General features: G+C 42.3%; 1 long non-coding RNA gene across 1 annotated transcript; it reads left to right on the plus strand.

Annotated features, from left to right (window-relative positions):
- The first annotated feature begins 1,524 nt into the window (after window positions 1-1,524).
- Window positions 1,525-47,566, plus strand: LOC139419633 (uncharacterized). Its single transcript, XR_011635422.1, has 2 exons — window positions 1,525-1,936; window positions 46,927-47,566. It is a non-coding gene; the product is annotated as an uncharacterized lncRNA (long non-coding RNA).
- The last annotated feature ends 24,523 nt before the right edge of the window (window positions 47,567-72,089 follow it).

Consider the following 72,089-nt stretch of genomic DNA (forward strand, 5'->3'; position numbering starts at 1 on the left):
GACCATGCTGTAGGTCATGTAACTGTTTGTTACATGCAATATGTTTTGTGGACTTCACTGAATAGATGTTGCTCTCCACTTTTGTAAAGAAACAAAATGTGTGGTTAAAATTATTCTGCCACTGTCTTCTTACTGGCTCGGTTTTAGGCCTGTATATCAGGGTGTCAATTCATATGCCTTAGCAGGTTATAATACAGTTTTATGGCTATATTTGCACACTCACACACAAGTACAGCAGCATGTACACACACACACACACACACAGACACACACACACACACACACACACACACACACACACACACACACACACACACACACACACACACACACACACACACACACACACACACACACACACACACACACACACACACACACACACACTATGGTCAGTCATCAGAGAGGATACTACACGTTATATTTTTGGATTTGTGGGATAAAACCAAAATGGTTCCCACATGTCAGTCACTTTAGTCTCAACCTAATAACATCCTGGTTTCCTCCTCAGAGTTGATTAATATGGTGACGGTTTAGAGATAGGAGGTTTTGATAAAGAAATCTGATTAACAGAGGTACTGTTTTGGTATATTGGTTTTATTGAAGAGATCTAATCAAACATGACAAGAAATTTATTATTTTGCAAATGCAGCATGGGAATAGCTTTTTAAAATGAAAAACTCAGTGCCCCCCTATACAACAAAAATATAAATGTCACAGTTCACTAAATATTTTAAAGGCACTATGAAGGGCAGTAAGATGCTCTGCACCAACAATGAATAGTCACTAGTTTTTCGTTACCTGGATGTGTCCCAAATGTCTCCCTATTTCCTATATAGTGCATTACTTTTCATCAGAGCACCATGGACCCTGGTCAAAAGTAGTACAATAGGGAATAAGGTGCCATTGGGATGCAGACCCAGATAGCATACCTTATTCTCCCTAAAAAAAATGTAGAACGATTCACAGACACGTATTGTACACACATCTGCAATGCATATTATGAATATGACTACTGCATATATTTCATGCTAAAACAAATACAATAACTAATGTGTATATAAAATACATACGTGTGCACTTGAGATAATATATGCATTGCTGCCGGAAGTTGTTTGTCGGTGGGGGTGCTGTGATTTTTTGTTGGGGGAAGGTTATATATGGCTATATCAGTCCGCTAATACAGGACTAGTAAAGGCCCAGTGGACTACTTTTGTGAAAAATGTTAATTATTCTAATTTTTTGTTAAACAATTTTTGTTTTTATTATTCTTTTTCAGGGGATGCTGCAGCACCCTTAGCAACCCTGCTTCCCACGGGTATGAATACATGCACATGTACGATTACTGTGCAGTGCAGTGTGCACTTACAGTGCCTGCTCATAAAAAAAATTCACGAGCAGATATACACACATGCTGGACACACATGCTCTGACTCGGCATGCTCAGTGGCTGCAGCTTGGAGCTGGAGCGGCTGGGATGGGAGGGGGGAGGATAAGAGAGGAGGCGGAGGAAGGAGAACAGCCAGGGTTGGAGTCCCACACAAGGGGAGCTAGCCAGTGGAAAATAAACCATGTTCATTGCAGTGTGCCTCTGTTAGGAGAGTGCTTCTCTCTCTGTGGCTCGCTCCGTTTTCTGACGACTTATAGAGAGCGTGTGTGCAGGCACAGGCCCTTTATGTGCTCTCTGCTCTCTCTGTGCTTTCTCTCTTTTTTCACTTTCTGTTTATCATGACTATTTTGTCAGGAGCTGGTTGAGAGAGACTTGGCAGGAGAGTGGCAGAGCTGGATTTGTGCGAAAGAACAACCGCAGAAAAGAAGTGCATAGAGAAGAGTTTGTTTTGAACTTTTCTGTCTTCCAGCATGAGAAGATGGAAGTCTTTTGAAGAACAAAGAGATAAAGAGGGACTGAAAGATGTACGGCCTTCCAAACAACAAGGTAGGAAGTGCATTTGACATCGCACAGGTTTGTTTCTGTGTGAATGTGTTTGGGGGTGGGGAAGGAGGAGTGGAGACAGACTAATCAAATTTATTCAGAATATTCATTTTTCTGAGACAAGTTTAGAACACTTTGTACAATTGTGACGTGTTCCCAGTGTTCACACGTATAAAGTTGGTATGCTTACTTGTGTATGCACATTTGTATGTTAAGGTGTGTGTGTGTGTTCTCCCAGGGCATGCCTGTGCCACTTTGTGTTCAGACATCCAGACGTCTCACGCTTACGGAAATAGAGACAAACACACACCACTGTCTCTCCAGTCACTCCACGATGTACTGAGTGAACTCCAGGGAAGAGTGCAGAAACCTTAGTGAAAGAGCTTGGTTGGACAATGTATTTGCCTGCCCTGCCCAGTGAGAGAACACCGGAGTAGTCTTCAATAAACAGTTTTCAAAAGACACACAAAGAAATTCAGTTAGTTATCAATAACATTCTACAGTTGATCAATCTTTTATTGACACACTACATGACCAAAAGTATGTGGACATCTGCTCGTTGAACATCTCATTCCAAAATAATTTTCCATTAATCTTGACTTGGTCCCCTCTTTGCTGCTATAACAGCCTCCACTCTTCTGGGAAGGCTTTCCACTACATGTTGGAACATTGTTACCGGGACTTGCTTCCATTCAGCCACAAGAGCTTTAGTAAGGTTGGGCAATTAGGCCTGGCTAGCAGTTGGCGTTCCAATTCATCCCAAAGGTGTTTAAGCTCAGGGCTCTATGCAGGCCAGTCAATTCTTCCACACCAATCTCGACAAACTATTTCTGTATGGACCTCGCTTTGAGTATGGGGGCATTGTCATGTTGAAACAGGACAGGGCCTTCCCCAAACTGTTGCCACAAAGTTGGAAACACAGAATCGTCTAGAATGTCATTGTATGCTGTAGTGTTAAGATTTCCCTTTACTGGAACTAAGGGGCCTAGCCTGAACTGTGAAAAACAGCCCCAGACCTTTATTCCTTCAAACTTTACAGTTGGAACTATGCATTGGGGCTTGTAGCATTCTCCTGGCATCCGCCAAACCCATATTCGTCCGTTGAACTGCCAGATGGAGAAGCGTGATTCATCACTCCAGACAACACGTTTCCGCTGCTCTTGAGTTCAATGACGGCAAGCTTTACACCACTCCAGCCGACGCCTGGCATTGCGCCTGGTGATCTTGGCCTTGTGTGCGGCTGCTCATCCATGGAAACCCATTTCATGAAGCTCCCAACGAACAGTTCATGTGCTGATATTGCTTCCAGAGGCAATTTGGAACTCAGTAGTGAGTGTTGCAACCGAGGACAGACAATTTTTATGCTCTATGTGCTTCAGCACTCTGCGTTCCTGGTCTTTGAGCTTGTGTTGCCTACCACTTTGCGGCCGAGCCGTTGTTGCTCCTAGTCGTTACCATTTCACAATAACAGCACTTACAGTTGACCGGGGCAGCTCTAGCAGGGCAGAAATTTGATGAACTGACTTGTTGGAAAGGTGGCACCCTATGACAGTGCCACGTTGAAAGTCGCTGAGCTCTTCAGTAAGGCATTCTACTGCCAGTGTTTGTCTATGGAGATTGCATGGCTGTGTGTTCGATTTTATACACCTGTCTGCAATGTGGTGGCTGAAATAGCCAACTCCACTAATTTGAACGGGTGTCCACATACTTTTGTATATATAGTGTATATTAAGATGCTATTCGTATGCTCGAATATTGTCTTGATATTTGGCTTTTCATGTCATTATTAATGTGGTGTCTGGGTATTTCACTTAGGTTCAGGGAGTTTATGAACTCCTTCGTCTTTCGGTGTTTGTTTTTAGTCATTGCCAGCCATAAATTATGGTGCAATGATGTGAAATGCTTGTTCTCTTTAAGCTTTTTACTGGTGGTTTAGAACTAATTCATCTCTAATCTAATGTTGAGGAAGTCCCCTGTTTGTTATTAAAATATTATGTTACTGTTATAATCATTTATATTATGATATGAGGTGTAGCTTATAACTGGGATGTTGGACTAGCTAGTGTCACAGGATGATAACTGTAGATGTAGTGTATCAAAAACACAATCAATCAATCAAATATATTTTATAAAGCCCCCTTTACAGAAGTGGTGGTCGCAAAGTGCTTCACAGATACCCAGCCTTAAACCCCAGATCAAGCAATGCAGAGGCAGAAGCACAGTGGCTAAGAAAAAACATGTCTCGTAACACACGAGACATGCGTGTTGTCCTAGTGGGGTGGTGTGCATTCCAAATTTTACATGTTTTTTTTTATTACGACATTTGATTAGCAAACTGAATCCCGTGGATTAATTGCTGTTTGTGTGTTCACTAATGTTTCCAGTGACTGCTGTTGTACATAAAAAAAATATATGTATATATTTTCGATTGTCATAATGTGTAGCATATTTACACTCTCTGTACCCAACATGATTGTATATTTCATGACATTGCTAAATGGTGTAGCAGAGGGATTCAAAACACACTTGGTGACCAAAAGGATATCCTGCCGGGGAACAGACTAAAATAGCCCCCCCCCCCCCTTCTATTTTTTCAAAGATCTGAGCAAAGATAGGTCCAGCTGGGGAGTATTAACCAATGTGAGTTTCACACAGCCTTTGAACCACATCCCAGTGAACCCATTCACCCTCACAGAACAGGGGGGGGGGGGGGGGGGGCTGAGAGAGAGAGAGACGGCATACATTTGACAAGTAAGAAGAGAAACAGAGAGGGCGACAGAGATAGGGGAAGCGAGAAACAGAATATGTAAAAAATAAGGGTTGTGTGGGGTGTTTAAAAAGAGCGAGAGATCCAGAGAGAGAAAGAGATAAAGAGGATGAGAGTGAGCGTGAGAGACTGAGAAAAAGAGAGAGAGGGAGGCATGTTTCAGTGCTCTGACTGCATGCCTGACGTTCTTAGTAGCTGACCTCTATGGAAAATAACAACCAAGGTCACCTCGCCATGGGCACTGGCTCTGGATGACTGACCACTGATGTTGCCATGGAGACGCTCAAGTGGAAAAGTCTCAGATCGACTTGACTTGTGTCACTCTGGTGCTTTTAGTGTATCAATAATGTTGTTGAAAAACATATAAAAATAACATTGTTTAGCAGTCATTCAAATGTCGCCAACCGACTCAGACTGACTTGACTTGTGTTACTCTGGTGCTGTTGTGCGTCAATAAAGTTATTTATCGGTTAACTGTACAACTGACATGAACACTGTTAAACTTACTTGACTTTTGTCACTCTGGTGTTGTTGGGGCTGTTGTGTGTCAAAGTGAATCAGATTGATTGTTCATCACTTACTAGTGTATTTGTTACAATTCGGATGCTCTTACAATTGGGGATGATATCACTACTCTAAAAAGGGAACTACAGTAAACACTATCCTACTGATTAACATGAGTCCATCTCAGCTGTGGATGTGCTCTTCTTATCCCTTTTTTACTCTTTTGGACTGGTGTCTGCACTATCCTCCGTCGTTAAGGAGTGTTTAAGATTGATTTATAAAACATCTATGTAAAAGACTCATTCAAGTTCTGAGTCAAGAGCATAGTGCCTGCCACAGCTGTATTACTGAAAAGATAAATACAATATCATGGTGTAAAAGATGTCTGCCTACTTTGAATAACAATGGAGTCCTTTGGATTCATTCAATGTTGATCAATTGAAAGGTGTCCACAATCTATTTTCTATGTGGATTGTTTATGTTGAAAGGCATCTGTATTTGCCTGTGGAAGGGAGGGTGGAGGTTTTAGCGGAGGGAAAATTTCCACAGACGCCCTGATGTGCCAGAGTAGCAGATTTGGGGGGTAGTAGCATTAGGGTCAGAAAATCAGGTTACGCCCTTTTGTGTTCTCAAATCCTGCCTCCGGGGTCACTGCCGATGATGACGCATCACAGGGTCAAAGTTTAGAGCCAGAGGTAGTCAGTGGAGATAGACGATGCGAGGCCATGTAGGCATTAAACTGATCCATATTCAGAGCCAGTCGTGACATGTGGCTTAGGTCTGAAAAGGTCATTTGATTTGTGTAGACACAGACCATTTAACAAACGTTTCAGGCCTAATCCGTAAAGAAACAGGTTGAAGGCAACAGTGGCAATGAACGGCTCCATCCCAACCTTCAGCTCTGTGGAAAGAGTATGAGGACTGGAGAGAGGAATTAGACTCCAGAACACAGGTTCAGAGTTAGAATGACTGTCAGCCTAATGATACTAATTTACCATTTCAAATCCTTAAGTCTATTGACTCACACGCCAGTCAATCTAAGTAACATGATAAAAACATTCCCAACTAAATCTGTCAGTTTGATCCAGAGATATCTGTTTTTTTGTTGTTGTTGCATGGGCTGCGTCTCAATCCACCTTCTCTGCCTATGTCGGCCTTCCGCATCTGCGGGGGAAAGGGGAAAAGCTACAGCGCTGTTTGTCAGATCAGGAGAAATCGGTTTTCTCATGAAAACGTCTGTAGCGCCTCGATGGAAAGGGGACATTCTCACGAACATGGTGGTGTTCTCCACAAATGTCAAGGGACTCATCCGAAAGGAATCAGATACCGGTTAAAACAATTATTGGAAGTATGGAGGTAGTGGTATCCCGATATAGGAATATCTTATATCGGATATCTTATATCGGGATATAGGACAGACACTCCAAAACCTCATTCCTTATTATTTAGTTTTGACTGTCTGTTTTGCCATTTATGAATGTGTTTTCAATGCGTTTCTATGGACTATAGTAGTAAAGGACAAATGTTGTATATATTTGTTAAATACTTACAGGGGTTCTAAAATTCTAAATAAAATAGCTCAATGATCCATGGTATGACCATTTCTTTTTATTCCATATGCTAGTTTACTATAACCTGCCTTTTTAAATAAGCATCACCTTGGGAAAAGCATATATTCTGAGACAAATATATAAAGACGTTGTCAAGTTAAGTGTTGGTCCCATGTTTCATGAGTTGAAATAAAAGATCCCAGAAATGTTCCATGAGCACAAACAACGTATTTCTCTCAAATATTGTGCAAAAAAATTTATTTATATCCCTGTTAGTAAGCATTTCTCTTTTGCCAAGATAATCCATTCACCTGACATGTTTGGCATATGAAGAAGCTGATTAAACAGCATGATCATTACACAGGTGCAACTTCTGGGGGCAATAAAAGGCTACTCTAAAATGTGCAGTTTTGTCACACAACACAATACCACAGATGTCTCAAGTATTGAAGGAGCGTGCAATTGGCATTCTGACTGCAGGAATGTATACCAGATCTGTTGCCAGATCATTTTATGTTAATTTCTCTACCAATGTCATTTTAGAGAATTTGGCAGTACATCTAACCAGTCTCATGCCAGCCCAGGACCTCCACATCCGGCTTCTTCACCTGCGGGATCATCTGAGACCAGCCACCTGGACAGCTGATGAAACTGTACGTTTGCAAAACCAAATCATTTCTGCACAACCTGTCATAAACCGTCTCAGGGAAGCTCATCTGCGAGCTCGTCATCCTTACCAGGGTAACCGACTTCAGTGGGAAATGCTCACGTTCGATGGCCACTGGCACGCTGGAGAAGTCTGCTCTTCACGGATGAATCCCAGTTTCAACTGTACTGGGCAAATGGTAGTGGATGGCATCGTGTGGACGAGCGGTTTGCTGATGTCAATGTTGTGAACAGATTGCCCCATGGCGGCGGTGGGGTTACGGTATGGGCAGGCATAAGATACAGACAACGAATACAATTGCATTTTATTGATGGCAATTTGAATGCACAGAGATACTGTAACGATATCCTGATGCCCATTGACATGCCATTCATCTGCTACCATCACTTCATGTTTCAGCATGATAATGCACAGCCCCATGTCGCAATGATCTGTACACAATTCCTTGTAAGCTAAAAATGTCCCAGTTTTTCCATGGTCTGCATACTCACCAGACATGTCCCCCATTGAGCATGTTTGGGAAGTTCTGGACTGACTTGTAGGACAGCGTTTATCAATTCCTGCCAATATCCAACAATTTCGCACAGCCATTGAAGTACAGTAGGACAACATTCCACAGGCCACAATCAACAGCCTGATCAATGCAAAGGAGACATGATGCAAAATGGTGGTCACACCTGGTACTGACTGGTTTTATGATCCACGCCCCTACCTTTGTTTTTAAGGTATCTGTGACAATACGGATGCATATCCGTATTCCCACTTATGTGAAATCCATAGATTAGGGCCTAATTAATGAATTTAAATGGACTGATTTCCTTATATGAACTGTATCTCAGTGAAGTCTTTGACATTTTTGCATGTTACGTTTATATTTCTGTTCAGTTTAGATGAGTGGAACTTTAATACAAGAAGAGCATAATACCCTTTTAAAATGGAGAACGTTGAATAAATTGAGTGGCACATCAGTCCAACCAAAAGCTTTTTCTGATCAGAGGCTGGAGGGGAGGGATCAAAAGGATAGATTCAAACTGTAGTAAACAAGTGACTGTTAGTCAGGACAACAGTTCAAATGGTTATAAACTCTGCTGAAATGCACTTTGAGTTCTGTCAGCTCCTCTCTTTCCATTTTTCTCTGTCTTCTCTCCCCTTCTCTCCTATCTTCTCTGCTGCTTCCCTTTTTCCCTTTTTCCTTATAATCATCTCACTGCCTCCTCTTTTTTATGGGGAGAGAAAGTCAAGTTTCACGCCTGAAGCACTCATCCGCTGACAGCATCAGCCAACTGTGGTAGGATACACACGGTAGATGAGAGTATTTGTTAATGCTAGTGAAGATAACTAATCCTCTTCATACAGTACATGTGGTTTTATGACCCATCGGGATAGTTCAATACCGCATGCATGTGTACACAGCGGGGAGTGAATGCGCAAATCATCTGTGTGTGTTTGTGTGGGTGTGAGAATACAGAGTGCTTGTCCTGTGTGTGTGTGTGCATGTGTGCCAGACAGTGTGTGAGTGGGTGTATAGGGGACTGATCCAGTCCTTTATGGGGCAGCAGTGTGCGTGTGCTGCTGTCAGGGCTGTAGCCGTGGGCAGAATAGAGAAGGCTGGTCTGAACCTGCAGGCTGGGATTTTGTTAGGTAGGGTAAGCCAGCCCCTCATAAAAGCAACAACTCTAATAAACTAACCCCTGCTGGACCACACGCCCGTAGTCACTAGTTAAATATGGCCTCTCGGGCCCCTTCACTCCCTGGCCCCTTCGCTCCCTGGCCCCTTTGCTCCCTGGCCTCTCTCTCTGGCCCTTTCACCACCTGGCCCCTTCTCTCCCTTGCCCATTCTCTCCCTGGCCCCTTCTCTCTCTGGCCCCTTCTCTCTCTGGCCCCTTCTCTCTCTGGTCTCATTCTCTCTCTCTTCATTGGCCTCTATTTCCCCTCTCTCCCTCTGCCCTCACCTTTCTTCCCACTCTTTCCTCTCTCTATCTCCACCCTTTCCCCTGCCAATCTTCTCTCCCTTCTCCCTTGGCCTCTATTCTCCCTTTCTTCTCTTCCCACTCTTTCCATCCTCTCTCCCTACCCTACAGGACCTTTCTTCCCTGCCTTTCCTTTCTAAATATGTTCTCTCACATACCCATTCTTTTTCTCAACCTTCTTTCTATCTCTCTCTTTCTCTTGCTTACCCTCTTTCCACCTCTCTTAATTTGTTCTAATTTTATTTCCACAGTCAGTCCCCCTTCCCACTGTTTCTCTCCTCCTCTCGCTCTGCTATAGGGGTGTTTAAAAACACAGGCAAAGAAATAGAAAGACCAATTCTCAGGTTGGTCTGCTTCCAAAATGGCACCATATTCCCTACATAGTGCACTACTTTTGACTAGATACTTATGGGCCCGGTAAAAAGTAGTGCACTACATAGGGAAGGGGTTCTTAAACCTTTTCAGCCTGGGACCCAAATATGAAATTCTTTGTATTCCTGGGATCCAAGCTTAGGAAAATATGCAACTATATGTAAATATCGGTACAGTACATATGAGATGAGTAAAGCAAAAATATGTAAACATAATTAAAGTGACTATTATTCCATTATTAAAGTGGCCATTGATTTCAAGTCTACATGTATAGGGCAGCAGCCACTAAGGTGCAGGGTTATATAACCGGATGGAAGCTGCCTAGTGATGGCTATTTAACAGTCTGATGGCCTTGAGATAGAAGCTGTTTTTCAGTCTCTCGGTTCCAGCTATGATGCACCTGTACTGACCTCGCCTTCTGGCTGATGGGCGGATGAACAGGCAGTGGCTCGGTTGGTTGTTGTCCTTGATGATCTTTTTGGCCTTCCTGTGACATCTGGTGTTGCAGGTGTCCTGGAGGGCAGGTAGTTGGCCCCCCGGTGATGCGTTGGTGCAACTTCTGGAGAGCCTGTGCATCTGTAAAAGTTTGTGAGGGTTTTAGGTGTCAAGCCAATCTTCACCACACTGTTTGTGTTGGTGGACCATTTCAGATTGTAGGTGATGTGTACGCCAAGGAACTTGAAGCTTTCTACCTACGCCACTGCTGTCCTGTCGATGTGGATAGGGGTGTGCTCCGTCTGCTGTTTCCTGAAGTTCACGATCAGCTCCTTGTGTTGTCGACATTTAGTGAGAGGTTGTTTTCCTGGAACCACACTCCCATGGCCCTCACCTCCTCCCTGTAGGTTGTCTCATCATTGTTGGTAATCAGGACTACTACTGTTGTGCCGTCTGCGAACTTGACGATTGATTTAGAGGCGTGCATGGCCACGCAGTCATCGGTGAACAGGGAGTACAGGAGGGGGCTGAGCACGCACCCTTGTGTGGCCCCTGTGTTGAGGATCAGCGAAGTGGAGATGTTGGTTCCTGGGGGCGGCCCATCAGAAAGTCCAGGACCCAGTTGCACAGGGCTGGGTTCAGAACCGGGGCCTGAGTTTAATGATGAGCTTGGAGGGTACTATGGTGTTGAATGCTGGGCTATAGTCAATTAACAGCATTCTTACATAGGCATTCCTCTTGTCCAGATGGGATAGGTCAGTCTGATGGCGATTGCATCGTCTCTGGATCTATTGGTGCGGTAAGCAAATTGAAGTGGGTCTACAGTAAGGTAGAGGTAGAGGTGATATGATCCTTAACTAGCCTCTCAAAGCACTTCATGATGACAGAAGTGAGTGCTACGGGGCGATAGTCATTTAGTTCAGTTACTTTTTGGGTACAGGAACAATGGTGGACATCTTGAAGCAAGTGGGAACATCAGACTGGGATAGAGAGAGATTGAATATGTCCGTAAACACTCCACCCAGCTGTTCTGCACATGCTCTGAGGATGCGGCTATGGATGCCGTCTGGGCCTGCAGTCTTGCGAGGGTTAACATGCTTAAATGTCTTACTCACGTCAGCCACGGAGAAGGAGAGCCCACAGTTCTTGGTAGCAGGCCACGTTGGTGGCACTGTGATATCCTCAAAGCGGTCAAAGAACGTGTTTAGCTTGTTGGTGTCCGCGACGTGGCTGGTTTTCCCTTTGTAGTCTGTGATTGTCTGTTGACCCTGCCACATACTTCTCGTGTCTGCGACGTTGAATTGTGACTCTACTTTATCTCTATACTGATATTTTTCCTGTTTGATTGCCTTATGAAGGGAATAACTACACTGTTTCTATTCGGCCATATTCCCAGTCACCTTGCCCTAGTTAAATGCGGTGGTTCGCGCTTTCAGTTTTGCAGGAATGCTGCCATCTATCCACGGATTCTGGTTAGGGTAGAATTTAATAGTCACGTCTTCTATACACTTCCTGATAAACTCAGTCACCGCATCCGTGTATTTGGCGATGTTATTCTCAGAGGCTGCCCGGAACATATCGAAGTCCACGTGATCAAAACAATCTTTATGCGTGGATTCCGATTGGTCAGACAGGCGTTGAATAGTCCTTAGCACAGGTACTTCCTGTTTGAGAGTCTGCCTATAGGAAGGGAGGAACAAAATGGAGTTGTGATCAGGGAGGGTGGGGCAGGGCCTTGAAAGCTATGTGTGCTATGTGTTGGCAGAACTTTTTCAAGAAATGTCCTTTGCTAAAATCCCCAGCTACAATAAATGCAGCCTCCGGATATGTGGTTTCCAGTTTGCATAAAGTCCAGTGAAGTTCTTTGAGGGCCATCTTTGTATCGGCTTGAGGGGGAATATACATGGCTGTGACTATAACCAAAGATAATTTTCTTGACAGGTAATAAGGTCGGCATTTGATTGTGAGGTATTCTATGTCGGATGAACAAAAGGACTTGAGTTTCTGTATGCTATCACAATCAAACCATGAGTAGTCAATCATGAAACATACAACCCTGCCATTCTTTTCCCCGGAGAGTTCTTTATCCCTGTCTGCGCGATGTACTGAGATTCTCACCCTGAGCTCGTCTACTTTATTATCCAGAGACTGAACATTAGCGAGTAATATACTTGGAAGTGGTGGATAGTGTGTGCACCTCCTGAGTCAGACTAGAAGTCGACTCCAAATACCTCTTCTCCGTCTGCAGTGTTTTGAATCAGCCTCTGGAATCAGTTCAATTGCCCTGGGGGGTACGAACAAAGGATCCAATTCGGGAACGTTGTATTCCCGGTTGTAATGCTGGTGGGTTACCACCGCTCTGATATCCAAAAGTTATTTCTGGCTGTATGTAATAACACAAAACATTTCCTCTGTTAATAATGTAAGAAATAACAGGAAAAAATACTGGAAAGTTGCATAGGAGCTAGAAGCAGAGCTGCCCTATCTGTCGGTGCCATCTTGCATGATATAGGGAATAGGGTTCAATTTCAGACTCACCCTCAGACTAACTTAAGTAGAGGAAACAGACAGAAACCAGACTATTTTTGAGGCCTTAGGTTCTTAGGGCTCCGGTCAAAATTTGTGCACTTTATAGGAATAGGGTGACATTTGGGACTGACTGTTTCAAGTCAACCTTTTAGAATGGCCGTCTCTATGCTCCGTCTCAGTGCATGTGCTGCTTGATTCAGATCAGACCCAGCCATGGTAACTGGCCGTTGTAATTGCGAAACTGCAAACTAACTGCAATAGCAGCACACTCTCCACACTCCCTAACAGGTCTGTTAATGTTTTGCCAGAGTGTGTGTGTGCACGCTCACGTGTGTGAGTGAGACAGAGAACAGAGCAGAGAGTGAGTCCCCTCCAACAGGGCCTCATGGTGGTGTCAGCCTCAGGAACCTGGTGAGCAGTTCTAAGAACTCTCTGCCTATTGACCAGAGTAAAGGACCAAAATAAGCAAGATCGTGGCTACTGATACAGAGTTTTCGCCCAAGCCCCGCCCCCACTCGCACCTCCGGAAACCTCTTTCTTAAAGCTAAGGATCCAGATAACATTCTGGAAATGTGTTATTTTACACACACATTTGTTTTTCTAAAATAGCTGCTGCTCACACTCCCCTTCCCTTCATGTTTCGCTCCCCAGGTATCAACATGTGGCGGCTGCTCGACAGGTGACACACGTGACACAGCTGTCATGTGGATGAAGGGAGGGAGGGAGGGAAAAGAGAGAATTAGAGACAGGGGGTGAGGATAAAGAGAGAGCAAGAGAGAGCGAGAGGTGCAGGGTTGGGGAAGGGAAACAAGCATACAGATATAGAACTACTGAACCGGTTGGGTCTCCTTCCTGCCACCTGTGCCGCTCTACATCGGCAGAGGGTCTCACACCACCCGGGCTCTGTTTGGCCCCTGAGGTACATAAAGGGATAGTTTGAGATTCTGGCAATGAGGCCCTTTAACTATAAGTGAAATGAATGTATTGTGTTAGAGGTTTCATGATGTTTGCATCTAAACCAAAGTGGATAATTCTATGATTGTTCTATACTCTATAACAACAGGGCCTGGCCAATGTTAAAAGTTTTTTTTTAAGTACAAAGTGTTGGTTAGGTTTTAAGCCTATATTATAAGATGTTTGAATTTATTAAAAGACAAAAAAGCGATTTGGATTGTGCTGCATTTTGTTTGGGAAATAAATATAGAAGAAGAAGGCACTGCGTGCCGAAATATTGTTTGCTATACCCATTAAATGTTATGGAGCCTAATTCGTGTGCATCTCTATTTATTTTTTGAGAAATATAGATTGACATGGTTTTAAAAAGGTAGTGGTAATATTTAATTCAGTGAAAGTCAGTATGGCTGTTTGCTCTCAGGTTAGAATGAAAGGCGGCCAGTATGTGGGAGAGAAAATATTTGTAGAGTTCAAAAAGTACTCACACTCAAAACTATGAAAATGAACAACACAATATTTCATTCATTGTGTAGGCAGCTTAACTTACGTTGTTGCGCAACTCAACTTACCCCACACCCAGGGGTAAGTTTTGCCAAGAGACCTCTTTTTTTAGACAAGCTATGTTTTCAAAACTGTCATGTTTACATGAATTCTGATTATTTCCAGGGATACACAACATATTGAAATAGTTGTACATGTCTTTGTTAGAAAGAATACTTTATTTCCCTTGAGGGAGGAAGGAAGTTGCTGACTAAAGTTAGCGCAATTGCTATCTAGCGTGGGGATGGGGGAGATTTGTTTTTTGGTAAAAAAAAAGACAGTAAAATCACTAGGAATTCAACTAAAAATTACTTTAATTTAGGAAATCTATTCCCAAGTATTCCCATGAAAAAATTATCAATACGTTCATGTCTCAATGTAATCAAGGTATGAAATTATTATTATTTGAAAATAACTGTGGTCAATTTGCAGTTATTTGTGGTCAATTGACTGTGGTCAATGATTATAATTGTGTTCCGGCCCACCAACCATCCTCTTTGACAAACATCGGCGTCTGCACTGTTTGACATGACTGTAAGTTAGCCGTATTTGGCTAGCTAGCAAGCAAGGGATAATAATGGCAATGGAACATTTAGAACAAACGGCTAGGTCACATCGATAGGTGCAGAACAAAAATCCTGAACGACTGGGTCGTGATTCTGGCAACTGAACCGACTTAAATGTACTGTTTCTTGAGCAAAACAAAGGAGTTCTGTTCTAGCGCCTTCACTTTTCTTTGAACTTGCTGTTAGTTTTCAACACTGATTTTCAAAGGTTATCAAGTCTATCCTGGCTCACTTTGCATTGAATAGCAGTCCAACACAGGTTAAAATATGCTTACAGGCTGTAGAAGCAGGCAGGCAGGCCTGTGTTCAGTTTGAGGAACAGCTTTTTTATGTTTGGAGATGAATGAAGCAAGTCCATCTTGTCTGACAGACAGGCAAGGTCCCCATCCATCTCCCCTGTACCTCGTGACCTATTGGGCATCAATGATGAGACAAAATCATCTTCATCAGATGAGTCCTGCCTCTGTTGCTCTGTCTTGTCCTATGTCATTGTGTCAAGACGATGCTAATGATAGGCCAAACCTGTATAGTGGCAAATACTGCTTTATGTGGCAACTTACTTCATCATATCGCTGACAGTACAATAGCCCAAACAGACCCATACTTGTTATTCTCAGATACCGAGACTGAAGTGTGTCAGATGTTCTCAGACCTAAAAAGATGTCTAATGAATCCATGTCTTGCTGTACATATTGTGTAGACTCAAACAGTTATACGCACAGTAATATTCACAGTTAGACTTATTGAATCTCTGGCTTTTAGATGAACAATATACTAGTTTACACAGGTAAAGTACATGTATATGTCATAACCAAGCAAGCTAATGTTAGCTAGCTAGATAACTCACTTCCTGACCTTAACCTCATGTCACTGATAGAACAATGAGCCCTATATTTCACTGGATGAATAAATGTGAAGCATCCAGTTGGCGTTTTCACTCACTACTAAATACAGTATGCTGATGAGAAGAAGCCCAGTGGCTGGCAGTGGAAGTGAGTGGATTTTGGCCTCCATTCTGCACATTTTCCCTTTCGATTAAAGATTTTATCTCAATACAGTTTTCTTTTCCCAAAACTATAATCTTTAACAAAAATAGTGGACTACTACATTTTTTTGTAGGCTTCCACCTCCGACCTGGGTAAGCAAAGCATGGTCAGTCTCCTCCGTTTCCAATGTTTTCACACACACCGCTTTGATAAAAATGTTTCCTCTCTTTCACGATACGTCTCGAACTAAAGTTATTTTTGCCTTTTAAAAGTCTTCCAACTATTATCATTCAGTTTGTATGCACAGCTTGATGTGATTGGCCTGGACTGATGCAATGCTTGACATTTGATTTGATTGGTCACTGACTAAACAATGATGAGCAGTTTTTTTCTGGCTCCGAGGGGCTCTCGTAAACTTTCCATGCCCTCATGATCTACTATTATGGATAGCCTACTGAATTGTACTCTGTTAACGGATGGTTTTAAAAAAGGCAGCAAAGTACAATAGTTCGTTCAAAACATACTTAAGTAAAATTACTGGCATTACTCAGAAAAGCTACTCAATTACAGTAACAAGAGTATTTGTAATTTGTTACTTCCACCTGAGTATTGTATTTGTTTACTTTCATATACAGTTCCCTTGATTGAGCTTACCTGGCACCAATACCCTCATTGTATTACACCAAACAGATACTTTTATCCAAAGTGAGTGAGTGCAGTGAGTGAATACATTTTCATTGTGTGTTTCTGCTTACATCTCTTTGACACAAAAGCCCATCCTTCTGTATAGTACATTTTTATTTATCTGATACTTAAGCCATATTCTTTCATACTCAGCCATACTGTCATTGTTCCCCACTGTCATCAAGTATAGACCACACAGGACAAAACACTGGACAAATTAGGTGTTTGTGAAACAAGAGATCATAACTACCTGACAGTGAGGAGAGACAAAGGGAAAGGGAGAGGAGAGGTTGGAGAGGGGAATAATGAGGGGGTAGCGAGAGAGATGGGGAGAAAGAGAGAGATGGGGTGAGAGAAAGAGATTGCGAGAAAAAACGGGGATGATAGACAGGTGGATGGCGCTTTTGTCGTAGAGATTTTGCTGTATACTTTGTTCAATAGAAGGACTGTGGGTACTAGAGAGCCAACTTGCAGTTCCACTCAGGGATGTGCTGTGGTTATTATAGAATATATTATATGATAACAGTTTGATATTAATATCTATCCTTCGCTCTCTGTCTCACTCTTTATCAATTGTTTGTTTGTCTGTTTGTCAGGTAATGGTCCGATTTGAACCTGGTCCGAAAATCTGTTTGCACCCTTGTCATGCCAAACCTATCATATTATCTATCAGCAATCTTCCTCTCTCTCCAGCCCCTTTATGTCATCAGTCAGTCAATCATCTCTCTGTCATTGGGTCTGAGGTCTCTCACTAACACAGATAGCTTTAAGTCGAGCAGACAGACAACCAGCAGCCCCAGGCCCCTGCTAAAATTATAAGCTATAAATACGATGCAGACTTTTAGTCCCAGATGACTTGGCGGCAGGTCCCCGGCTTTATTCTTAAAGAAGCCTGTTTATCTCACAGAATGTGTCCCAAATGGCACCCTATTCAATATATAGTGTACTACTTTTGAACAAGGCCTTGGTCAAATTTTAGTGCACTATGTAGTGGATAAGGTTGCAATTTGGGATGCAAACATAATTAGCTGCTCCAGAATGTGATCCAGAATCAGACTATGAACTGAAAGTATCTCTGTCTGACTGTGTTGTGTGTCTCTAATCGTGTCTTTTGACCTAGTTCAACATGATCTGTATGGACCGGGAAGGGTCCCAAATTACACCACTATGGGCCCTGATCAAAAGTGGTGTACTATATTGGCAAAGGGTGTGATTTGGGATGCATCCATGGCCATGGTTGTTGTTGTTGCTGTTGTTGACTTGGTTTCTTCTCACAGCCGCTGGAGGGCCGTGAGTCTGGCAGGTGAGAGAGTAGTTGACTGTGGGGTTTTCACAATAATTGTGAATATGAATTGCCCAAATTTCAATTGTCCGATTTATGTTAATCTCTGTGTATAGCAGTTAAAATGTATAAATAATCACTCAGTCTGTGGAATGCTGGTGCCGGGTGCTACAATCTAGATAATATTTTTCCAATGGCATTGAATGCCTCCCAATGGTTCCTATAGTGCACTGGTGCTAGACACAAAACCTCTATCACACTGACATAGACGAGGTCATGGGAAAAAAGATGCGTATATACAGTATGTGACTTTGCATGCGTGTGGGTGGGTGCATGTGTGACTGTGTGTGAAAGTGCCCACCTGTCAATCCCCTACAATGCAATCAACATCTGCAGTCAACACCTGTAATGAACACTAATAATGAAAGAGAACTGCTATTAGAAGGATACAACACCTTCCATAACCTTACTGCAACACCTGCCAATCCAGGATAGTATCAGTTTATAAGCCAACAAACATTTTTGCTATTACAACACCAATCAACCTGACTGATGAGGTTTTTATAGAGGTTGTAAAGCAATTAAGATGAAATAGGAGCTGAATGTCTGGTGTTAGCTGTATTGCCTAATGTTAAGGTTCCCTTATCAGAATTACCCCATGGAATAAGTTACATTATATTCAAATTACAAGGTAGAGTTGGGATAATATTGTATTATGTCCCAAAATTTTATAAATCCCTTTTCATGTAGTGTGGACATAATCTTAGATTGTTAGGTTGTTGGTTTGCTTAACATTTTGTGTGTACACCAGAGGAGGTTCCTCAGAGGAAGAAAGGGAGGACCATCCTCCTCTGTGAATTTAATAAAAATATATATTTTTTAACATTTCAAAAGGGATCATTTTTCGATAAAACTATACTAAACATAATCACGTCACCAAATAACATAAAACATGTTATTTTGCAAAGAAGGTCTACAGTAGCCTCAACAGCACTCTGTAGGGTAGCACCATGGTGTAGTCGGAGCACAGATAGCTTCCGTCATCCTCCGAGTACATTGACTTCAATACAAAACCTAGGAGGCTCATGGTTCGCACCCACTTCCATAGACTTACACAGTGATTATGCCAACTTCCGGAGGACGTCCTCCAACCTATCAGAGCTCTTGCAGCATGAACTGACATGTTGTCCACCCAATCAAAGGATCAGAGAAATAATCTAGTACTGAAAGCACAAGCTTTTGCTAGCTAGCACAGCAGTGCATACAATGTGGTGAGTAGTTGACTCAAAGAGAGAGAGAGAGAATATTTGAACAGTTTTGAAATAATTAATTTCTTCCTAAATGAAGGAGAAGCAAGAGAGAAATAGTGTCATTTTTTTCAGTTTCACTTACTTAGCTAGCAAATGCAGCTAGATAGTTTAGCCTACTGAAACACCCTGCTCAAACAGAAGGATGCTATGTTAGCTAACGTAAACTAACTCACTTTTGAACATCGCTAGTCGGTACAATTGACGTAATTTTAGCGCCCAAAGAACGTAATACTTCCAGATCAATTGTAATATCAATACCATTGTAAAGCACAATTTCTCCCCTTTCCAACAAAATCAATGATGAGACCCTTCATGATGCCCATCTCTGTATGATTCAAGATGGCAATGAGCTCCATCGGGTCTTTTTAAAAATGGCAGGTGGGGAAGCGAAACCTATTGCGTGATTGTGAGAAGGAGCGATGTCGTGTATGGAAACGGCTTTTTTCAATCGATCTGTCCAACTTATCACCTTATAGCCTCTAAATTGTAAATAAAACACTATAAAGAGTTTATATAATGTGTCATTACATACCTATTTGAAGGGTTGTGTCGAATTTGAATCGGGTTTTTAGGGCGGTGCTAAAGTGATCTTCAGAAGTAAACAGGCTTTTGAGAGTCATGATAGCTTGCAGTGATGATGCAAAAAAATGACTAGGTATCCCCCCTTACCCTGTCCCTGTCCCTTTCTTGTTTTTAAACGGTGAAAGAAGTGCTACACCGGGTGGAGAGAGGCTGTAAGACAGAATTAGTTGCTTTATGCGTGCTGTACGTTACGCCATGACATGTTACGTTGTAACGTACAGCGTCGGAGGGGTCAGTTTTTTCAACTTTCCTCGAATACTATAGAGCCACTACCATGTCAATCAACGCTTGAATAGAATTGCAGTTCACACCCCAGATTTGGTCACATACAGCTGATGTGTTGTGCATTGAAGTCCACAAGCAAAGGGAAGAGGTGAAAGGAGGACGTAGATGTGAGAAGGAATACAACGTGGCTGCTATGAAACTGTGAACTGTGTTTACGCGTGATCGGGGTGGTTTCATTCCTCAGATTCTGTTGAAAAAAAATTCTTAAACAGAAGCAAATGGAACAACACGTGGATAAACATACCAGAATTTGTCCAATAGAAACTCTTGTTTGCAACTGTTGGACTAATGATTACACCCACTATCAGCTAGATACAGACAAGAGTGTGCAAGACGGTATTGAATGTCACTGTATGTCTATGTGTCACTGTCTGTCACATCAAATTTGTCTCTCGACCTGTGTGCACCTACGTTGTAAACTTTCATTCATAGGCTAGGTTGTAGCAACCTCATGATGGGTATAGGGTGAAATTAGAGTATCATGTAGTAGTCTAAACCTATTGATGTTACATTTACCTGGGTGAATGGAATATGAATGACAGTTATCCAATATGCTGTAATAGAAATAAGTCCATGCTCATGAAAAATTGTCCTCCCTCATCTGAAACGGCACTGACCGCCACTGTTGTACAAGTCATTATTTTGTGTGCACACATCAATTCTTTATGTGCACACATCACCTCAAGGGAGTGACCTACCTAGGGTGTGATTGAGTCAGCGTGTCAGCCTTTTGGTTGTAAACGTATTCCCAGTATTCCCATGCTGCTACTCAGAACCATCATACTCCCTCTCCGAAGGCAATGTGGAAAGAGTTATAACTGCATCTTAAATGGTACCCTATACTCTACTTACTTACTTACCCACTTACTTACTTACTTACTTGTATGTGGAGGAGAGAAGCTTGATACCTGTATGTGGGCAGGAAAAGTAAATAGCTATTAGTGTGAGTAGGCCCACGTTTTCCCAGAGCGCAGACTGTGCTCTCATGTCCTCAGGACCACTGCACGGTCGCAGGCAGGCAGGCAGGCAGGCAGGCAGGCAGGCAGGCAGGCAGGCAGGCAGGCTGAACTCTCTCACCCACTCAGCCTGGGCTGGAGTTGTGTGCTTGCGTGTGTTGCAATATTTTGCTATCTAGCTTTGTTGAGCTGTGTGTGTGAGCGTGTCTGTGTAGGTGTGTTTGTGTGCTACCTCATGCTTTAACAGCTCTCTTGATATTGATCGCGAGCAGAGTGATTAAGTGTCATTGAGTAAAGTAATATATCTGGAGGGAGGAAGGGAAAGAGAGTGGAGGTAATCGAGAGGGGGAGAGAAGGCATGTTAAGGCACATAAGAAAGAGACAGAAATGGAGAGAGACTATGTGTGGAGAGGAAAGGAAGGAGGAAAAGAGGGAGGATGTGTGCATAGACAGAGAGACAGATGGAGGAATGGAAGAGAGAGAGAGAGGGCATGTTGTGAGTGAGGCCCATTAATTCCCAGATGTATTTCCAGGGAGGACTGATGCCTGGGGAGGATGGCTGCTGACAGACTGGACTAATAGAGCTCTGTGGCCAGCTCTGCCCCCCAGCCCTATACCTCAGCCCTAAAGCCCCCGGGTCCCCCTGCTCTGCTCTGTCACAGTGGCCTCAAGGTCCTCTTCATGCTTCACAGTTCATCTGTGAAGTTTCTAAGCAATGTGTTCTTTGTTTTTTTTATTGTCCGTTGTATGTTTGTTTTATTGCATGATGGTGCCTGGGGAGTGAAGAACTGTCATGGGCACTGGGAGTTGTTTGTAAGTTTGGGATCTTCTAGACTAGAGGACACAGACACACACACACACAGACACACACACACACACACACACACACACACACACACACACACACACACACACACACACACACACACACACACACACACACACACACACACACACACACACACACACACACACACACACACACTTGGCACTGGGAGTGGTTTAGACTAGAGGGCTGTTTATAGGGCTGTTTATCTCTCTCTCTCTCTCTCTCTCTCTCTCTCTCTCTCTCTCTCTCGCCCCCCACTCACTATCTCTCTCTCTTTCAGTCTGTCTTTCTCTCTCTCTTGCCACCCCGTCTCAGTCCGTCTCTCCCCCTCTCTCTCTTGCTCTCTCTCTCCCTCCCTCCCATCATTAGGGTGTCCATGTTTGAGGTGTCATCAAGTGAGGGATCGTCTGTACTTAGTGTCAGTGTCTTTGTTGTAAATATTTTCTTTCTGAATGTGTGAAGATGTTTCCTTTTTTTTATGTGTGTTTATGTGTGCGTATGAGTTATATGAGTCGTAGGATAGCACATACATACTTCAACAGATGCAGGGCAAAGGGGAACACTGGAGAATGTGTCAAATGTCTTCTACAGTTCCAGCCCCAGGGGATAGAGCTACCGCAGATACCAAACTGAAGACAAGGCAGCAGCCCTACCCCGTGTCTGTCTTCTGTGTATGTGTGCGTGTGTGTGTGTGCTCATCTAGCTCTGTCTCATAGCAAAATTTTACATTTCACCAAATGTCACATTTTGTAGGTGTTCTAAACTTCAAATTTACAGCACATTCATTCTAATTTCTATATCATTACTCATCTAAGGCTTCAGTGGGTTGTTCCATATGAAACTATAAGGCTAATCTGTTCTATTCTATAGGCAGTTAGTGCTCTGTGCATCTGTTTCTATTGCACTGTTCAGAATAATAATGTATAGACACACACACCCACATTGGGCACACTGTCCTGTCCCTAACCAGCAGTAAAGGGAGGAGAGAAGGGCCACCTGGTGTGTGTGTGTGTGTGTGTGTGTGTGTGTGTGTGTGTGTGTGTGTGTGTGTGTGTGTGTGTGTGTGTGTGTTTTCAGAGAGCTTTACTTTTAGGGCGAGCCTCTCCACTTAGTTAAACAAAAGGGCCTCACAGTTGGTCCTTTAGATAAACACACTTCCCTGAGAAAACACGGACATGGTTACATTTTAACCTGCCTTGGGAGAGAGGCCTACAGCTAGCTACAGCTACATCCTCCCGGCCAGTTAGGGTCAGGCAGGCCAGGCTGGGGGCTAGGGGCCAGAATGGGCTGCAGGGGTACATTTTAGAGTCAGACCCAGAGAGAACGGGAAATAGAGGCTGGCACCCTATCCCCTAAATAGTGCACTGCATTTGACCAGAGTACTTTGTGCTACCATAGGCTCTGGTGAAAAGTAGTGCACTACATATGGAATAGCCAGGGTGCCAGAGACAGTCATCTGCTGTATGTGAAGACCTCGCTTCCCTCTGCTACCCTGCAATGACATCACAAGACATCTTGTGGCCCTTCTCACGACTTCAGATTATCACAGGTGTGTGTAAAATATGAAATAATTAAATAAGATGACTTTAAAATAAAATATTTCATGACAAAGTTGTAAAACATTATCCCAAATATAAACCATCAACTAAGTCATACTTAGTAAACCATCAACTTGGTGTTTAATATGACAGTTTCAGCAGTCACTATCCGCCATATTTTTTTTTACACACTTTTATTTATTTGACTATGTTTTTGTTTTCAATGTTTTGGCCTTTAACTGGTGGCCGTTGTGAAAAATGTAAACAGTTGGAGAGGTAATTGAAAATAATGCCATTGTTGATTAGATGATTTGTTTAATTAATTAGGCTATTTTATCTTGAACCGTATGGTCTGTCTACTAGAAACTCACGGACACAGATATAAAACATTAATACTGGGGAATGGCAACCAGCAGTCGTGTAAACAGACAGGGCTCCAGAGGAATGCTGGACTCTGTGACCTCACGCCCTGAGTGCTGCTAGAGTGCACTGGGTTCAGCTGAAACAGGGCCGCCCCCCTGCTGCGGCCCCCAGCCACGCACCGCCTTAATCCCCCCCCGCCAGAGCAGAGGCCCCTCAGTTCGGAAAAAAACACACCTCCTTCATCCGACACCACCGACACACACATGGACACACACATAAGCACATGCACACAAGTGAGCATGCACACACAAGTGAATGAATACTCCCAAACGAGCACACCCATGTGCACACGCACACACAGTTCCCACCCTCCCTTAGCCCAGCTGTCAGAACAGCTCCAGTACCAGTTCCTGAGGCTCAAACAGTTTCTTCTTACCCTCCCCATGTGATCTGCTAGATCTATAGAAGTATCCTGTGCTGTACCAAGACCTGTAGAAGTACCCTAACTACCTTAAAACAGCTATAGTAGCCCAACTAATTTAAAACACCTACAGAAGTACCCCAACATCTGTTCCAAGACCTGCAGGAGTAACATAACTACACTACACAGTGCCTTCGGAAAGTATTCAGGGGTTAACAACTAACATACTTTTTCCTGCTGAAACTAACACGTTCAAAAGCAAATACTGGAACAATATTTTAACATAGAACATGGGGAATGGTCAGAGGCGATCTATTGGACATTAATGTCATATTGTTTGTTATTTTGTGATGTAATAAAAAACTCTGAAGGAAATACTGTAACTTGGAAAGTATACACACTTGGAGTGTTCATCTTAGAATACGGAGTTTGAAGTTTCCATGTGTTGTGCAGGTAATATGAAAAATTCTGAAAGGTTTTTTGTTATTTGCAGGATGTTATGTGAGAAGCTATTAGAGATAATTGCTTTTCTTAACTTTGCACAGTGAGTAGTTACCGCCCGGAGTGAGTTCAGCGAGCGTGTCAACCGGCTTGAACCGCCCCTTTCGAGTGAACTGTATAAATGATGGGTTAAGAAAAAAACACATTATCCCAGAACAGCGTGAAGCTGCCGCTGCATGTTTAAAGTGATTTAAACTTTGAATTTCAACATGCGGTGGAGACGATAAACTCACCACCCGGACGATCACTGGTAGGGCTGATTAGCTGTTCTAAGTAAAGTATCTTCGAAAGAGAATTTAAGTAGGATCATCCTGTTACTCTGCTAGCCTATCTTCAAAGAAGCCTATTCAAGAATGAATGGATGGAAAGTCTACTCTGTAGTTCTGTCCAGGACTACACGTCTGGTATCCGGTGACTTGTCAACTACAAAGAAGGACAACAATAGAACAATAGAAGACCATTTCAGACAATCAAAGCCTTACAAAAGTGCCACGAAAAGGCCCAACCCCCTTTCCAAGGCTGCCCTGTTCACCGAACCCAGGCATATCGCGTAAATACATTCAAGATTTCTTACTCAAAGTGGGCAAAGTATATGGTTACTGTAGGTTAGAGTAGTTTATGAATGAACCAAAGTTAATTGTCTCTATCCCTCTCTCTCTCAACCTCTTCTTTAACAAGCAGACATGTTGTTGTCATTCCGCTAGGGACCTGTTTTCAGTGTATTAAATCTCCAGTCGGTAACCGGTGCAAAGTGTGTATGTTATTTTGTGTTCTTGTTTAATTAGCTATTAAATAAGGAGCTGATCATGGACTAAAGGAAAAGGCAGGCCGAACAGGCCCACATTAACATCGACGTGGCTGTAGTGGAGCGGGTCGAGAGTTTCAAGTTGGTGTCCACATCACCATTGAACTATCATTTTTTATTTTATTTTTTATTTCACCTTTATTTAACCAGGTATTCAAGTTGAGAAGAAGTTTTCATTTACAATTGCGACCTGGCAATGCGATCATGCGATCATGACCATGCGATCATGGTCCAAACATACCAAGACAGTCGTGAAGAGAGCACAACAACATATTTTCCCCCTCAGGAGACTGAAAAGATTTGGCATGGGTCCCCAGATCCTCAAAAGGTTCTACAGCTGCACCATCGAGAGCATCCTGACCAGTTGCATCACCGCCTGGTATGGCAACTGCTTGGCATCTGACCGTAAGGCACTACAAAGGGTAATGCGAACGGCCCAATACATCACTGGGGCCAAGCTTCCTGCCATCCAGGATCTATATAATAGGTGATGTCAGAGGAAAGCTCATACAATTGTCAGAGACTCCAGTAACAGTAGCAGACTTTTTCTCTGCTACCGCATGGCAAGCGGTACCGGAGCGCCAAGTCTAGCCACAAAAAAAAATCTCAACAAAAATCTCCTCAACAGCTTCTACCCCCAAGTCATAAGACTGCTGAACAATTAATAAAATTGCCACTGGACAATATGCATACCCCCCTACCATTTGTACACTGCTGCTGCTCTGTGTTTATTTTCGTTGCATAGTCACTTCACCCCCATCTACATGTACAAAAGACCTCAACTAACCTGTAACCCCGCACACTGACTCGGTACCGATGCCCCCTGTATATAGCCTCGTTATTGTTATTCTTATTGTGTTACTTTTTATTTTAGTCTCCTTGGTAAATATATTTTCTTAACTCTTCTTGAATTGCACTGTTGGTTAAGGGCTTGTAAGTCAGCATTTCACGGTAAAATCTACACTTGTTGTATTCGGAGCATGTGACAAATAAAGTTTGATTTGATTTTAAATAAATAATGAATACATTTTGTGAAGTACAGAATCATAAGTAAGGCTCAGGTTTTTGCAGATGCAAGGAGGTTATGACTGTTCAGAATGATGATATGATACAAGGTTATGATTTATAAGTTGACTGTTTATAGATGTAATAGGTCATTTAAACCTTTTAGAGTTTAATTCGGGAGATGGTAACTTTTTAAATCAAATCAAATGTTATTTGTCACATAAACCTGTTTAGCTGATGTTATTGCGGGTGTAGTGAAATGCTTGTGCTTCTAGTTCCGACAGTGCAGCAATATCTAACAAGTAATATCTAATAATTTCACAACAAATACCTAATACACACAAATCTAAGTAAAGGAATGGAATTAAGAATATCTAAATATATGGACGAGCAATGTCAGAGCGGCACAGACTGAGATACAGTTGATAGTATGGAATACGGTATATACATATGAGATGAGTAATGCAAGATATGTAAAGATTATTAAAGTGTCATTATTAAAGTGACTAGTGTTTCATTTATTACAGTGACCAATGATTTCAAGTCTGTGTATGTACAGGCTGTACACAGCCTCTGTGCTAGTGATGGCTATTTAGCAGTCTGATGGCCTTAAGATAGAAGCTGTTTTTCAGTCTCTTGGTCCCAGCTTTGATGCACCTGTACTGACCTTGCTGGATGATAGCGGGGTGAACAGGCAGTGGATGTTGTCCTTGATGATCTTTTTGGCCTTCCTGGGACATTGGATGCTGTAGGTGTCCTGGAGGCAGGTAGTTTGCCCCCGGTGATGCGTTGTGCAGACCACACCGCCCTCTGGAGAGCCCTGTGGTTGTGGGTGGTGCAGTTGCCGTACCAGGTGGTGATACAGCCCGACAAGGTGCTCTCAATTGTGCATCTATAAAATTGTACGAGGGTTTTAGGTGACAAGACAAATTTATTCAGCCTCCTGAGATTGAAGAGGCACTGTTGCGCCTTCTTCACCACACTCCATGTCAGGGTGGACCATTTCAGTTTGTCCTGTTGGCACAATGGACTTAGAATCCAGACGGCTGGACCGACTCCGATAGTATATCCAGAGAAAACCATGTTTCCGTGAAACAGAGTATGTTACAATCCCTGATGTCTCTGGAAAGAAACCCTTGCCCTAATCTCCTCAACCTTGCTTTCCAGGGACTGAACATTATAGAGTAATATACTCAGAAGCGGTGGGTGGTGTGAGTGCCTCCTAAGTCTGACTAGAAAACTGCTCTGACTACCTCTTCCTCGCCATTGTTTTGGGTCAGCCTCTGGAATCGGTTCAATTGCCCTGTGTGGTGCGAACAAAGGATCTGCTTCGGGAAAGTCGTATTCCTGGTCGTAATGCTAGTAATGCTGTTGAGTTACCGCCACTCTGATACCCAATAGTTATTCCCGGCTGTATGTAATAACACATAACATTTACTGGGCAAACAATGTAAGAAATAACACTGCAAAGTTTCCTAAGAACTAGAAGTGAAGCAGCCCTTTCTGTCAGCTCATCCACATGGAGCCAGTCAATTAGATAAATAACAGTATTCAGATTAATGTTAATGTCAAGTCACAACACTATATAAGGTTCCACAGTTGGCAGTGCATGTCAGAGCAAAAACAAAGCCATGAGGTTGAAGGAATTGACCGTAGAGCTCCGAGACAGGATTGTTTCTAGGAACAGATCTGAGGAAGGGTACCAAAACATTTTTGCAGCATTGAATGGCCCAAGAACACAGTGGCCTCCATCATTCTTAAAACCTCTCTAGGGTAGGGGGCAGCATTCAGTATTTTGGATGAAAAGCATGCCCAAATTAAAATCCAAAAATCCATCCAGGAAGTTTCTATTCAATGCCATTACAGTATCCATTGACGTAGGACTCAAATTGCACCGAGAGAGAGAGTGCCTTTCTTGTTTACCCTTTATATTGACAACGTTATTGTCCGGTTGAAATATTATCGATTATTCAGGCTAAAAACAACCTGAGGATTGAATATAAACATTGTTTGACATGTTTCTATGAACTTTACAGATACAATTGGGATTTTTTGTCTGCCTGTTGTGACTGCGTTTGAGCCTGTGGATTACTGAAGAAAACACGCAAACAAAACCAACATTTATTGAGTAAATGAATGTCTTCTGAGTGCAACAATATGAAGATCATCAAAGGTAAGTGATTAATTTTATCTCTATTTCTGACTTGTGTAACTCTTCTACTTGGCTGGTTACTGTTTGTAATGATTTGTCTGTTGGGCGATGTCCTCAAATAATCGTAAGGTAGGCTTTCGCAATAAAGCCTTTTTGAAATCTGACACATTCTCTGGAGTGATGACAATCTGGCAGTCAAACGGACAAATCTGGGTTTGGGGGATACCTGGAGAACACTTACCTGACCCAATGCATAGTGCCCGCTGTAAAGTTTGGTGGATTAATGGTCTGGGGCTGTTTTCATGGTTCGGGCTAGGACCCTTAGTTCCAGTGAAGGGAAATCGTAATGCTACAGCATACAATGACATTCTAGACGATTCTGTGCTTCCAACTTTGTGGGGGAAGTCCCTTGCCTGTTTCAGTATGACAATGCCCCCATGCACAAATCAAGGTCCATACATAAATGTTTTGTTGAGATTGGTGTGGAAGAACTTTAGTGGCCTGCCTAGAGCCCTTACCTCTACCACATCGAACACCTTTGGGATAAATTGGAATGCTGACTGCGAGCTAGGCCTAAATGCCCAACATTAGTGCCTGTTTTTTTAACCAGGCAAGTCAGTTAAGAACAAATTATTATTTTCAATGGCGGTCTAGGAACAGTGGGTTAACTGCCTGTTCAGGGGCAGAACGACAGATTTGTACCTTGTCAGCTCGGGGGTTTGAACTTGCAACCTTCCGGTTATTAGTCCAACGCTTTAACCACTAGGCAACCCTGCCACCCCAACAGCAATGTTCCATAATCTACTGGAAAACTTTTCCAGAAGAGTGGAGGCTTTTATAGCAGCAAGGGGGGGGGGCATCTCCATATTAATTCCCATGATTGTGGAATGAGACCTTCAATGAGCTGGTGTCCACATACTTTTGGTCATGTAGTGTACTCTAAAACACACACACACACACACACACACACCCTAACTACATTAAAACACTTATAGAATTACCCTAAATACAGTACGGTAATGAACACGATGGGGGACAGAGAGCTGGTTTCAAGCGCAGGGCGCAGCAGGTGTTTATTGTAAAGGACCACAGGAGGAGCCAGGTAGCTATGTCTAGTGGCAGGCAGAAGGTCCTACAATAGGGGGCCCAAAAAGGAAACAGTACAGGCAGGGAAAAGGCTAGTAACGTCGTCCGGGAGATCAGGCAATAGGTTGATAACAGGAAATTCGCTAAAGTACAGGCATGCTAAAGGACAGGCAGGGAATAGGCAAAAGGTGTCATTACTGAGGCAGGCAAAAACTATCATACACGGGAGGAGTAAATTAAGGGAAAAACGGCGCTACTAATGGAAGTGTGTCACAAAACAAACAATACCTCACAATGATGGGGTGCAAAGAACTGAACTACATGAACAGGTGATCAGAATTCAGGTGATTGGGATCTGGAGAGTGAGCTGCATTCAGGGGAACTATGTGTTTGTGAGTGTGAGCTGGAAAGTGGGCTGGAAGTGAGCTGTGTTCAGGGGAACTACATGTTTGAGAGTGTGAGTTGGAAGCAGACGTTACAAGTACCAAGACATATAGAAGTACCCTATCTACTTAAAATAAAAATACATTTAGAAGTAGCCTTACTTCCAAATATGCCCAACACCGTGCCTTTTATGATAAAATTATGACATTTGGTACATAATACTATATACCTTAAAGGAGCATTTTAATGATTTAAGCTTAACATGTCCAAGGTAGTGTGGAAAATACATTCGAGTTCATCATGTATTTTTTTTGGTCATTGAAGATATGACCACTAATGTCCTGTTGGTAGTTTAATATTCCGCTTAGGCCATCAATTTCATTTTCCAAAGATTGCAAGTTTTCTAGCAGAATGGAAGGAAGTGGGGGTTTATTCGATCGCCTACGAATTCTCAGAAGGCAGCCCACCCTCTGGCCCCTTTGTCTCCACCTTCTCTTTACGAAAAAGACGGGATCTGGGCCTGTTCCCAGGTAAGCAGTATATCATTCATGTCGGGCTCGTCAGACTCGTTAAAGGAAAAAAAAGGATTCTGCCAGTCCGTCGTGATTAATGGCAGTTCTGATGTCCAGAAGTTATTTTAGATCATAAGAGACGGTAGCAGCAACATTATGTACAAAATAAGTACAAAAATAAGTTAGAAACAATGCAAAGAAATTAACAAAAAAACACAATTGGTTAGGAATACGTAAAATGTCAGCCTTGTTCTCTGGCGCCATCTTAAATATAAAATATTATCAAATAAAATCTTGGTTTATTTGACACATGCACAGGATAGGTGTCAACGGTACACTGAAATGATGACTTGCACTATCAAAAAACAGAAAGTGTCCAGATAAAAATATTTGATGCAAATTTTAGCATTATTAGATGACGCTTACACAACACACTTGTCTAAATTGATGGGTCATGTGAAGGAAATGCTATAACCACCCCCCAGCCACATCTAGCTAAGTGGATGGGTCTAATTTAATGGATGATGTAATATTCCGGCCGAAGTTGAGTATTTTGTTTAGACATGTAGCTAGCGAGCTAAACAATGAACCGGCATCATCCCGAACAATACAATTATTGTCATAACTATAGTATGAATCTGCAGGTATCTAAAGCTAACAAACTAGTTCTCGATGGCTAACATATCTTTCAAAAACGCTGCGGTAGAAAGGACCATCAACACATACTGAACAGCTTATATTACAGAAATGGCATGTTACATGACAGACCAATCCAAACTAATCTCCTGGCTTGTCCAGCCCATCCATTATCTCAGCAAATCATGGCTAGTGGGAAGGTCTCTGACTTTTTCCATGGATAAACCAACTAGGCTCGTAATTGAACAATTTTATTCATATTTATGGATGGAATACAAGTTTATTATTAAGCCACATGAAAGTTTACATGTTCCAGACAGAATGTATTTTTAAAAAAAAAGCATTTTGATAAAGAATAAATGTTTGTTCAAATGCCGCTCCTGTGAAGTTGTGACATGCGACCTAAACCTAGTTTCCTGAAACATGTCCCATTTGTTGAAGTAAAAATGGACATGTAATTGTTTTTCAGCATGTGTGATTAGATTTGGTGTGGGGTGGGGTCTTGAAGTTCTTCTGGAGAAAAATCTTGTCCCCAGCAATGATGGAGTCCACTCAAAACAAGTTTGAATACCACCACTTTAGAGTATAATATGTTACATCTGCAATGGTACTACAGCTAGACATCTTTATTTAGACTTTTACTTGTGTAAAGGCTGAAAGGTCTCATCATAAAAGCATTTTGTAATGATATGTCCATGTGTCCAATATGGCCCCATGTAGCTTGTTGGTGGCCATATTGGAAATGTCCACCAGGGGTGTAATAAACTAAATCTGGAATGGGACTATAGCCCCAGATAATTATTTATAAATGCCGTATAGCTGTGTGTGAAATTTGGAGCCTCTATCACAAAGTCCACAATTTCTTCGCGTAGCTGCTGGACAATGGTCAAAATGACCCACATGAAGGTCTTAAATGTACTTTACGATCAGAACTGTCTACATTATCTGTGGAGTTTAATTAGTGGGTAGATAACATTATGATCTAAGTCTTTTTGATATTGTTTGGGATAATTTTACCCTATTTTCTTCTAACAGGAAATCCCAATGGCAGCCATTTTGTAAAAAAATCACCACCCTGGTTGTCTGAAAGGCTTTCCAGAATGCCTCCAATCTTAATAATGTTCCATAAGGTATCTAGTACCAGTGTAAGTTTGAGAATTGTATCATAAAATGTACAATAAATTAACCTTTCTGCTGGACTATGACCTGTCTGCAATTATTTTATCTTCTTAGTTTACCCTATGCTGCTTTTTTATCTTCTCTTTCATACACAAGATATCACTAGACAATGCTTTCTCTCTATGACTTGACCTGAGGTGACTGTTCACCTCATCCTTATACCTTTACAATTAGCATTGTGTGGAATGTCATATTCACTTACAATGCAACAAAAATGAAAATGAATTCTAGGCTTGAGGAAGAAAGGTGGAAATACGTTTTTATAGAGATACTGTAGGGAGAGGAGAGATGCTAGAGAGTGCAGGTGGAGAGTTCATTATAAAGTTCTGATATGTCGTGTTTGCTGAATGAGACATTTATTTGATCTATTAAAATATCTTGTTATATTATTGTCTTGTAATATTGTTATTTAAAAGATAGTTGTGTCCGAGTGGGGAATCGGAAATAGTGGAAAGACACTGCCCTCTACTGGAATTTGAGGAGAGAGGAGAGGGACTGGGAGTGAGACAGGGAGGGAGAGAGAGACAAGGAGAGGGAGAGAGAGGGAGAGGGAGAGAGATGGGGAGGGAGAGAGAGATGGGGAGGGGGAGAGACGAGGAGGCAGAGATACTGTCAGGAAGACGGGGTGGGAGAGTAGGTGGCAGGGAGATGGGGAAGGAGGAAGACAGGTGGGAGAGAGAGAGGCAGGGAGATGGGGAGGGAGAGAGATGTACGGGTTGGGAGGGAGAGACTGCTAGGGAGACGGGGAGGAAGAGAGGTAGCGGGATGGGAAGAAAGCGGGACGAGGAGGGAGAAAGAGGGACGGGAAAGAGAGAGAGGGACGGGAAGGGAGAGAGACGAGGAGGGAGACAGAGAGACTGTCAGGGAGATGGGGTGGGAGAGAGAGAGACTGACAGAGACGGGAAACTGCTAGGGAGATGGGGTCAAAAGGAGGGGGAGAGAAAAAGAGGGATGGGGAGAGAGAGGGATGGGGAGGGCGAGAGAGAGAGATAAGGAGGGAGAGAAACGGGGAGTGAGAGAGACTGGGAGGGAGAAGGGGAGGGTGAGAGGGAGATGGGGAGAAAGAAAAGGGGACTGGGAGGGGGAGAGGGAGACAGGAAGGGAAATAGATAGATGTGGAAAACGAGAGGCTGTGGATTTAGCTTAATGACCTAATATATTAATAATAATAATGTATGCCATTTAGAAGACACTTTTATTCAAACAAACTTACAGTCACGAGTGCATACATTTTACGTATGGGTGGTCCCGGAAATTAGACCCACTATCCTGGCATTACAAGCATCATGCTCTACCAACTGAGCTACAGAGGACCTTTTTCGTACTTTTTTTGCATAATGCATTAATTTTCTGACTCAATAGTAATGTTATGAGTTAGAAAAAACACTTTCTGTCTGGCACGCGCACACACACACACACACACACACACACACACACACACACACACACACACACACATCCCCACATAAAGGACACAAACAGACCTAGAAAGACTAACAGATCAAATCAAATCTATTTATGATAATTGTCTGATCATATGCCAGCTGCTACTTCATTTAATTCAAATCTGCCATTAGTGAATTATAGCCATTTCTCTCATTAAAAATCACCAGCAAACAATAGGGTGGCACAGTCTTGCAGCCACTCACCAATAAATTAATCAGTTTTAATGAGAGTTAATGGTGATCTTTCTAAATGGAAACCTTCCGTCCCCGAAGCTGACAAAGATGCCAATTACTGTCCCAACACATCATGTTAACAGATACACGCACAAACGCACGCACGCACACACTCACGCACGCACGCACACACACACACACAAACTGACAGACATACTCACAATCACACAGAATCACACTTACCCCTTTGTCTGAGGAGGGAGAGAGAGATGTCTGGTGCCATAGCAACCAATGCGGATATCTCCACCCTCCCTCCATCAGGAGGAAAGAGAGAGAATGACAGGAACATAATGAGAGCAGAGAGAGGAACAGACTCACATACACACAAGCATGCAGAGAGAGAGAGGAATGAGTTGACATGAGACATCAGGGCAACTGAAGACACAGAGAGAGAGGGATAGAGTGAATGAGAACAAGAGAGGCAGAGAGAGGGGGCAGACAGAAGGAGGGAGCAAAAGAGAGATGAACATCAGAGAAATGGAGGGAAAGAGAGAGAGAGGAAGATGAAGAGCGAAAAGCAGACAAAGCGAGGGAGACAAAGACAGAGAGAAGCTGCTCAGCCTCTCCTAAACACAGACATCTTTCCTGTCTCCATGACTGTGCCTTTCAGTGAGCCGCATCGTACTAGGGTAGAGTCTGAGCACTGGCAGACAGTACATGCAGTGGTTGACAGTACTCCAGGTAGCCTTTTTAGGTAAAACTATACTAAATATAATCACATCACCAAATAATTGATTAAAGCACACTATTTTGCAAAGGTCTACAGTAGCCTCAACAGCACTCTGTAGGGTAGCACCATGATGTAGCCGGAGGACAGCTAGCTTCCATCCTCCTCTGAGTACATTGACTTCAATTCAAAACCTAGGAGGCTCGTGGTTCTCACCCCTTCCATAGACTTACACAGTAATTATGTCAACTTCCAGAGGACGTCCTCCAACCTATCAGAGCTCTTGCAGCATTAACTGACATGTTGTCCACCCATTCAAAGGATCAAAGAATGAATCTAGTACTGAAAGCATAAACTACAGCTAGCTAGAACTGCAGTGCATAAAATGTGGTGAGTAGTGGACTCAAAGAGAGAAAGAAAATTGTTGAACAGTTTTGAACAAATTAATTTCTTCCTAAATGAAGGAGAAAATAGAGAGAAATAGAGACAGAGAAAGAGATTTCGTTACTATTTTCACTTTCAGTTTCACTTACTTAGCTAGCAAACGCAGCTAGCTAGTTTAGCCTACTGAAACACCCTGCTCAAACAGAGGGATACTATATTAGCTAGCTGGCTATGACTATTTAACACGACACTGGAACTCTTCCAAGTCAAGGTAAGTTTTTGGTTTTACAAATGTATTGCCACCTGGGCCCGCAGATGTAAATGCTTACTGACTACACTGTAACGTTACTGCATGATTGTAGCGGGTTTACTAACGCGTTAGTTCTTCATATTAGCTCCTTTAGCTAATATGGTGACAACGATGTAGGCTGTGTGTAGCGGTTTGGCTTGGAAAGGTTTTTTGCCTGGTCACACAGCTGATGTGTTGTGCATTGAGGTCCACAAGCAAAGGGAAGAGGTGAAAGGAGGAGAGCGCATAACAGATGTGAGAATGAATACAACGTGGCTGCTATGAAACTGTGAACTGTGTTTACGTGTGATCAAGGGTGTATTCATTTCACCGATTCTGTCGAAAATGTTTCTTTAACAGAAGCAAGCGGAAGAGAACGGGGATAAACATACCTGAATTTGTCCAATAGATACTCTTGTTTGTAACTGTTGGACTAATGATTACACCCACTATCAGCTAGATGCAGTGTGCAAGACAGTATTGAATGTCACTGTCTGTCCATGTGTCACTGTCTGTCACATCAAATTTGTCTCTCGACATGTGGGCCCCTACGTTGTAAACTTTAATTTTCTATTTGTATTTATTATGGATCCCCATTAGCTGCTGCCAAAGCAGCAGCTACTCTTCCTGGGGTCTAGAACAATTAAGGCAGTTTATACAATTTTAAAACATCACAGATTTCACTCCATACCGTCTGCCCTCATGCCCCTACTCCACCACTACCACATATCTACAGTACTAAATCAAGGTGTATGTATAGTGCGTATGTTATCGTATATGTGTATGTATGCATGTGTCAGTGCCAATGTTTGTGTTGCTTCACAGTTCCCGCTGTTCCATAAGGTGTTTTTTAATCTGTTTTTTACATTTTATTTTACTGCTTGCGTCAGTTACTTGATGTGGAATAGAGTTCCATGTAGTCATGGCTCAATGTAGTACTGTGTGCCTCCCATAGTCTGTTCTGGACTTGGGACTGTGAAGAGACCTCTTGTGACATGTCTTGTGGGGTATGCATGGGTGTCCGAGCTGTGTGCCAGTAGTGTAGACAGACAGCTAGGTGCATTCAACGTGTCAATACCTCTCATAAATGAAAGTATTGATGAAGTCAATCTCTCCTCCACTTTCAGCCAGGAGAGATTGACATGCATATTGTTAATATTAGCTCTCTGTGTACGTCCAAGGGTCAGCCATGCTGCCCTGTTCTGATCCAATTTCAATTCCTTTTTTTTTATCAATTACCGCATAATGTATTACAAGATTTAGTTGAGGTTTAGGGTTTAGTGAGTGTTTTGTTCCAAATACAATGTTTTTAGTTTTACAAATATTTAACGCTAACTTATTCCTTGCCACCCACTCTGAAACTAACTGCAGCTCTTTGTTGAGTGTTGCAGTCATTTCAGTCGCTGCAGTAGCTGACGTGTATAGTGTTGAGCCATCCGCATACATAGAAAATCTGGCTTTACTCAGTCAGTGGCATGTTGTAGGAAAAAAATTAAAAAGAAAGGGGCCTAAACAGCTAGCCTGGGGAATTCCTGATTCTAACTGGATTATATAGGCTTCCATTTAAGAATACCCTCTGTGTTCTGTTAGACAAATAACTCTTTATCCACATTGTAGCAGGGGGTGCAAAGCTATAACACGTACATTTTTCCAGCGGCAGACTATGGTCAATAATGGCAAAAGCTACACTGAAGTCTAACAAGACAGCCCCTACAATCATTTTATCATCAATTTCTCTCAGCCAATCATCAGTCATTTGTGTAAGTGCTGTGCTTGTTGAGTGTCCTTCCCTATATTCATAGGCTAGGTTGAAGCAACCTCATGATGAGTATAGGGAAAATTTGAGTATCATGTAGTAGCCTAAACCTATCGCTGTTCAATTTATCTGGGTGAATGGAATATGAATGACAATCATCCAATATACTGTAATAGAAATAAGGCCATGCTCATGAGAAAAAAACTGTCCTCCCTCATCTGAAACGGCACTGACTGCCACTACAGCACACACGCACGCACATACGCACACACACACACACACACACACACACACACACACACACACACACACACACACACACACACACACACACACACACACACACACACACACACACACACACACACACACACACACACACACACACAAGCAGACTGCATCACCCAGCCCAGGGCCCATATTCATAAAGCGTCTCTCAGGGTATGGAATACTAATGTGGGATCAGTTCCCTCCTGTCCATATCATTATGATGTAAAGGGGAGAGCTTGACCTGCAGTTATCAAGCATCTCAGAGTAGGAAATTGGTTCTAACTGCTCAAAAATTTGCAGAGTGACGCAAATTTGGTCCTGCTTTAACGCATAGGAGCAAGAGCATGTTATCAACCTTCCTTTGACATAAAAGTACTCATATCTCAGGGTATATTTAAGAGAGCTCACCAATTAGGAGTTGCCATAAAATGGCTGCATTGAGATGATGGCAATCAAGCATATTTAGGGAGAAGGGGGATGTTTTACAAACATTTTATAAAGAGATTTTAATCAAAAGATACCGTTTAGATAGGGATGGTATACTTTTTGTGACTGACCTTGTCCGTGATGCTATTTCTCCATCGATGGGACAATCGTGTACTCTCTCGACAGAGATGAAAGTAATCACCATTTTACGCTTCTTTGTAACAGGAAAAATGCAACAGGGTAACAGCAATGATTTGGTTTATCACAGACTACTATCAGCATATAAATCCGTCAAACCCTAATGGCAATTGCGGCACCTCAAATCATCTGAAGGTTAATTGATTTTCCCACCACTCAAAGCCAGATTATTCAAAAACAAGATGATTGCATTCAAATCACTGGTTTCCTGGGAGTTGTTGGCGTCATTGATTGTATCAACATCAACATCATTGTTCCACACATGGATGAGGACACATTCATCGATCAAAAGCGGTACCACAGTATTAATACCCAATGCAGACTATATGACTCTTGATGTTGTAGCCAACTGGCCTGGGTCTACACATGACTCCAAAGTGATCAGTGAGAGTTGTTTGAGCACAATGTTGTTCCCCCTTGATGTCACTTGCTTGGTGACAAGGGGTACCCCCAAAGGAGGTGGCTGCTGACCCCTTTCCTTCGAAGTCTTCTGAGCACTCACCTCAATTATAGCAGGTGAGGCAATAGTTGAGGCATTGTTTTCCTGGGCAATTGAGGTGAGTTGAAGTCAGAAATGTACATACACCTTAGCCAAATACATTTAAACTCAGTTTTTCACAATTCCTGACTTTAAATCGTGATAAGAATTCCCTGTCTTAGGTCAATTAGGATCACCACTTTATTTGAAGAATGTGAAATGTCAGAATAATAGTAGAGAGAATGATTTATCTGAGCTTGTATTTCTTTCATCACAGTGGGTCAGAAGTTTACATCCACTCAATTACTATTCAGTACCATTGCCTTTAAATTGTTTAACTTGGGTCAAACGTTTCGGGTAGCCTTCCACAAGCTTCCCACAATAGATTGGGTGAATTTTGGCCCATTCCCCCTGACAGAGCTGGTGTAACTGAGTCAGGTGTTTAGGCCTCCTTGCTCACACACGCTTTTCAGTTCTGCCCACATCCTTTCTGCAGGATTGAGGTCAGGGCTTTGTGATGGCCACTGACTTTGTTGTTCTTAAGCCATTTTGCCACAACTTTGGAAGTATGCTTGGGGTCATTGTCCATTTGGAAGACCCAAATGCAAGCTTTAACTTCCTGACGGATGTCTTGAGATATTCCTTCAATATATCCACATAATTTTCCTTCCTCATGAGGCCATCTATTTTTTGAAGTGCACCAGTCCCTCCTGCAACAAAGCACCCCCACAACATGATGCTGACACCCCGTGCTTCATGGTTGGGATGGTATTCTTCGGGTTGCAAGCCTCCCCTTTTTCCTCCAAACATAACGATGGTCATTGTGGCCAAACAGTTCTATTTTTGCTTCATCAGACCAAGGACATTTCTCCAAAAAGTGCGATCTTTGTCCCCATGTGCAGTTGCAAACCATAGTCTTGCTTTTTTTATGGTGGTTTTGGAGCAGTGGCTTCTTCCTGGCTGAGCGGCCTTTCAGGTTATGTCGATAGAGGACTCGTTTTACTGTGGATATAGATATTTTGTACATCCAGCATCTTCACAAGGTCCTTTGTTGTTGTTCTGGGATTGATTTGCACTTTACACCTGGCAACCTTGTCAGTGTGCATTGCACCCGGCCACAGGGGATGCTAGAGTGCAATGAGACAAGTACCACCCAGCCGGCCAAACCCTCACCTAACCCGGACAACGCTGGGCCAATTGTGCGCTACGTATGGGTCGGGGCCAGTGTGACACAGCCTGGGATCAAACCAGGATCTGTAGGGATGCAGCTAGCACTGTGCCACTCAGTAGGCCCCTGTGAAAACAGGTTTTTAGAAATGTTTGTAAATTTATGCAAAATTAAAAACAGAAATACCATATTTACATAAGCATTCAACCACATTTGACAGTGCATGCCAGAGCAAAAACCAAGCCATGATGTCAAAGGAATTGTCCGTAGAGCTCCGACCGGATTGTGTCGAGGCACAGATCAGGGGAAGGGTACCAAAACATGTCTGTAGCATTGAAACCACCAAGAGTCTTCCTAGAGCTGGCCACCTGGCCTAACTGAGCATTCGGGGGAGAAGGGCATTGGTCAGGGAGGTAACCAGAAATCCGAAGGTCACTCTAACAGAGCTCCAGAGTTCCTCTATGGAGATGGGAGAACCTTCCAGAAGGGGAACCATCTCTGGCACCTAAAGACAGGCACCTAAAGACTCTCAGACCATGAAAAACAAGATACTCTGGTCTGATGAAATCAAGATTGAACTCTTTGGCCTGAATGACAAGTATCACGTCTGGAGAAAATCTGACACCATCCCTACGGTAAAGCAAGGTTGTGACAGCATCATGCTGTGGTGAGGTTTTTTAACGGGAGGGACTGGGTGACTTGTCAGGATCGATTGAAAAATAAACGGAACAAAGTACAGAGAGAACCTGCTCCAGACTGCTCAGTACGTGTGCAACGACGCTCCCCATCCAACCTGACAGAGCTTGAGAGGATCTGCAGCGAAGAATGGGATAAACTCCCCCAAAACAGGTGTGCCAAGCTTGTAGCGTCATACCCAAGAAGACTCAAGGCTGTAATCGCTGCCAAAAGTATTTTGTAATGTGTCTGAAAGCACTGAGTAAAGTACTGAGTAAAGCGTCTGAGTACGTATGTACAGTGGGGAGAACAAGTATTTGATACACTGCCGATTTTGCAGGTTTTGCTACCTACAAAGCTTGTAGAGGTCTGTAATTTTTTATCATAGGTACACTTCAACTGTGAGAGACGGAATCTAAAAAGAAAATCCAGAAAATCGCATAGTATGATTTTTAAGTAATTAATTTGCATTTTATTGAATGACATAAGTATTTGATACATCAGAAAAGCAGAACTTAATATTTGGTACAGAAACCTTTGTTTGAAATTACAGAGATCATACGTTTCCTGTAGTTCTTGACCAGGTTTGCACACACTGCAGCAGGGATTTTGGCCCACTCCTCCATACAGACCTTCTCCAGAACATTCAGGTTTTGGGGCTGTCACTGGGCAATACGGACTTTCAGCTCCCTCCAAAGATTTTCTATTGGGTTCAGGTCTGGAGACTGGCTAGGCCACTCCAGGACCTTGAGATGCTTCTTACGGAGCCACTCCTTAGTTGCCCTGGCTGTGTGTTTCGGGTCGTTGTCATGCTGGAAGACCCAGCCACGACCCATCTTCAATGCTCTTACTGAGGAAAGGAGGTTGTTGGCCAAGATCTCGTGTTACATGGCCCCATCCATCCTCCCCTCAATATGGTGCAGTCGTCCTGTCCCCTTTGCAGAAAAGCATCCCCAAAGACTGATGTTTCCACCTCCATGCTTCACGGTTGGGATGGTGTTCTTAGGGTTGTACTCATCCTTCTTCTTCCTCCAAACACGGCAAGTGGAGTTTAGACCAAAAAGCTCTATTTTTGTCTCTTCAGACCACATGACCTTCTCCCATTCCTCCTCTGGATCATCCAGATGGTCATTGGCAAACTTCAGATGGGCCTGGACATGCGCTGGCTTGAGCAGGGGGACCTTGCGTGCACTGCAGGATTTTAATCCATGACAGTGTAGTGTGTTACTAATGGTTTTCTTTGAGACTGTGGTCCCAGCTCTCTTCAGGTCATTGATCAGGTCCTGCCGTGTAGTTCTGGGCTGATCCCTCACCTTCCTCATGATCATTGATGCCCCACGAGGTGAGATCTTGCATTGAGCCCCAGACCGAGGGTGATTGACCGTCATCTTGAACTTCTTCCATTTTCTAATAATTGCGCCAACAGTTGTTGCCTTCTCACCAAGCTGCTTGCCTATTGTCCTGTCCTGTGGCCCATCCCAGCCTTGTGCAGATCTACAATTTTATCCCTGATGTCCTTACACAGCTCTCTGGTCTTGGCCATTGTGGAGAGGTTGGAGTCTGTTTGATTGAGTGTGTGGACAGGTGTCATTTATACAGGTAACGAGTTCAAATAGGTGCAGTTAATACAGGTAATGAGTGGAGAACAGAAGGGCTTCTTAAAAAAAAACTAACAGGTCTGTGAGAGCCGGAATTCTTACTGGTTGGTAGGTGATCAAATACTTATGTCATGCAATAAAATGCAAATTAATTACTTACAAATCATACAATGTGATTTTCTGGATTTTTGTTTTAGATTCCGTCTCTCACAGAAGAAGTGTACCTATGATAAAAATCACAGGCCTCTACATGCTTTATAAGTAGGAAAACCTGCAAAATCGGCAGTGTATCAAATACTTGTTCTCCCCACTGTAAATGTGATAATTCCGTTTTTTTTTCTTCTGTGTTTATTTTTTATTTCTAAAATATTGTTTTGGTATGTCATTATGGGGTATTGTGTGTAGATTGATAAGGAAAAAACAACTGAATACACTTTAGAATAAGGCTCTAACATAACAAAATGTGGAAAAGTCAAGGGGTCTGAATACTTTTCAAATGCAAACAGAAGGCAGAAGGTCACTTAAGGAAATCCTTAAGAGTTTGATGCACCTGTTCGTCAATTTAATAAGTAACATAATGAAATAATCCCCATCAAAATCCATCAGTTAAGATAGAGATATGTCAATCCAATGCATCCGCCTATGTCAGCCTTCCTCATCTGCGGTGAAAGGTGGTCGAGCTACAGCGATGTTTGTCAGACCATGAGACATCCCGAAAATCGGGTTGGCTAACAGTTTTAGTAACTAATATGACCCCTCTATATAAGGATGAGAATCTCACAAACACGATTGTTTATCCATTTTGCTCTACAATCTCCACAAGCCCAACGGGACTCGTCTGAAGTCAGTACCGCCGATGTGACAACCAATATAGGAAATAAACTTCAAAACAGTATTCCTTATGGTACAATTTTTGAATGTCTATTTTGTAATTTATGAATGTGTTATTCAATGTGTTTCTTTGGGCTATAGTAGTAGGCCAAATGAAAAATGTATCCACCAAATTAAACATTTTATCAAAAGATTTGTACATAATTTTTTGTCCTAAAATTCAAAATCAAATAGCTAAATAATCTATGGTATGACCGTCTTAAAACAATTCCAACGAAAGGAGGGTGGTTGGTCGGGATGAATGGATGGATTGGTGAGTGTACAATGTGAACTTTAGCATTTTAGCTATTTAGTAACTTGTCTACTACTACTACCACCTTTTAGCAACTTTGCAACTAACCTTCCCCTAATCCTAACCCTTTTAGCTAACCCGTCCCCGTCCCCTAACCTTAACCTAACTTCTAACCTTGAAACCTAAACTTACCCCTAACCCCACGCCTAGCTAATGTTAGCCAGCTAGCCAATGTTAGCCACCTAGCTAACGTTAGGCACAACAAATTGGAATTCGTAACATATCATATGTTTTGCAAATTCGTAACATATTGTAGGTATTGCAATTCGTAAATGTTGTACAAAATTGCAATTTGTAACATCTCATACGAAATGGATGATGAACAGCCACAAATGAATGCATACCATACAAAACGTAACATTAAAAAAAATATATATATATATAAGGAGTGTTGCGGATTTATGAACAGAATAATACGAAATGCTATGAGATCAGGTTGCATAATCATCTCTTGTGCAATGTTGCACGACATCTACAAACTACGACTGATCACTCTACCTCTCAACGATGGAAATCCAGAAACTGACGATGACAGTGACATTGACGACAGTGATATTGACACTGATTGAGAAAATGTCGATGATGATGCGCGCCCAAGTGCCATATGTGGAAAGGAAACTATTTTCCGCCAGCACTTTGCCAACCTTAATTTTGGGTAGGCTCGCATTGCAATCTCCACGCTTCGTTTTGGCGCAGTGTCAGCAGAAGCCAATATCTAGCTCAGGGTTTCCCAGACACCAAGTGGTGCATGTTTTGTTTTTTACCTCTAGCACTACACATCTGATTTGATCATTTGGAACAGCTGTGTAATGTTAGGGCAAAAAACTAAACATGCACCCCTTGGGGTCCCCAAGGACTGAGTTTGGGAAATGCTGATCTAGCTACAGATAAACATTTAAGCTAAGGAATTGGAGAGGATAATACAGATACAGTATGCCATAGTGGGCTAACATTTAAGTACAGGTTAGATTACTGTGAACAAATAAACACAACATATTATTTCTTAAGCTTTTTTATTGTAAGAGAGTCATATGCCTCCTGCAAACACAATACTTTTTATTAAAAATGTTGATTTCTCCCGTTGAGGCTGACCAATGTCCTCCTCAGGGTTTTTGGAACCAGACCTTCTGGGGAGCTGCTGGTGGATGGTGCGTCCTGCAGCAACTGTGAGGTGGTCCCCTCAGATGCTGTGCCAGACGCTGAAGCGAGGCATCTGCTGCAACAAAATAATGATGGTTTTCAGTTTATCTTACTTATGTCCAATAAAAATGTAATTTGTTAATCAAAATATCATGAGGATAAAAGTGTTTGAAATTCAACAATAAACTTAAATCCTACTAATTGTGTTGCTCGCTGACGCTCAAACGTTCAGCGTCTTGGCCCTCTCTAATGCCCGAGATGGTCACATTTGAGCGCCCCCAGGTAGTTAAATGCATTGAGAGGTTTAGGTGGAGGGCCACCTCTTGAATGTAGAGAATTCCTATTAGACAACAAAATAGTCTACTATACAGTGTACATACCATAGAAACTGAACTTAAGCCTACCTGCTTTTTCCGTTTCTCTGCAGAAGTTGGCAATCTCCAACCAACATTTTGATAGGATGGTGCACCAGCATTATTCCACATTCTGCAGGAGTTCAAACAGGAAAATTTAAATATGCTGTTTATTGATTCAGAAATGGCCCTCTGCGCGTTTTTCTTGTGCTGGTCAATGTAGGACTAAATTTGCTGTTGATAATACTTTTGTATTTTTCTATTTGCTCTTCGAGTAAAATACTTTCATCCACCTGCCAGGTCGGTTTTCTTTTTATTACCACGAATGCCGCAAAATATTACATGTTGTGGTTAAAAAGCTAGAAGCCAAAAACGGATTGGTAGTTTTATGTAAAGAGGGTAATGTGAGACAGCTGTTCATAATGTTCTCTCAAACTAATCTCTCTAACTCTCTAACTAATCTTTTCCAACAGTATTTAAGGAGTTCCCACATATGCTGAGCACTTGTTGGCTGCTTTTCCTTCACTCTGCGGTCCAACTCATCCCAAACCATTTTAATAGGGTCGAGGTCAGGTAATTGTGAAGGCCAGGTCATCTGATGCAGTACTCCATCAGTCTCCTTCTTGGTCAAATAGGCCTTACACAGTCTGGAGGTGTGTTGGGTCATTGTCCTGGTGAAAAACAAATGATTGTCCCACTAAGCGCAAGCCAGATGGGATGGCGTATCGCTACAGAATTCTGTAGTAGCCATGCTAGTTGTGTGCCTGAATTCTGAATAAATCACAGACAGTGTCACCAGCAAAGCAACTCCACAGCATCACAGCATCACACCTCCTCCTCCATGCTTCACAGTGGGAACCACACATGCAGAGATCATCCGTTCACCTACTCTGCTTCTCACAAAGACACGGCAGTTGGAACCAAAAATCTCCAATTTGGACTCATCAGACCAAGGGACAGATTTCCACCGGTCTAATGTCCATTTCTTGTGTTTCTTGGCCCAGGCAAGTCTCTTCTTCTCATTGGTGTCCTTTAGTAGTAGTTTCTTTGCAGCAATTTGACCATGAAGGCCTGATTCACGGTGTCTCCTCTGAACAGTTGATCTTGAGATGTGTCTGTTACTTGAACTCTGTCAAGCGTTTATTTGGGCTGCAATTTGTGAGGCTGGTAACTCTAATGAACTTATCCTCTGCAGCAAAGGTGGGGCTTCCCACCTGGGGCTTCCTTTCCTGTGGCGGTCCTCAAGAGAGTCATAATAACACTTGATGGTTTTTGCCACATGCACTTGAAGAAACTTTCAAAGTTGATGGACTGTTGTTTCTCTTTGCTTATTTGAGCTGTCTTTTACCAAATAGGGCTATCTTCTGTATACCACCCCTACCTTGTCACAACACAACTGATTGGCTCACATTCATTAAGAAGGAAAGAAATTCCACAAATCAACTTTTAACAAGGCACATCTGTTAATTGAAATGCATTCCAGGTGACTACCTCATGAAGCTGGTTGAGAGAATACCATTAGTGTTCAAAGCTGTCATCAAGGCACAGGGTGGCCACTTTTAAGAATCTCAAATATGAAATATATTTTTGATTTGTTTAACACTTTTTTGGTTACTATATGATTCCATTTGTGTAATTTCATAGTTTTGATGTCTTCACTATTATTCTACAAAGTAGAAAATAATAAAAATAAAGAAAAACCCTGGAATGGGTAGGTGGGTCCAAAAACGTTTGACTGGTACTGTATGCAAATAAGATATTTCTCTATTTAATTTTCAATACATTTGCAAATATTTCTAAAAACATGTTTTCTCTTTGTCATCATGGGGTGTGTGTAGATGGGTGACCAAAAATATATATTGAATCCAATTTGAATTCAGGCTGTAACATAACAAAAATGTGGAATAAGTCGAGGGTAAGAATACTTTCTGAAGGCACTGTATACACCTTCAGGTCATGCAACATCAACTGCTGACTGTGGTCAGGAGTATTCTAAGTCAGCATGCCTTGCAGTTAACAGACATTATACTATAGCTATGCTTATATTTGTGCTATTTTGATTGTGTAGGCCTATGCTTGAAAATGTTCTTCAGGTGGGGTCAAGACTTACCTCTGTACCACCCTGTAGCACCCACTCCAACACTAAATCTATCAGATGTCTCCACTGTCTGTAGTAAAAATGTACAGGAATCATGGACATTGAGATTACAGGGATGTGCAATAATATATTACGTGTAATGTTCATTAAGTGTAATGATGATTAGGTGGATGTGTAATACACTTTTTTTAAGGGGGGGGGGGGTACTATCTAATCTAATCTACTCATACAACACCAAGTTATTGACCTCTGACTTCCCCTCTTTGTTTTGTGCTCTGCAGGTGGCTGAGTCAACCTTTGTCTTAATGAGGAGATGGAGATGGTCTATCGTCAATGGTTTTTATGGTAAGTGTTCTTACTCTGTTATTCCTTATGGGCGGTGTATTGTAATCAACTCAGATTCACTACCAGGCCTGGTCTGCAGGTGTCAGTCACACGCCCATCTCCTGCAGCTGTGATCCACTGGGCTGCATACAGCACTAGCAGCAGCTGAAAAATATCCAATCAGGTTCTACACTCCCCTTCACATCCTCTCATCCGCTCCCTACTCAACACATGATGCAGCAGAATCTTGAACGCCCGAGATGTGAGTGAGAGAGGAAATAGTAAAATAACAAAAAGACAAAAGGGATCGGCTTTATGGCACACGCATACACTCGCTCGCACACACACACATGCACACACACACACTGACATAAACACAAACACACGTCCTCGGAATCAGCCGCATTCCAGCCCTCTTCAGTCAGACTACCAGAGCTCTGAGTCACCTAACCATATAAAATCAAATCATATCAACGTTTATTTGTCATGTACACAGATTGGCAGATGATATCACAGGTGCGAAATGCCTGTGTTTCTAGCTCCAACAGTGCAGTAATACCTAGCAATACACACATAATCCAAAAAGTAAAAAATAAAGATATTATGAAATGTCAGAGTCCGGAATATGTCCGGAATATGAATATAAATAAATATACAGTACCAGTCAAAAGTTTGGACACACCTAGGTTTATTTTCAAGGTTTATTTTTTTATTAAAGGTTTAGTTTTTATACATTGTAGAATAAGAGTGAAGACATGAAATGTCACATACATACAGAATCATGTCGTAACCAAAAAAGTGTTAAACAAATCAAAATATATTTTATATTTGAGATTCTTCAAAGGAGCCACCCTTTGCCTTGATGAAAGCTTTACACACTCTTGGTATTTCATAATTTTGATGTCTATATATACAGTTGAAGTCGGAAGTTTACATAAACTTAATTTTTCACCAACTCCATGAATTTCTTGTTAACAAACTATAGTTTTGACACGTCGGTTAGGACATCTACTTCGTGCATGACACAAATCATTCTCCCAACAATTGTTTACAGACAGATTATTTCACAGACAGAATTGTATCACAATTCCAGTGGGTCAGAAGTACACTGAGTTGACTGTGCCTTTAAACAGCTTGGAAAATTCCAGAAAATGATGTCATGGCTTTAGAAGCTTCTGATAGGCTATTCAGTTGGAGGTGTGCCTGTGGGTGTATTTCAAGGCCTACCTTCAAACGCATTGCTTCTCTGCTTGACATCATGGAGAAAAAAAAAAATCAGCCAAGACCTAAAAAAAAAGAATTGTTGACCTCCACAAGTCTGGTTCATCCTTGGGGGCAATTTCCAAATGCCTGAAGGTACCACATTCATCTGTACAAACAATAGCACGCAAGTACAAACACCATGGGACCACGCAGACATCATATCGCTCAGGAAGGAGACGCGAACTGTATCCTAGAGATGAATGTACTTTGGTGCGAGAAGTGCAAATCAATCCCAGAACAACAGCAAAGGACCGTGTGAAGATGCTGGAGGAAACAGGTACAAAAGTATCTATATCCACAGTAAAACGAGTCTTATATCGACATAACCTGAAAGGCCGCTCAGCAAGGAAGAAGCCACTGCTCTAAAACCACCATAAAAAAAGCCAGACTATGGTTTGCAACTGCACATGGGGACAAAGATCGTACTTTTTGGAGAAATGTCCTTGGTCTGATGAAACAAAAATAGAACTGTTTGGCCTTAATGACCATCGCTATGTTTGGAGGAAAAAGGGGGAGGCTTGCAAGCCGAAGAACACCACCCCAACCGTGAAGCACATCGGTGGCAGCATCATGTTGTGGGGTGCTTTTCTGCCAGAGGGACTGGTGCACTTCACAAAATAGATGGCATTATGAGGAAGGAAAATCATGTGGATATTTTGAAGCAACATCTCAAGACATCAGTTAAAGCTTGGTCGCAAATGGGTCTTCCAAATGAACAATGACCCCAAGCATACTTTCAAAGTTGTGGCAAAATGGCTTAAGAACAACAAAGTCAAGGTATTGAAGTGTCCATCACAAAGCCCTGACCACAATCCCATAGAAAATGTGTGGGCAGAACTGAAAAGCGTGTGCGAGCAAGGAGGCCTACAAACCTGACTCATGTACACCAGCTCTGTCAGGAGGAATGGGCCAAAATTCACCCAACTTATTGTGGGAATCTTGTGGAAGGCTACCCGAAACGTTTGACCTAAGTTAACCTCTCTTGAGGGTGGCCAACATCCGGTGAAATTGCAGAGCGCCAAATTCAAAAACAGAAATACTCATAATAAAATAATCATAAAATATACACGTATTATACATCGGCTTAAAGATGAAGCTCTTGTTAATCCAACCGTTGTGTCATATTTCAAAAAGGCTTTACGGCGAAAGCATACCATGCGATTATCTGAGGACAGCACCCAGCAAACAAAACATTAAACAGTTACCAGCCAAGTAGAGGAGTAAAAAAAGTCAGAAATAGCGATACAATTAATCACTTACCTTTGATGATCTTCATATGGTTGCACTCACAAGACTCTCAGTTACCCTATAAATATTTATTTTGTTCGACAAAGTCCCTCTTCATATCCAAAAACCTCAGTTTTGTTGGCGCGTTTTGTTCAGTAATCCAATTGCTCCAAGGCGGTCACAACAAGCAGATGAAAAATCCCCAAAGTATCAGTAAGGTTCTTAGAAACATGTCAAATTATGTTTATAATCAATCCTCAGGTTGTTTTTAGTCATAATAATCAATAATATCTCAACTGGACAATAGCTTCGTCAATATAAAAGAAAAACAAGAAAGGTGCGCAGCAAACAGGTCTGGGGACTTTCAACTTTCCACTCACTCAGAGTGGTCTTACTTTCTCATTCTTCAGAATACAAGCCTGAAACGATTTCTAAAGACTGTTGACATCTAGTGGAAGCCATAGGAAGTGCAATCTGAATACTAAGTAATTGGATACTGTAAAGGCAGTCAATGGAAAACTACAAACATAAAAAAATACCACTTACTGGATGTTTTTTTCTCATGGTTTTCGCCTGCCATATCAGTTATGTTATACTCACAGACATTATGTTAACAGTTTTGGAAACTTTAGAGTGTTTTCTAACCATATCTACCAATGATATGCATATCCTAGCTTCTGGGTTTAACAGGCTTTGGGCATGCTTTTCATCCAGAGGTGAAAAATAGTGCCATCTACCCTAGTGAGGTTAAACAATTTAAAGGCAATGCTTCCAAAAACGAATTGAGTGTATGTAAACTTCTGACCCACTGGGAATGTGATGAAATAAATAACAGGTGAAATAAATAATTATCTCGACTATTATTCTGACATGTCACATTCTTAAAATAAAGTGGTGATCCTAACTGACCTAAGATGGAATTTTTACTCTGATTAAATGTCAGGAATTGTGAAAAACTGAGTTTAACCTCTCTGATCTACCCATCCCGGATCCGGTATCGTGAATACAGACTCAAGCTCATTACCATTATTCAACGTTAACTATTCATGAAAATCGCAAATGAAATTAAATAAATATGCTAGCTCTCAAGCTTAGCCTTTTGTTAACAACACTGTCATCTCAGATTTTCAAAATATGCTTCTCAACCATAGGAAAACAATCATTTGTGTAACAGTAGCTAGCTAGCGTAGCATTTAGCGTTAGCATTATCGTTAGCATTTAGCAGGCAACACTTTCACAAAAACCAGAAAAGCATTCAAATAAAATAATTTACCTTTGAAGAACTTCAGATGTTTTCAATGAGGAGACTCTGTTAGATAGCAAATGTTCAGTTTTTCCTGAAAGATTATTTGTTTAGGAGAAATCGCTCCGTTTGGTGCGTCACGTTTGGCTACCAAAAAAACAATCATTTGTGTAACAGTAGCTAAATCCAGTCATCAATTACGCATTCAAACTTTTTTCCAGAATTAACTCCATAATATCGACTGAAACATGGCAAACGTTGTTTAGAACCAATCCTCAAGGTGTTTTTCACATATCTCTTCGATGATATATCCTTCGTGGAAGTGTGCGTTCCGTTCTGAATCCCAGGACAAAATGACCGCAACTGGAGATTACGCACAAATTTAGACAAAGGCCACCGGGCAGACCCCTGGAAAATGTAGTCTCTTATGGCCAATCTTCCAATGATATGCCTACAAATACGTCACAATGCTGCAGACATCTTGAAGAAACCACAGAAAGCACATGGTCGTTCCTGCTGCATTCACAGCCATATAAGGAGACATTTGAAAACAGAGCTTCAGAGATTCTGCTCATTTCCTGTTTGACGTTTCATCTTGGTTTCGCCTGTAGAATGAGTTCTGTGGCACAGATAAAATCTTTGCAGTTTTGGAAACGTTAGACTGTGTTCTTTCCAAAGCTTCCAATTATATGCATAGTCGAGCATCTTTTCGTGACAAAATATTGCGCTTAAAACGGGCACGTTTTTTTATCCAATAATGAAATAGCGCCCCTATAGGCTTAACAGGTTAAACGTATTTGGCTAAGGTGTATGTAAACTTCCGACTTCAACTGTATATATAATGGTGTGTATAGACAGTCTGAACAGTATATGAATAGAAAAGGTTTGTACAGCAGTAGGATGAGACATGACTACAATACCGTATGTACAAAAATGGGTAAAACAGTATTTAAACATTATTAATGTGACCAGTGCTCAATGACTCTAGGGCAGCAGTCTCTAAGGTGCAGGGTAGAGTACCGGCTAGTAACAGTGACTAAGGATAAGAGAATGGTACTGGGTGGAGGCCGGCTAGTGATGACTGATTAACAGTCTGATGGCCTGGAGATAGAAGCCGTTTATTAGTCTCTCGGACCAAGCTTTGATGCACATGTATTGTCTCCGCCTTCCGTGGCTCAGGTGGCTGAGGTCCTTAAATGTCCATAAAGGCCACACTGCAGCGAAGTGTGTGTGTGTGTGTGTGTGTGTGTGCGTGTGTGTGTGTGTGTGTGTGTGTGTGTGTGTGTGTGTGTTTGTGTGTGTGTGTGTGTGTGTGTGTGTGTGTGTGTGTGTGTGTGTTTGTGCGCCAAAGATGATGGACCACAGCACCACCCAGTGACACATCCCTTCTGAAGAATGAACAGAGCTCAAATTTAGATGTGGAAAGAATGTGTCTCAAAATGATGAACATGACTTAGAGTATGTCGGCTGAGAGGGTTTGAGAAAGTGAAGATGTAGTGAGAAAGATCATGACTCAACCGTATAATAGTACCGCTCTCCTCCTCCCCTTTCCCCTCCTCCTCCTGGCTATGTCAGACCTAGATTGATGTTAGTGATGATCCTATTACTTTGTGATTAGTCTATCTGGGACTGGGAGGATCTGAGCCAGAGCCAGAGCCACGGATGGGCATGTCCTGCCCTGTTGCCTGGAGCTCTCCTACCCTGGCAGCCCAGAGTGCCCTCCACTCCCTGGCCGCAAACAAAGGGGCACAGTCCCACCTCACCTACCAACCTGCCCTCCCGCACACCGACCCGCCCGCCTCAACCAGGGGGGACCGCAGCAGCCAATAGCACCTCTCAGCCAGCCAGTGTTCGAATGGTTTGAGACAGGCATTCAGCCAATCAGACTGCACTGCAGCAAAGATCGCAGTGGCACTAACAAACAGAGAGAGAGAGAAAGAGTGTGTGAGAGAGAGAGAGAGAGGGAGAGAGAGAATGATAGAATGATAGAGAAAAAAAAAAAGATCAGACAGATCAGACACAGAGAAATTTAGAAAAAAGTTCAGGGAGAGGGAGAAACTCAGGTAGAATCTGTCGATTCAATTATGAGGATGACTGACTGCATTGTTTGAATCTATTTAAGGACGACTCACAGTTACAATGTTACAAATTGTAAGTCCATTAACAGCTCACAGAAAAAATGTACCTGTACTGAAGCTGAATATGACATTCATGTAAAAATCATGGTTTTCTATAACGCCATCTGATATATCAATACACACAGAGAAGACTAGATGGTGATTGTTACAGTGATTTAATTCCAGACAGACTTTATTTAGAGTCTGGACACAGGCTGATTAAACGTCCACACCTCGTTTTCATTCCAGCCTTGACCGTTGCCCGATTTAACATACACTTTTCACCAGGGACCCAACTTTCACTGGGGACGGGGACAGCGGTGGTGGACATGTCCCACCCACATTCTGAAAATGCATTTCTGTACCTCCCCAGTTTTATCATTGGAATATGACACAAAATGAGTCAATGGTGTGCATTAGGACCATGCGGACACCTCCGAGTGGTCGGGTAGGCTGTTTGTAGTATTTATCCCACTGGATAAAAAACTAACAAAAATAAAATAATGTCCCCTCCAAACCAAAGTTGTGCCCCTTTTCACAGGGCACCCCTGTTTAATATCAACCTATAACAATGCACCTTGATCCATTCACATCCTGGAGGGAACAAATTATTTTGACTTAAGGCCTTCCCACGCTGTAGGTCGGATACAGTCTTTTACGATTACTACGTCACACACTGTAAGATTTTACCAAACTAAAATCTGGATATCAATTTACCAGATTTTACGATTTGCTTCAGTTCTGTCGTTACATTCTGCAATTAGCGAGGCTACATCAGCCGACATAAGCTACATCAACTGCAGTGGTGTATTTGTATGCTATGCTAATGCACTATGCTAATGCACGCTCCATGCTAATGCACGCATGAAGTGAGTTCGGAAAAAGTTCAAATATTAATTTTAGAAATTGTTTTCACATATAAACTTTATATGTCCGAACTTCCCAAAAAGAAAATGGTCACTGTGGTATAACATTTATTTTGATTAGTGATTTTGTGGATTCATCAAAATCCCATCAGGTAGTCTGATTTGTAGGTTTTCGTTGGTGGAAGAAGGTGAGGGCCAAAGCGCAGCGTGGTAAGTGTTCATGATATTTAATAGAACAGAGAACACTGAATGACAAAAACAACAGGAGACCGAAATGAAACCGAAACAGTTCTGTCTGGTGCAGACACAAAACAGAAAACAAACACCCACAACCAAAATGGGGAAAACAGGCTAACTAAGTATGATTCTCAATCAGAGACAACGATCAACAGCTGCCTCTGATTGAGAACCATACCAGGCCAAACAGAAATACAACATAGAAAAAGGAACATAGACTACCCACCCCAACTCACGACCTGACCAAACTAACACAAAGACATAATAAAGGAACTAAGGTCAGAACGTGACACATGTAAACAATATTATTAAGGAAATTGTTCTTGCAAAACATTGATACATTTTAGAGCTATTCTGACATTTATCATATAGTTTACACACGAACCACCGCCCGTTTGAAGTAAGAATTCATGAATGTATTTACATGTGAGTGCTGTTCGCTGTTTATCTCTGTCAGAACCAGCCCTCCTCAGGAAGGTTGTTGACCTTTCAGCGGCATGCTTGCATGGCACTGATTGACCGAAAGGCATCTCCCCTTTCCTGTCTTCTACTGTTGTTCACTCTGGAAGATAGCTAACCAGCCGTGTTGATGGTTTCCATTGGTGATGAGCGTAGTGGGATACGGGGATTTGAGAAGAGTTGTACAGTAGGATGATTTGAAAGTTCGCTTTTCTAGATATTTGACTTAAAACTGCTAATCAGCTGTACCAGGGATTGTCCGAGAGGGGAGTTTACTCCTCTCTCCACGTCGTGTTGCTAGTCAGAGTTTTAACCACTTTACACGCACAGCTGCAGCCTGACAATGTTCTGGTCTCGTCTGGGAGGTGAGTTGATTTCCTTCACCTCGTGTTGCGGTTCAAAGTTCCAACCATATCAAACCTGTAGCTACCGCCTCACATTTCCTGGTCTGAAGATTGATTTCTCTCCCAAGCCTTTATGCACTTTGGTCAAAAGGGGCCGGTTCTGTCAGGCTGACATGCTCTCTGACCTCACTCGGTGTGTGGCTACATACTTGTGCAAAGTTATGTAAAACTATTAACTCTTATGCCTCCTAAAATCACATTCCTTTCTATACTTTCATAATTTTTTATATTTCACACACAACGTTTCGGATGGAGGCCTCATACCTGTAGTGTAAATACTTTTCAAGGTACAGTATGACCTTTTTAATGACATCACAAAATAAAAACCAATATGACATTAGTTTTCTATAGATCATCTCCGACCATTCCCCACATTCTTGTTAGAAATATTGTTACTGTATACACCTTTTGAACAATTTGAGATTTGGCGGGAAGACTGTCTGTTAACCTCTCGAGGGTATGTGGGACGCTAGCATCCCACCTGGCCAACATCCAGTGAGATTGCAGAGCGCCAAATTCAAATACAGAAATACTCATTATAAAAATTCAGAAAACAAAACATATTTTAAATAGGTTTAAAGATGAACTTCTTGTGAATCCAACCACAGTGTCAGATAAAAAAAAAGCATACCGTACGATTATTTGAGAACATAGCTCAGCAGACAAATCATTACAAACAGTAACCAGCCAAGTAGAAGAGTTACACAAGTCAGAAATAGAGATAAAATCAATCACTTACCTTTGATGATCTTCATATGGTTGCACTCAGAAGACATTCATTTACTCAATAAATGTTCCTTTTGTTCGATAAAGTCTCTTTATATCCAAAAACCTCGGTTTTGTTTGCGCGTTTTCTCCAGTAATCCACAGGCTCAAATGCAGTCATAACAGGCAGACAAAAAAATCCTAATTGTATCCGTAAAGTTCATAGAAACATGTCAAACGATGTTTATATTCAATCTTCAGGTTGTTTTTAGCCTAAATAATCGATAATATTTCAACCGGACAATAACGTTGTCAATATAAAAGGTAAACAAGAAAGGCACTCTCTCGGGATTTCTCATGAAAAAGCTCTGTGACACGGCAGGGTCCACTCATTCCGACTGGTCTTACTCCCTCAGTTATCAGAATACAAGCATGAAACAATTTCTAAAGACTGTTGACATCTAGTGGAAGACATAGGAACTGCAATCTGAGTCCTAAGTCAATGGATACTGTAATGGCATTGAATAGAAAACTACAAAACCAAACAAAACTACTTCCTGAATGGGTTTTTCTCAGGTTTTCGCCTGCAAAATCAGTTCTGTTATACTCACAGACACTATTTTAACAGTTTTGGAAACTTTAGCATGTTTTCTATCCAATTCTACCAGTTATATGCATATCATATCTTCTGGGCCCGAGTAGCAGGCAGTTTAATTTGGGCATGCTTTTCATCCAAAATTCCGAATGCTGCCCCCTACCCTAGAGAAGTTAATTTTGTTCATACTGAAGGGGGAGAAAGAACTGTCTCACATCCAGTCCTCCCCCCTCTTTGGGCGAGAGAAGGCCTGGTTACTGTCATCCCCCACGAAGCTGATCTGACCCATTCTGATCCTCACAGGACAGTCATGACAGCTCATTGACAGAGGTGGCCTAGCATTGGTTCACAACCGCAATGCACCAAGGATGTGTTACTAATACTAAGACCCCTACTCACCCCACAGTAGCTGACATTTTTTTCAATAAATTGTATTTAATGGGAAAAAATAAGCATCACAGGGTTGAAGTTTTTCTTGTTTATCTCATGTCTGTCGCTCTCTCACTCTATCCTCTTGATTCCCCCATATTCTCTTATCTTTCCCTTTCCCTTCTTTCAACCCCTCCACCCTTTCAACACTCTCCCCCTCACCCTCTCAGTCTCTCTCCCTTCTCTCCACTTCCCTCACCCTCCCCTTCTCTCTCTCCCCCCCCATTGTCTCTCCCTTCTTTCCCTACTTCCACCTAACATCTTTCTCTCTCCTTCTCCCCATCCCTCCTTCACCCTCTCCTTCTCTCTCTCTCTCTCTCCCCTTTTCTCACTTTCCCCTTCTCTCTCCCTCCTTCTTCCCCTGCCTCCACTTCCTTTCATCTCACTCTCTCCCCCTCCCTCCTTCACCCTCTCCTCTCTCCCTCTTTTGCCTTACCTCACTCTCCCTTCTCTCTCCCTCCTCCCCCTCCATTCTCTCTCCCGCCTTCTTTCCATCCCTTCCTCCCCTTCCTTTCATCTCTCTCTCCCTCTCCCTTCTCTCTCTCCCTATTCCTCCTTCACCATCTCCCCCTCTCTCTCCACTTTCCCCCCCTCCCTCACTCTCCCCCTTTTCCCTCTCTCCTCCCCCTCCATTCTCTCAATTTCAAGTCAATATCTTCTTCAGAATTCATTCAAGAATTCATAACAAGGCTCTTAGTTTTTGGAACTGCAAGATCATTGTGTCCAATGGAGGTCAAAAATGATTTTGGGTCAGTTGACTTCAAATTTCATATGCTGAATCCCCTGATCACAAAGATGTAAAATTAAACAATTTGAACACCTCAAAACTGCCCCTATGTCCCCAATTAAGTCACTGAAATTCAATGTACGGCCTCCTGGGAACACTCTTTAACGATGCTCTGAGTTTCAAGTCTTTACGTTAAGAATTGACCGTTCTACAGAGGATGGAAGACTGTTTTGGGGATTAATGAAGACACTTCCTGTTGCCACAAGGCATCCCTATAAGGTCACGATTGCTTGTGTGCTAGGACAGTTATCTAGCTCGATCACAATCAATGGGGGTGTCATGGTTATGTGAGGGGCGTAGGTAATGCTTTTCTATAGATGAAAAGCCCTATTGTCTGTGGGACCAAGCTTTCACTGTGAAGAATTAATTTCACATGGTCTGAAACCATTTTCCTTTTTTACATTTAGCTCGACATTAAATTACTCCAACAATCAGTGCGGATAGAACAGCTTGGACAGACAAGTGTAGGGTGTGAGATGCGACTGAAATTTTGCAGATGGGGAGAGAGTGAGAGAGGTTGGAGAAGGAGGCTTGGCTTGAAGCACTGGGCATCTTGTTGTTAAGACATGCATTATCTGAATTAGGCCAACAGAATTATACCTGCGGAGGAGCGGCTTCTATGAAGGAACATTTCATATCTTTGAACTTCAGAGAGTTGGCTTAACGTTGGACTAGCTAGCTAACAACCTTGTGTGTGCAGAGCGGCACCAGAACTACATTTGTAGTAAATACATTCAATGTGAAACATGATTACTATAGTATCCTTAACTAGCATTTAAAATAATATTCCATTATTTTCTAATAAAACATCTCATTCCCTAATTTCTGAATAACACTTGGAATGTCAGTAGGCTACTAGACTGTGCTTTGGAGGGGGAGAGGCAGGTTGCCTTCACACACAAACACACACATTGGCAAAGATTTTCAGCTGGCAAAAGCAGGCAGACACTGGAAAAAGTTTCTGAGTGAGAGTGAGGGCTTTGCATAGAAGCCAAATATGGGACAAAAAAAATGCCCGGAATGTAAAATAATGTCATTAACCGGTTCCCATGCTTTTAAAATTAAGGTTCTGAAAATCACTTTTGTTCCCAGTTTTATTCCTGTTCCTCAAACAGAAATAGACGTTAGCTATTAACGTGGCCAATTCTGTCCTCCCAGGATTATATTTCAAGTAGGATAGCAGCCTACTCAAGAATTAACTAATGTTGGTAGCCATCTAGATGTCACCATGATACAGTCTACGCAGTGTCCTCCTTAGCTTACACAACGGTGTGTGATTCGGGTCACTCGGCTCTCAGCTGTGTGGCATACGTCTGTGTCCACATAGCCTCTCTCCGCTAACCATTTGTTTAATTTAAAGAGTTACTACCCCATTAAAAGCAACTAATCCCTTTGAAAACGACCTGTGGCATTGATATTAGTCAAGAACATTTACTCTAGTGTCAAATTTGGGTACAAAGTGTAAATAGGATACTTTTGGTCATAAAGTCAGTCTCGTCTAAAACTAAGTTTGGAACCTCATTTACGTCACAATGAGTAAATGAAGATTGAGTTTGGATTACAATTATGTCAACAAATCATTCCCCCTTTTGCTGAGCTCCACGTGCAAATCTTCCCTCCTCCCACTTCAATCCCTTCATTGAATGGGGCACTGTTGTTTCATTGCCCCCAACGTCCTCAAAGAATGGCAAACTGAAAAGCCTCCACAGACAAATTTCTATGGTTTGGATGCCCTGCCGACCCTGTTGTGATGAATAGCTAGGTGTTTGGAGTGTGTCGATCCCCAAGTCTGCACCAGTAATGCTAGCTTGGTTTGCAATGACCTTTGGTGGTGAGTGTAACCAGAGATATTGGAATATATGGGCCTCTTTAGTATAACTTAGCTAATGACGTTAGATAACGTTATTGCTGGTTATATAGTTAACGTTAACTAACTCACTTTTGTACATCATGCTGGTCCGTACAATTGATCATTTTAGCGCCCAAAAAACGTAATACCTCCAGAGCAACTGTAATATCAATACCATTGTAAAGCACAATTTCAATGATGAGACCCTTCATGATGCCCATCTCTGTATGATTCAAGGCGGCAATGAGCTCCATCGGGTCTTTTTAAAAATGGCGGGTGGGGAAGCGAAACCTATTGCGTGATAGTGAAAGGGAAAGGTGTCGTGTGGGGAAACGGCTTTTTTTCACCTGATCTGTCCAACTTATCACCTCTAAAATGTAAATAAAACATGAGAAAGAGTTTATATAATGTGTCATTACATACCTATTTGAAGGTTTGTGTCGAATTTGAATCAGGTTGCGTAAATTTGTACGGAATGGGGTTAGTCACCGTTAGCTAGCTGTCTTTTGATAAAGTGAGGCAGGCTAGCTATGACATTAGCTAGTGAGGCAGGTTAGCTAATGTTTTAGCTAACGTTAGCATAGCTAGCTATTTATAGCTACCTCATTACAATTTAGCTAGGTCGTAGCTCATACAAGTATATTGTATATTGTCTATATATTAGTTATGTAATGTTATCATTTGATAATCTAGCAAGGCAGGTGTCACGTTCTGACCTTCGTTTTTTTTGTTATGTCTTTGTTTCAGGTTGGTCAGGGTGTGAGTTGGGGTGGGCTGTTTATGTTAATTTTCTATGTTGTGTTTTGTGTTTGGCCTGGTATGGTTCTCAATCAGAGGCAGGTGTCGTTAGTTGTCTCTGATTGAGAATCATACTTATGTAGCCTTTTCCCACCTGTGTGGTGTGGGTGATTGTTTCCTGTTTTGTTGTTTGTGTCACCATTCAGGACTGTTTCGGTTTTCGTTTTCATTCATTTTGTATTTTGTCGTGTTCAGTGATTAGCTCGAAAGGCTCCACGGAGGCGGGTTAAGAAGCATTAAAGACTATGATGGAGTGGGGTCCACGTCCTGCTCCAGAGCCGCCACCGTGGACAGACACCCACCCAGACCCTCCCCTATATGTTCAGGTTTTGTGGCCGGAGTCCGCACCTTTGGGGGGAGGCAGGTGTCGTTAGTTGTCTCTGATTGAGAATCATACTTAGGTAGCCTTTTCCCACCTGTGTGGTGTGGGTGATTGTTTCCTGTTTTGTTGTTTGTGTCACCATTCAGGACTGTTTCGGTTTTCGTTTTCATTCACTTTGTATTTTGTCATGTTCAGTGATTATTAAAGTATCATGGACACTTACCACGCTGCGTATTGGTCCGATCCTTGCTACTCCTCCTCAGAAGAGGAAGAGGAAAGCCGTTACAGCAGGCTGGCTAGCTAACTACAGGCTAGCTAACATTAGCTAGTTAGCTAGCTAGCTAAGGTTAGCCTACAAGTCAAATTTGCAAATTAGTTAGTAGCAGGTGCAGTCTGTATTGTCTAGGGCAGGACTAATCTACTCCAATCTGGAGCTACAGTCAGTCTACATTTGTAAAGCATAGAATTAGGGTTTCCACTAGTTGCCACAGAGCCAAAGTCAAAATTGGCTGTATTGTGAAAATTCATGAAAACAATGTAAAGTTAGGCATAAGGTTAGCAGTGTGGTTATGGTAAGGGTTAGGTTTAAAATCACATTTTAAGAAGAGAAATTGTAAGGCTTTATGACTTTGTGGCTGTGGTAACTAGTGAGGACCTAAAATAAGCTTGACCCGAGTGACTGTCCCGATGAGACAAACAGTATCATCAACAACGGGAATGTGTGTCACGCAGTCATGCCCTTGCTGTGAGCACTCCTTCAAAGGGAACAGGGGAGACACTTGAATCATGTTGGTGACATTTGACCTGGTCAAAGTTGAAAACTATTTCAAGTTTTTTCCCCAATTGCTGTGTTTACCATTCCATTTCACGTCACATAGTTATTGAACTCAACCTGCAGGAGGTTTGTTGTGATTGAGTGTGGGGGGGGGCCGCCAGCATTTCTTGAGGAGCAAGCCAAAGAACTATACCAAATAAGAAGGTGCACTTCCCCTTTAAACAACATTGTTCCATAATGTTACAGTATTAGTTAATCCTGTTCACTTTTCTCAGTAGTATGCACACATTTGGGGCACAGAACGAAAGGAAAATGTAAGTCTGGTAAAATAATCTGTTATTGATCCCACAAACTAAGGTGGGAAAAAAGGCTGCCTAAAGTATCATCCCCAATCAGAGACAACGATAGACAGCTGCCTCTAATTGGGAACCATACCCAGCCAACAAAGAAATAGAAAAACTAGAATGCCCACCCAAATCACACCCCGACCTAACCAAATAGAGAAATAAAAAGGCTCTCTATGTCACGACCGTCTTCCTGGAAATGACCGGACCAAGGTGCAGCGTGGTGAGTGTACATTTTCTTTTATTTGTTAAAGTCGCCAACAAAACAAGAAAAAAAAAAACGACCGTGACGCTTACAAGGGCTATAGTACCCCTAGCAAAGACAACTACCTACACTGAAGGAAGGAAAAAGGGCTACCTAAGTATGATTTCCAATCAGAGACAACGATAGACAGCGGTCCCTGATTGAGAACCATACCCGGCCAAAACATAGAAACAAAGAAACATAGAAAACAAAACATAGAATACCCCAAATCACACCCTGACCTAACCAAATAGAGAAATAAAACGTCTCTCTAAGGTCAGGGCGTGACATTATAAGAACTGTAACTCAATAAAATCTGAAATTGTTGCATGTTTTGTTTATATTTTTGTTCAGTATACTAAGAACATTACAGGACTCTGTCTGTGGGGATATAACTGAGTGCAGGACAAAACTGGAAGCTCTCATCCAACGCAGAAACAACTCAGTAACTAAACTAAAGGATCAACTCAGGACAGGGAATCGGTTACTGTCTTCAAAATAAACAACAAAACATTTCCCAGAAAGTGACAATGACATTTGACCACGCACACTCAAACAAACTTTTCAATTTTAGGCGATCAATTTCAAATTCCCTTAGTCACTTATGAGTAGAGAAACAAGGAAAGGGTCTGATGAGTCTTTCTCTAAAAGGGCAGATGACGAACACCGACCTCACAGCTGACCTATGACTTGTTATAGTTCTTCCGTAAAGTTCAGCGGTGGAGATTTATTGACCACCAGTGTCTATGAGGTGACTCTCTGTCTCTGAAAACAATATGCTACACAGCTAGGCTGCTGAAAACAATACATGGCACTGGGTTTGACCGGGGTGTGTCTCATAGTGAGGACGCACAACTAATCCACTTATAGAGATGATTCAGTCCACTGGGAAGCGACCATATGAGGAATTCTTTGAACATTGACACCGTCTCAGATTTTCTCAGTGGAGGGGGGGCGGGGGGGTGCCGAGGCTGGGCAGTGTGTGTGTGTGTGTTGAGATGGGAGATTGTGTTTGGGGTGGCAGTGAAGGTGTGTGTGTGTGTGTGTGTGTGTCTGTGTCTGTGTGTGTGTATATGTGTGTATATGTGTGTGTGTGTGTGTGTGTTTGTGTCCATGAATATGTGTTTATGTCACACTCCATTGCTTAAGGATGTGAAACATTGCGATACATGTTTGATTCGGGTGGGGATGTGCCTGTCTACACACCACCGCTCTCGGATATGACAAAGGGAAAAGAGGTGTGGTGCTCTTCCCACTGCTGCTGTAGGAGTGGGTGGGGGTGTAGTGTGTGTGTGTGTGTGCGTGTGTGCGTGCGTCCTCTAGGATATGAGTCAGGCAGGCAGTAGGGTAAGGAGGGCTGTGTGTGGAGTCAGAACAGGGAGAGGATGAATGACGGGGTTAATTTACTTCCCTCATCTCCCTGCTACCAGTGAAAGTGTTCTGAGTCATCACAGACATCAGGGCATTGGTGGTGTAACCATACACACACACACACGCTGTCGCCTGAGTCATATCCTAGAGCAGTGGGTGGGGAGGAACAGAGGACAGATGCATGTATGTGTGTGTGTAGGGGGGGTCGAGATTCCATCAAGGCCAGAGGGAGTGTGGTCAGAGAGTGGGACCAGTACCATTGCTAACTAGCATAGCTGCTCCCTTTTGTTGCAAAAAGTTATTGAATAATTAGAATCCCGTTGTCATCGTCAACCTAGGCTACAGTCCCCTCCTGATTCTAGTAATATGCCATTTAGAAGACTTTTATCCAAAGCGACCTGAGTGCATTTAAAAAAAAAATGTTACGTATGGATGGTCCTGGGAATCAAACCCACTTTCTTAGCATTGCAAGTGCTATGCTCTACCAACTGAGCTGTTTCTCTCACTGACCCTCAACATACTCATACTCACAGAGCACACACTGTACAGTAACCTAACCAATCATTCCACTCTTTATTCACAGCCCTGCCACACTCTGACAACAGTTGTGAGGGTCTACTGTACTGATTGCTTCGCCGAAACAGAAAAATAAACCTGTGGTTTTTGAAAGCACTTCATTCAATTTCTGTCTACTGTATGTACCCCATGGAATAAGGAGGCGAGAGGAGGTCCCTACTCGTCATGGCTTAAGGAGAAAGTGATAGGGTGCAGTAGGAGGTGCAGGAGCAGAACATTCCTCCCCCTGCCCAGAAGTAATCACAAAAAAATGTGAACTATGTGGCTGCCATCCCAGTGAGACTTTGAACAGTGCGTAAAATAATAATAAAGTAATATTAGCAAAGTGAACCCAGATGGGACCTAAAGCATTGCTCTCTCTCTCTCTCTCTCTCTCTCTCTCTCTCTCTCTCTCTCTCTCTCACACTCTCTCTCTCTCTCTCTCTCTCTCACTCTCACTCTTTTTTTTCTCACTCTGCAGTTCTAGACCAAGCCAGTTGTTATCTACAGAAACGTAACTTGCTCTGCGTCCCAAATAGCACCCTATTCCCTTCAAGGCAGGCTTGTCATTTTGCCCTGGGGTCCTCATTCGGTCTTCAACGTGATCCAGAGGGACGCACTGAAAATGGGTTATATTTCCTCACTGTCAAAATTGTCAAAACATTTCCTCTATCCATCGTTTTGGGAATTTCCAATGCATCCTGACTATCGAGCTTTCATTTGGGTGATTATTAGTGAGCTGGACACTGTATGAATGTATGAATAGATTGTCATTGAAACAGAAAGCCCATAAGGTTACCTTTCAGAATAGCTAAAAAGCTAATGAGCATGTCTCAGCTTAGAATGACAGATTATGATTTCTACATAGTTTTCATTTGGTTATAGTCATTTTAAAGTATACTGAGTTTGCCCCCACCCCCAACTACCTGCAGGCAGGATTGAACCCCCTAGTTTGACACCCCGGTTTACGGTGGACTCAAAAGCAGAGCACTATATAGGGAATATGGTGCCATTTGGGATGCTTCCTGGGGGAGGAACAAGAATGGAACAGTATGAACTTCAAGACAAATGAACATGACCGTGCATGCACGCACACACACACACAAACACACACACACACACACACACACACACACACACACACACACACACATATGTACTGTATACAGTAAACAATTTAATTCAAATATGTATGAATGAATCTATACATGAACAGTATTCCAAATCTATGTTTATATTGAAAACTATGTACACATTTATGAATGTACACATTGATGATGTGTATGAATCTTTCACTGCCTGTGAATAGCAAAAGGGAGTGCAATTAAAGAGATACAGTGACTTCAGAAAGTATTCATACCCCTTGGCTTATTCCACATTTTGTTGTGTTACAGCCTGAATTCAAAATGGATTTAAAATAAATAACAATCTTACCCATCTACACACAATACCCCAGAATGACAAAGTGAAAACATGTTCTTAGAAATGTTTGCAAATTTATTGAAAATGAAATAGACAAATATATAATTTACACAACCCTGAGTCAATACTTTGTAGAAGCACTTTTGGCGGTGATTACAGCTGTGAGTCTTTCAGGGTAAGGCTCTAAGAGCTTTCCACACCTGGATTGTGCAACACTTGCCCATTATTCTTTTCAAAATGCAAAATAGTTACAAGCAATAATGAAGTGGTTAAAAAAGGCATGTGGGTATTTGCTGATCGCAGTTCGCCATGAATAAAGTAACCCTCTCTATATTTTCAATCAATTATTCTGCAAAAGGTGTGTAAACTGCATTTATGTTAGTCTATCCTCCACCCATGGCTTTTTGGTATAGGGTACTATCTTAATTTTCCCTGCTTGTATAGTGGGACCTACAGCAGTAATTTATTTGACTAAGCTGTGCCAGGATATTAACACCAGTGTTATGGACGGTAAGAGCCCCTATATGTGACAGAAGCACTGTACAACATCACTCTGGAGAAGAGGCACCAAGATCTGGAGATGGAGAACCATATCCAATTAGTATTTTGTTTGGAAAAGGATGGGGTGATATAGACCATCCAGGTTATCTGTGAGGGCTCTGTTGATATTGTGTGGGGTCAAAACCAAGTGAATATGAGATAATTACACTAGCGAAAAGGGTTTCCTCTGAAAATAACTCTATACAGCCTCTAAAGGAGAAAAGATGCCAAGTATATTACATTCAAGCTCAGAAATCCCCACCTACCTCCTTTAAATAACAGAGACATTGCAAAATAAATGCCATTACACACAAACACGTCCATTAAGGAGGAGAAACCAAGACCAGAGATTTAGCAACATGCATGTTCTCGAGAGACCAGTGGTGTCTGTTTATACCCAGTCTAGTGCTGTGTGGTGCGAGATGGACATGACGGTGTGTTTCGGGTTTTGACTGACTGGGCAAACACTGGAGATGACAGGACGCCTCTGGGGGTGAAGGAGGACTGTCAGATCATACAAGGTGGGTGTGGTGGTGATGGGGGTGGTGGACTGACAGTTGGGATGAGTGGTGGTGGTTTGAGCAATGGGATGAGTGGTGGTGGTTTGAGCAGTGGGATGAGGGTGTTGGTGGTTGTGTTGATGGTTGGGAGGGTGGTGGGGTTGAGCAGTGGGGTGAAAGTGGGTGGTGGTGTTGATGGTGGTGCTGGTGGTGGTCGGTTGAATGGGATGAGGGTGGTGGAAGTCAGTGGAGGCTGCTGAGGGGAGGATGACTCATAATAACAGCTGAAAACGAGCAAATGGTATGGCCTCAAACACATAGAAGCCATGTGTTTGATATCATTCCATGAATTCCGCTCCAGCCGTTACCACGAGCCCGTCCTCCCCAATTAAGGTGCCACCAACCTTCTGTGATGGTAGTGGTGTTGTTTGCTGGAATTGTGGTGATGGTGGGGTGAGCAGTGTGGTGAGGTTGGGTGGTGGTGGTGGTACACTATAAAACATTTCCTTGTAAATGTACAGCACTATACTGGCACCAGAAAAATACTGTACATGAATGAAATTCTCACTGAAATCTAAATGTAAGAAAAACAATACATTGTACATAAAAACATTTATTAAAATTGGTAACAACAAAAACAAAAAATGTACAACAGAATTGAAAATAGAAGTAACAACAGTTGACACATACACTACTGGTCAAAAGTTTTAGAACACTTACTTTTATTTTTACAATTTTCTACATTGCAGAATAATAGTGAAGATATTTTATATTTGAGATTCTTCAAATAGCCACCCTTTGCCTTGATGACAGCTTTGCACACTCTTGGCATTCTCTCAACCAGCTTCATGAGGTAGTCACCCGGAATGCATTTCAATTAACAGGTGTGCCTTCTTAAAAGTACATTTTTTGGAATGTCTTTCCTTCTTAAAACGTCAACTGGACAGTTGTTGCTCATGTGACTAAAACGTTGTTTTAAACAACAACAAATAAAACAGTACATATATGTGTCTTAATTGGGCAGAAAGCTTAAATTCTTGTTAATTTAACTGCACTGTCTAATTTACAGTAGCTATCACAGCGAAAAAATACCATGCTATTGTATGAGGAGAGTGCACAACAACAAAACACTTTTAGCACAGCGACAGTTTAATACATTCACATCTGAAGGTAAATCATTTCCTTACATTCTGAAATCTTGCTCTGATTTGTCATCCTAAGGGGACCCAGAGATAAAATTTAGTGTCGTTTTGTTTGATAAAATCCTTTTTCGTATCCTAAAAAGGTTCATATAGTATGCACGATCGATTTTGTATTTCCACTCGTTCAACTTGCAAAGAAAGAAATCTGTAAAAATTAAACGCTAAACGTTGTTTCAACCAGTCAAATTACATTCGTATTTAATCCTCAGACACTCTAAAAAGTAACCAGTCTTTCTATATCATTCTGCATTCAGTATGTCCACTGGAAAGCTAATTTTAGACAGGAAGGCACGATCATTGAGCGCTGATGACACGGGCGGTGTTCACTTGATTGACTGTATCTTTGTCCAATAACCACCAATCATTTTGAAACCTAGCTAGCTAGATTGCCAATGATCTGTGCTTTACGAGAGTAGGTAGAAACCCTTTGTGTGAAGCAAAATCTTTCATCTAACCTTGCGCGTATGAGTCGAGTGGCGTTTGGACATTTATGCAAGAGCATGTCGAAGTGCGTTACACATATCTGTGAGTTATGACAAATAAGTCTTTGCAAATTTTGAACTTACAATATGGCTACTAATACTGGAAAAGCTAAATCAAAGTCCAGGTATACAGATTTTGGATGATATTCTAGCAGAAATCTACTGAGAAAGTGTCACAGACTTTACGTTACCTTAGACTGGTAAGTGAAATACCAGTCTTTATAGTTATATTATTTTATATTATAAATCCGAGCTAATGCAGTTGTTTCAATGGTTGCAAAGTAATAGTTTTTTTTTATTTTTTATATGTTCTTTGATTGTATATACACTGCTCCAAAAAATAAAGGGAACACAATGTAACTCCAAGTCAATCACACTTCTGTGAAATCAAACTGTCCACTTAGGAAGCAACACTGATTGACAATAAATTTCACCTGCTGTTGTGCAAATGTAATAGACAACAGGTGGACATTATAGGCAATTAGCAAGACACCCCCAATAAAGGAGTGGTTCTGCAGGTGGTGACCACAGACCACTTCTCAGTTCCTATGCTTCCTGGCTGATGTTTTGGTCACTTTTGAATGCTGGCGGTGCTTTCACACTAGTGGTAGCATGAGACGGAGTCTACAACCCACACAAGTGGCTCAGGTAGTGCAGCTCATCCAGGATGGCACATCAATGCGAGCTGTGGCAAGAAGGTTTGCTGTGTCTGTCAGCGAGCATGGAGGCGCTACCAGGAGACAGGCCAGTACATCAGGAGACGTGGAAGAGGCCGTAGGAGGGCAACAACCCAGCAGCAGGACTGCTACCTTCGCCTTTGTGCAAGGAGGAGCAGGAGGAGCACTGCCAGAGCCCTGCAAAATGACCTCCAGCAGACTCCATGAGGGTGGTATGAGGGCCCGACGTCCACAGGTCTGGGACATCATGTCTCGCTCCATCCACCATCCATTGCACCACAGACTGTCCAGGAGTTGGTCGGATGCTTTAGTCCAGGTCTGGGATGGTCTCCTGAGGGATCTCCTCCACCTCATCAGGAGCATGCCCAGGCGTTGTAGGGAGGTCATGCAGGCACGTGGAGGCCACACACACTACTGAGCTTCATTTTGACTTGTTTTAAGGACATTACATCAAAGTTGGATCAGCCTGTAGTGTGGTTTTCCACTTAAATTTTGAGTGTGACTCCAAATCCAGACCTCCATGGGTTGATAAATTTGATTTCCATTGATAATTTTTGTGTGATTTTGTTGTCAGCACATTCAACTATGTAAGGAAAAAAGTATTTAATAAGAATATTTCATTCATTCAGATCTAGGATCTGTTATTTTAGTGTTCCCTTTATTTTTTTGAGCAGTGTGTATATATGGAGGTCATATATATAACATCCCTAATGAAATATGTGTATGAACAGCAAACAATGCACTCGAAAGCCACAACGTGTCAAAGTCAACAGACAATACACATTGGGCTCCTGACTGGCGCAGTGGTCTAACCTGGTAATACCTGGTTCGAATCCAGTCTGCATCACATCCGTGATTGGAAGTTCCATAGGGCGGTGCACAAATGGCCCAGTGTCGTCTGGGTTTGGCCTGGGTAGGCGTCATTGTAAATAATAATTTGTACTGACTTGCCTTGTTAAATAAAGGTTAATAAAACAATATATTAAAAAAATTGGTACACACACTTCACCACAGTGTTCTCCACTCTATATAATATATTTGTTGTTTATTTGATGTATTTCTAACATAATGGTTCAATAAAATAAGTAATAAACTTGAGTTCTTACTGATAAAAAAACAAAAAAACAATAATGGTAAATACTGACTTCAAAGAGACCACATTCAAGACCTCTCTACACTTTTCTAATTCCCCCCTTCTGACACCCAGGTGACAGACATCTCAGCTTGGATGTCGGCCCACCTCTTCAAGCTCAGTCTCGACAAGACAGAGCGGCTCTTCCTACCAGGGAAGGCCTACCTGCTCCAAGAAATCTCTGTCCCGTTTGATAACTCCACGGTGTCCCCCTCCTAGATTGCAAAGAACCTTGGCATGGGCTTGGACAACACCCTGTCAGTCATTGCAAACATCAATGCAGTGACTCGGTCCTGCAGGTTCATGCTCTACAACATCCACAGACTACGACCTTTCCTCACACAGGAAGCGAGGGGCTAATTCAGGCACTTGTCATCTCCCGTCCACACTACTGCAACACTCTGTTGGCTGGGCTCCCCGCTTGTGCCATCAAAGCCCTGCAAATTCAGAAAGCCACAGCGGGCCTTGTGTTCAACCTTCCCAAGTTCTCCCATGTCACCCTGCTCCTCCGCACACTACACTGGCTTCCTGTCGAAGATCGCATCATCTTCAAGACCCTGGTGCTTGCCCATGGAACCGCAAGGGGAACTGCCCCTCCCTACCTTCAGGCCAAAAACTTCTAAAACCCTACCTTTTTAAAGAGTATCTTAAATAAATCCCCCCCAAAACGCAATTGTCTTTTCCTACTAGCACTGTCTTTACTGATAAGTACTTTTTTTTAGGGAAAATGTACTTGCTACGATAGTGATGATATGTTGTTGTCTAACTTAGCTATCCTAACATTAATGCACTAATGTAAGTTGCTATGGATAATTGCATCTGCTAAATTACAACAAAAGGCTCTGAGAGGCACAGGGTGAGGGTGAGGGAGTTGACCTGGCCTAAAATGAAAACCTTTTCTATGTAAAGTGCATTGCTTTGACACTCTATTTCCAATTGGGCTGTGGTCATAATGTGTGCACTATACAGTCTATGGATGTAATTTCAGACTTAGCTCTGGACCTGCACTGAGCACTATGTCTGTCTGTTTTCCTCATTACCACTCCCTGTGTTACACCATCACTGCCACTATTCCATTCAGCACTCTTACCTGGTTACTGTTGAGTAGGAACACATTTTGAAATGGGGACTAACTGTACGGGAGCTTGTCCAATAAGAAAACAGATTTGGGGGTTTCTGTTGCACTCTTTGTTGCTACAGTGGGCCCCACTGAACAGGACCCTGTAGTGTTTCTCAGGCAACACCTCATTCCAGAATACACAACAATGAGAGCCTATGTGTCAGTCAGTAAACAGCTGCCAGAGGCCACCTATACTGTACTCAACCTCCAGTTAAACTGCTGTAAACACCGGGTTTACACACACCACACCTTTGCTTCCTCCCTATTGTAGCAAGGCTGCTCAAGGCTCCTGCTTCTACTTTGAGGTTGAGGTTTGGATTAAACCTGAAATAGGAAATAGAAGTAAAGTAGAGATTTTTTTATTTTTCAATGACCTCATTAAATAACCTGTAGTTAATTTTTACTATTTTTTTTATAGATCTCTCCCTCTGAAGGCTACTGAAAACTCTGCTCTCCATCGGGCCAGCTAAATCTTTACTGTATGGTTCCCCAGTCTTTGTCTGTGTCCTTTATGCTACCCTATTCACTATTGGCCCTGGTCAAACGTAGTGCACTAAATGGGGAACAGGCTGCCATTTGGGACACATTCCTTTGAGTTTGAAGTTTGAAGTCTAGCACATCATTAATTGGGGGATTAGACACCCTGAGAAGTTGTTAATCACCACAGTCATTCACACTCTACACAGACTCACCGGTCTGACCTGGGCCCGCTCCTCTATATGTTGGGGCTAGAGGCTGGGGCCTGGGAATGGGGGCTGGAGCTGGGGGATAGGGTGACTGGTGTGAGAATAGGGGCTCTAGGGAAATTAGGTGAGTTTGGCCTGTGGTTATGGGTGAGAGGGGGAGCCTGGGCTGAGACTAGGGGAGACAAGGGAAGATTCGGCCTGTGGGAGATAGGGGAGAGTGGTCTAATGATATTGGAGCTGATGGTTGTTAATTAGAGGGAATACTCTGCAGAGACTGATGGAGGAGAAAGGCTCTCAGGATGTGAGTCCAGGGTGAGAGAGTTCACGCACAAAACACTGGCTTTTCATCACGTCATGACTCATTCAGTGTGTGTTGTGTGTATGGTCGGGGTGTGTGTGTGAGTGTGTTTGCACGTACATGTATGTGTGTGTAAGACAAAGAAAGTGAGAAAGTGTGTAGTTGTGTTTGCGTGCATACTGGCGTTTGTGTATGTTGCGTGTGCGTGGCATGCATACTGGGGTGCATTGTGTTTGTCTGTGTGTGTTTGTGAGTGTGTGTGTCTTACCTCACTGGTTAGGCATTCCTGTAGAGAAAGCGGTGTGAAGTGAAAGAGTGCTACTCTCACAGTGCAGGTATTCATGGCTGTAGCCCCTGTGGGCAGGACCGGCCTCCACTGTTCACAGGACAAAGCCCATCCAGCAGAGCCCAGACACACTCACACAAACTCACAGAGACAGGGAGGAACTAGGGGAGAGAGGGAGAGGGGTG

Source organism: Oncorhynchus clarkii, chromosome 10 (assembly GCF_045791955.1).
Source record: "Oncorhynchus clarkii lewisi isolate Uvic-CL-2024 chromosome 10, UVic_Ocla_1.0, whole genome shotgun sequence".
Lineage (NCBI taxonomy): Eukaryota > Metazoa > Chordata > Actinopteri > Salmoniformes > Salmonidae > Oncorhynchus > Oncorhynchus clarkii.